General features: G+C 36.7%; 1 protein-coding gene across 1 annotated transcript; it reads left to right on the top strand.

The window, feature by feature from the left end:
• Window positions 1–46,276: 46,276 nt before the first annotated feature.
• LOC149147255 (uncharacterized) lies at window positions 46,277–49,708 on the top strand. Its single transcript, XM_089441762.1, has one exon. It carries the CDS (start codon window positions 46,277–46,279, stop codon window positions 49,706–49,708), a length of 3,432 nt encoding a protein of 1,143 aa, XP_089297888.1.
• Window positions 49,709–72,089: the final 22,381 nt, after the last annotated feature.

Raw genomic sequence — 72,089 nt, 5'->3', positions numbered from 1 at the left:
TCCATTGGCTGTTGGGTCCCTGTGGCCATTTCTTTTGCTGCATTCTCATCTCTTATCTCTTTGTTTGATTTCCTTCCTACTTTTCTTGGGGGGTCCGTGGCTGAGATGTTTTCCTTTGTTTTATTTCTGGTTAGAATTCTTTCCACTGTTGGAGGGGGGGAGGCCTGGAGGGGGGAAGAAGGGGAGGCCCTGGGGCCCTTGGGAGACGGGGGGGGGGATAAGGGTTCCTCTGAAGCCAAGGATTCGAAAGGATTGGAGGAGGAAGGGAAAGGAGGGCTAGATCCAGAGGGCTGAGAAGAGAGGATTGGGGTTTCAGAGGAGGGCTCTGATGAAACAGGGGGAGGGTTTGTCTTTTTTTTCTTGACGATTTCCCAAGCTTCTTCCGGGGCTTCCTCATTGCTATTATCTATTGGTTTTGATTTACTACATCTATTAGCAAAATGCCCGTATTCATGACATACCTTACACTTGAATGGCAGCTGCTCGTAGTCCACCTGTTGAATGTGCGTCCACCGGTCTACTTTGAGTTTGATTGCCTCCGGTAATCCTTTCCCCAAATCCACTTCTACACATATCCTGGCGCATGCGTGCATATTCTCCTTTGGCTCCGATCTGTCGATGTATTTCCCTACCGCGTTCCCGATGGCTCTCACCGATTCGTCTCCCCAACAATGGAGCGGCAGATGTGGCAGGTGGACCCAGACGGGGACTGCGTTGGGGACGTCCATTTCTGGGTCGAAGTCGGGAGTCCATCGGTTGAGATAAAGGCCTCTGGTGTCCATGAAGTAGGGACCATTTCTGAAAATGAGGTTACGATCTTCCACAGATTCAAAGAGGAAGGTGAAGAACCCCCTTCCACAAAACCTTATTGCGATCTTGCCTTGGACCATTGCATTCCAGTTTCGTTCAACCCAACGTTGGACCGTGCGAGGAGAAGGCCATAACCCCGTAAACTGGCCAACCAAGCCACGTTCCGCAAGAGCCACAGCAGCTCTCCTTGGAAGGGCGGGGGGGAGCGGAACTTCCGGGATTGCATCAAGTTTTTTGACAAACTTTGAGGCTGAAGGGCGGATCCTTTCCGAGTTGTTCTCTGGGACGAGAGAGTCAAAAGCTTTCTCCATTTCTGCCTACTCCTGAGAGGGAGGGTCCATAGCGCAGCTCAGGGGCGCTCCGCCAAAGAAAGGAAGGGAAAAGGGCAGGAGGCCTAGAAGAAGAGAGGGCAGGAGGCCCTGGGCAGTGGGGGTCAGCAGCAGGAGGCTGCAGCCCAGCAGCAAAGCTGCCAGGCGCGGGCGCGCTTAGGGTTCAGATCAGGGGCGCAGCAGGGCGCAGGAGCAGAGCGCTCGAAAATCCTTCCATATCAATTTAGTTATAATTACAAAATTAAACTAATTTAATTAAAACTAATTACATATAATTAAAATAAATTTTAATTTAAAAATTAAAATGGATTTAAAAATTAATTAAAAATATAATTATATTATATTAATATTATAATCATATTATATAAAAATTATAATTATAATTATAATTAAAATATAATATGTTATAATATTAATATAATATATATTATAAAAACATATGCCATATAAAAACCCCATGTGGCTACAAGTGAATTGAAATGGAGGAGGAGGGACTTATCATAATGGAAGAGGCTCTTTAATGAAATAGAGAAGGAGGATGACATATGGAGGGCCACTTGACGGAGGAGTGGGATTCATAAGGAGAGGGACATTATAATAAACGAAGACAATCACGACATGGTTCAATACTGAATATCGGAAGAAATGAAATATTGGAAGTTTTAAGATGTGTGCCAAACCAAAATCCCAATATCCGATATTTCGATATCAAATATATCAGAAATATCAGAATTTCAGAAATATCAGAAAAATTGTATCAAGAGTTTTTATATCGGGTCTTTTTATATCGAGAATTTTTTAAAGGAAGGGTGGTGAGGTGAAGTGGGGTCTATTTAGAGTGAAATTAAAAATCCTACAAAATAAACTACAACCACTTTGCAATTTTGATAATTCGGGTTTCATAATTTCTTTTAAAATTAGGAATTGGAGTAAATTACCGAGATCCCAAAAGCATATTATTTAATTGTTCTACAATTTGGCTTGGTAATTTTGTAGGGTCGTTAGTGAAAAATAAAGAAATTAGTGAAAATTGACTAGGGGTTAATATTTACAATCAATTACTAATTTATTTAAAAAAAACCAAAATAATATACATTTTGTACATTTTTTAACCCAAGCGGTAAAAATTATCGAACTTCGGATAAGAACCATTTGCAAACCGTGTAATTAAATGAGATGAAACACGTATCGATTGAAAACTAGCGAAAAGTCAAACTCAATGAAGCAATTAAAATAGAGATCCAACGAAAATGAGAAAAATGGCAAAATTGTAGGACACTTAACCAAAAGAAAATATTAAAATGTGATTTAGCCAAAAATTTATGGAAAGAGTCTCTATTATTTAAATTAAATAAGTAAAAAATGGGGGTGTTGGTTTTCCCTACAATACCTGGGTAGCCTTCAAATTTTTTTTATTTTTTGTTACTTTCTCTTCCATTTCCCTAAGCAAGTTTGGACCCACAGTGATCTTGTTAATTAGATTGTCCCAAGTCATAGGCGTGTTAATTTTTTTTATTTTTATTTTTTCTATATAAGGATTCAAATGGGCTCATATTCAAAGATTATTGGTGCCCATTATTATTAGCAAACACCACAAAGTGGAAGTATTCATCCCATTTTGATTATTTTTCCAAAATTTAAATTCCCAACATAGCTTCAATAACTTGATTGACTCTCTCTATTCTTCCATATGAATCTGGAGGGTATGTTGTGCTAAAATTTAAATTAGTTCCAAATGCCTTTAATAAACATGTCCAAAAGTTGGATGTAAACTTGGGATCCCTGTATGGAATAATTTACTTAAGCATGTAACCTAGAAATTTCCTATTGGCATTATGGTTGGCTGGAATGTTGGCATTGATGTCAACCTGGTGGTGGTTTTACTCATGATATTGAAAAATTATTGACACTACAGGTGTTCAAAGGTTATCTGCATGACGTTCTCGAAGTTGTATAGGTCCTCGAGAAGCATGAGAAAGTGGTGATGTAGTTATAAGAAGTGTTGGGAAAATCATTTTTTTTCCTTAGTTTACTACAGTGGCGCAGTCTTCTCATTTCCATAGAGTGACACTAACCTAGTGCTATTGTTTATGCCCTTTTTTCTTGTGGAGATTTCTATAGGGTGGAAATTCAGTGCCAAAAACACTTTCTTGTAGTTGTTTAAAGGAAACCATGAGCCTTAAACCACTGTGATTTCCCATGGGAATGCCCGGAACATTCAGTTGAATGGTTCATCAATGGTTATGTGATATTGGTAATCAAAATTAATGTGTAGGCATTGGTTTAGTTTCGTGGAGTTTATTGTGGTTATGGAATGCGGTTAATGATTGATCTCGTCTCCATGGTCATTGTTTAATCGACTTGATCTCATATAATAAAGTGTGAATACACTAATTGTATTGATAATGGTGATGCATTGAGGAGCTAGACATAATGGAGTTAATTTGATTAAAATATTGATCTAGTCAATATGTTTTTCCTCCCCTGAATTTATTATATATGTGAAGTATGGATCATTGGAAGGTTAGAGACTGGAGTGATATGCTATGTGTTAAATGTTAAATACCAATGAATGAACATCACATGCAGAGCGATGAAGAGACACTGTGATGGATGATTTGAGTTTGAATTATAGACCATTGTATGGATAAATAAAGTGCCACTGGTAATGCAATCAAGGATATGTATCCAGATATCTATAGCAAAGCCAAAGATTATAGTGTATTTGGTTTTAGTTGAATTCGATCATTGTTGAAGAGTGTGTATGGGGATTTTTTTATAGGTTCATGGCCTTTTGAACTCTGTGTGTTAAGAGTGTAGAGATAGAGCAAGAGGATTAAAGCATGCCACTTGTAGCCTAAAGTTCTTATAGGAAGAGTGTGGGGACTAAAGTGGGATTTCCATAAGGTTTGATTGTTTTTTATCTGTGTAATGGGATCGCTGGGCAGTGTGTATGATAGAGATCGATGGCTATATATCACAAATACATATGGAATTGGATCATTGTATTGTTAATTTGATAGCTGATTTGATCCTATAATTCAGATGTTTATATACATATGCATTGCAAAGTATCTTTCAGTAATGGCTGAGTGAGATTTTATCACATTATAGTGCTGAAATTTTTATTAGAGATCTTTATGAGAGGACTTATGGTCCAGCTATGTATTAATGCCCATATGCCCTATAATGTGTCATGCTTTTCATATGTTATGTAATGTTGGGTTATTGAGTTGTTCTATTAAATTTGTTGAGTAGAGTGTGTGTGTGAGGGAAAAAATAAATGTGTGAGCTGACATAGTTTAAGTTGAGCTTCGAGGGGTTGTAGTAGAGTTTTGTATATGAGTCAGATTATTGATAGTGTACTACCAAATCTTGATGAGATATGTTTTTTATGCTGATTTTGTGAGAGGTGATGTCAGGGATTCTACTTGAGTGTGTGTGTGAGGGAAAAACTAAATGTGTGAGCTGATATACGTTTAAGTTGAGCTTCGATGGATTGCAGTAGAGTTTTGTATATGAGTCGGATTATTGATAGTGTACTACCAAGGCTTGATGAGATATGTTTTTTATGTTGAGTTTGTGAGAGGTGATGTCAGGGATTCTACTTGAGTTGTGTAGCAAAGATTAATTGTGTCAACGAGAGATTGTTGCTGGGTTGTTTTGTTGGAGGTTGACATTTTGCTTGAATTGTTGATGTGCTGCAGAGTACCTTTTTTGTTTGTACTGGGGTATACTTGAAAATTAAAGAAATCATGGCCCACGTAGTTTGAGGAGGTTGGGGCCTCTGGCAAGTGGTGGCTTGCTAAGATAGGACCAGTGGCTCCTTGTTGGTAGTGGTCAACAAATGGTTGATAGGGAGTTGGAGCTTCCTAGATGGTGGTGGCCAACAAACCGTTGTAGGATTAGTGGCTCCTAACTGATATTGGCCAGCTAAATTATGTAAAGAATTTTATTATTGATAATTAAAGAGAGAGAATCAATGCACCAACATCAAGGTGGATTTTCTCCCCTCGAGGGTTTCCACTAGAATCACTTGTGTTCTATGTGTTTTATTTTCATAATTCTTATGTGTGTTTACATGTGTTTTTCAATTATTTGTTTAAATAAGTTGATAAAGAGTTAAAAATTGTACAAGTTCTATCACTACTGATGCACCACCCCCCTCTTAGTAGTGATTTAATTCGAACAATTGGTATTAGAGCCAAGTTCCCTCAAGTGTAACTTAACCACTCAAGGGTAGATCGTGGATCTATGGCAAAGAACAAGAAGAATATGTCTCCAAAAAGGAAGGGTTGCGAACACATCAAAAATACTTCAGATCTAGAAGAACCCCTCTTTTTTCTAATCAAGGATGCTGATGATGATCATGAAGGTAGACCAGGTAGTGCATTTTTCTCCAATTGTAAATGGTCATGGGTATTATACATCTAGATGCCCATTTCTTGGTACAAATAATGATGATGATATCCTTGATAATATGGAGCTAGAGGATGATAACCAGTCATTTGAAATTCATTCTCTAGGTATAATGACATTTGATCGTCAGATGGAGAAATCAAAATCATAAAATTATGAAGATGAAGAGAAAAGAAGAATAGTGGCACTTTGTTGAGGGAAAAAAATGTCTACCTCAACACTAGGGGATAACCACCCATTCCAGACCTTAAAGCAGCTCCTTTTCCGTTTGGAGTGGTGGCTCCTACTAGTTTAACTAGGTCCAGTTACTTTCTCCCTATTGCTATTGGTTTATGATGTATCTTTAACTACCAATAGACAGGGATATCAGATCACTTCTTCTTTCTGATCAGGCAAGAGAATGACCCTTAAGCTGATTTGGGTTCAGCGAATCCATTACTAAAGTTTTGCCTCTTTGAGAAGAGGACTTAAAAGAATGTAGAACTTGATCTAAATGGAAGCTTATTCTAAGATGTAAGCAAAAATAAACTAATCTTAATCCTATCTTAATTAGGCAGATATAGATCTAACCCAACTAAGGGCAAGATAATTAAATGGTAAGGATTTAAATATGTCTAACTTTTAGTTAATGTCAAGCTAATTAAGTAGTTCAATTAAATGACATTTATGAATACTGAAACACATCCTATTGAGACCTTTTAATTGAAATAATAAACCAACAGCGCTCAGGAAGTAATTCACAAAAATGATATTGATTATCATATCAGTAAATCCAATAATTAAACAATAATATGCAGAAATAGTTCACAACACATTACTATTTAATAAATCAGTTTCATAAGATAGATTTCTGATTAAATAGTTACTCATAAATTAGAATTTAATTCATAAGAGCAGAGATACATAATAACAATATTGAGACAAATTACCCATATTGACATATGCGCATAAACATGAATAAAATGACACATTCTTGTTATCATAAAAATGAAACTGATATTTGAAATAGTAGTATTAGAAATACCAATTTATTGCATCCATTTCTCTGACCTTGGTCTCCAACAGTCTTTTACATTGTTTGAACTTCTGCGTTTAAAGCTAGAGCCACAATAGTGCAAACTCTCTCCATCATACATAATTTAAGATACAAAAGAAAAATCCTCAATAATCCCCAGATCTGAGATTTTCTCTCCTCCCTCCTACAACTCTAAATTCCTATCGCAGAAATGCTTTTAGAAGTCCAAAATTGCAAAGAAGAACAACCTCTTTATTACATTCTGCAATTTACAATTTATAATATTTTCCAAAGTATTTTGAGAAGAAATTTTGTTTAAGGTAAATCTGCACAATCCAATTTTATTTGCTCAAAATTCTAATCTTTTAATTGTTGGAGCATTCTCATTGATTAAGATCTTTTTCTCCATATCCCTTTTACTGTTTTCCTGCAAAAAGAAATCAAAATAAATTAAGATGCAACAATAAAATCAAAATCTCATTTCTGGCATTAAAATAAATCCATTCAAATTCAATTTAAATAAGTAATTGAAAATAAAATATAAGCTCTCTATTGATGCTTGGGATGGTTTAATTGGCCAAGGATATCATTGACGAATGGATCTGCATTCAGAAGAGGCTTGGAAAAAAAAAATGCAGAAAATAAAACTTAGAAAATTGATTTTGTTTTAAAAATTCGTAGCTTGATCTTCTACCTGATTTTTGACCCAATAAATGATCAAATCTGTTAGTGAAACCTCCTCAGAAATGTTCTTCTTGATTTTATCTTTCCAATGAGTCGTCTTGGGCCTCATTTGGCCAAGTATAACTCAATCTATGAACCTCCAAAGTTGATGAGTCAAATCTAACATAAATTTAGAAATTATGTTGCTGAGCTAAAAAATCAAAATTTTAATTAAAAATTTAATCCTAAATTAAACTCTAATTATTTAATAATTAATTCTAATTTAATTGTTATTTATAAACTAAACTAATTATTTAATAAACTATTATTAATTAATATTAATCTAACTAATTAATATAATTAATTATTTATAAACTAATTAATATTAATCTAAATAATAATTAAATTTCAATTTAATTAAATTAAGTTAAAATATAATATTAAATATTATATACTATTTTACTATTATACCTACCACTCTATATAACTTATTCCACTCACGTATGAGTGAAACTTCTAAATGACACGTAAAAACAAAAGATATAAACTAATAATGTACTTTGGTTAGTATATCCTTTGACTTTTATGATTTTTGATGATCAACCATCAGCATTGGGAATGGGAGGCTATCAAGCATTAATAAAGATGTGTCCCGATTGAAACCTTCTATCCGATCAAAAGCTCCGATGTGATCGGAACAATTTTTTATTATATATATATATATATATATATATATATTTTTGTTATTATATATATATATATATATATTTTGAATTTTAATTTTCTTAAATTAATTATATTTATATATATGAAGTAATTTAAAATTCAATATTAAACATCAATTTTATCTTGGTTTTATTTTCATGAAATTTAGTTTCTAAACTATAGACATTTTGAAAATAAAAAAATAAAAAATAAACTACATCCGTTATGATGTTCTGGGTTTTGGAAATTAGTAATTAAGAATTGGAATAAATTACTAAAATCCTGATGCTTCATGATTTGGCTGTATAAGTAAAAATGAAAAATGTTAATAAGAACTAACTAGGGGTTAATATTAAAAATAAATGCATTATTGAACTAATTTGTTTACAAACATGGAATATTGTACATTTTATGCATTTTAACCCATGCTAGATAAATGATTAGACTTCAAAGGAGTGTCATTTACGAACCAGTTGACCAAATGAGGGGAAACAAATGTCGATGAGAAGCTTATAAAAAATCAATTTTAACAAAGCAATCAAAACAAAAATCCAAAGAAAATGAAAAATTAACAAAAACATAGGATAATCAACTAAATAAAAATCTTAAAAGGTGTTTAGCCAAAATTTCTATAGAAAGGGTCCCCATTATTTGAAGTGAACAAATCAAAATGGGGGGGGAGGGGTGTGCTTTTACCACAACAATGGCAACACACGGGAGAAGAACCAGTTATCTCTGTTTGATATGAATGAGATTTTCCTAAAATTAAAGTAAAAATAATTAAAGAAGAGAATTTTTTTTTTTTTTGAATGCTTGACTAGGTTCATTAATCTGAATAAAAGCAAGAATCATCTAACTATAATTTTCTTAAAATTCCTCATAAATTAAAATATTTCAAAACTCTATATCAGTGCTTAATTAGTTGTAGAGATAAAGCAGGGGTCACTTTACAACTTAGCTTTTAAAATATACTCATTTGTCACACGTAGAGCCACTGCTGCTAGCAAACATCTATAGTCTCGACAAGGTTACCTTTTAATCATCAATAATTCAGAATCCCATCTCTTTAAGACTTATTGACCTAGAGATAAATCCATTTATATATTTTTATTTTCTTTGTATTTGTTTTTTTTTTAGTTCTTAAAAGACATTGCCCTAGTTTAGTAGCTAGATAGTTGACAATGCTATTCATTGGTTATAATTGGACTGAGCAAGCTGGCTCGTGTTGAGACCCCTTGTCTTATAATTGTTTGCAATCATAAGCCATTGCCCTAGTTTGGTAGCTAGATAGTTGACAATGCCATTCACTGGTTATAATTTGACTGAACAAGTTGGTTCGTGATGAGACCCATTGTCTTATAATTGTTTGCAATCATAAGCCATTACCCTGTTTTGTTTGGCAGTGTTGGTAATGTCAGCCTATTTTTCTCCTATGATCATGGTAAGCAGGCTCATGATGAGACCTCTTATCTTCTAAGTTTAAATATATCTTTGGATTATACTCTAGAAAAATAAGACTCTTTGGGACAGGGAGAATTATTGACTCCTTAAGAGTTAAGAATGACAATTTCAGAGTTAAAAGTGCTTTGCTGTAAGTGTCTTTACTTGGTTAAAAACAACTTTTATTGACTGATAATAAAACTTTGAAAGATCTTAATAAAATATTGAAATCTCAAAATAATTGCAATTTTGATGGAAAAGAAATTTCTCATATTTTATGATACTTTGTCGACTTCCCTTGTTCTATAATCTCTTCCTTAAGTATGTCTACCTTTATAATAAGAAAATCAAACTTTATTAAGAGATTTTAAGAAAAAGTTAATAAGTGACTATTAACAATTTTTCCCTATGTATGCCGACCATTGTTAGGTAACAAGAAGACCTTCCATATAAATTATGGCAAAGTCACCAAAATCAAAACTGAAAACCAAAGGAAAAGAATTCTTAAGCCAAAGTGAGAAAAGAAATCAGCAAACAAAAATAAAAATTAAGAAATTTAAAAGTGGAAAGGAAAATCCAAGTTTTGAAAGATAAACCCTGTAGGTTTTAACCCCGTACAGAAATTACTTGCGTACGAATTCTAAAACACAAAAAATAAACACATATACACAGAGATTTTCCCCTGGATCCCAAAATCGGGACTACCAGCTTGATTTTTCATTTTTTCCTTTCAATGTTACAATACATATTTATACATGCCTAAGCATCCAATACCATGGACCGAAAAACGATCACATCCAAAACCATGGAACGAAAACCATAGGTAGGTTTGCCCAACCTAATATAAGGTCCACAAAAAAATTTCCCGGAGTGCTGCCTCGGACCCCGTAGAGGGGAACTACCCGCCCCCCTCAAACCCCCCAGACAAGGAGGGCTGCTGCCCCCCCTATGACCTCCCTGCTGCGCAATCAACACAATGAAGGGGGGGCTCCACCTCCCCTCTAACCCCCCGGTTCACTACGTAGGTTAGTCCTGGAAATAATATAACACAACCCAACAAACCCAAACAAGAATGTTTATATCAATGTCTCAACACAATGAAGTAAAGGAAAATAATAATGTAATCATTTTTTCTAATGTCGAGATTCAGATAAATTATACCTTGCAGGAATGTAAATGTTTTAGGCTTTAGATAACAGTGATGATAAAATTTAGCTACAATGAAAACTTTCTGTCTGATGTCAATTTTCTTGTTTCAAAGCATCATCTTAATCATTTTCTAATAAAAAAGGAATGCTTAAAGAAACAGATTAAAAGTTCAGAAACTTCCTAGTGTAGTTGTTTCAACGAAGATTATCGCTGCTTCTTGAAATAAAACCAGGAGAAGAGTATAGGACTTTCAAAATATGATCTGGCGGAGGATTGAAAGCTTTTATGAAGAGCTGCAAAACAAATTTATATGTCAGAAAAAACAAAACTGAAACTAAAGTAATGAAATGGAAATTAATGAAAGTGGGTACATGAATCTTACCATTGGATAATTGCATTTGATCTTACCTGAAAGGTATCAGTTTCTCCAATACTAGCTGACTTCTTATTTTAGTTAACATTAAAAACATGAAGAAGTCAAACTAACCAAATTCTTATAACCCAAAATCATTATTTATTTTATTTAAACTAAAGAAAGCAGTGAAATGTAAAAATGGAATGCTTTGTGTTCAAGGGAATCGAAATTAAAACAAATGCATCAGAAATGAGAATGAGAATTTGCAGTAATGAATGTTCTCAAAATATTATAAGTTTCATATAAACTCCAGAATTAAGACCAAATCCAAGATAATGAAATTTAAATGTGAAGATAGAGAGGTCTTGAATTTGATATTTAATTATGGGATTATATATTTAAAACTGAAATATATGAGAAATCGAAGTGATTTAAATATGCTGCAAATTTGTCATCAATCGCTTTCTTACCATAGTGGTTACCCAAGATTGATTTAAATTAACAAAATGCCTTATTGGATGATTTGCATTGCATGTAGAAGCATGTGTTGGAGTTTACCGCATTGGAGGTTGCAATAGCAAATTGCCAATATGAAATCATGCGATGAGATGGAGTGATCACACTATTGAAGAAATGATATATCAGGGATCAGGGATAGTCATGTCATGCTTTGTACTTCACACATTGCACATCATACATCACACATCGCAGATTCGGAATTGTGATGTGAGCATAAACAAAAATGTGATGAAGTGATTGTGATATCGGCATATCGGGATATTAGAAAGTAGTCATGTCGGAAATGCCAATATGATTCTTGTGACACCGATATGCGATGAATAATGGACCCGATGGATTTATTATGACCATTTAATATCATATCGGATCCGAGACATCGGTACTTTTAAAATTATTCCCCTACCATTATTGCAATTGAACGGACGCGATATTTCTTATGAACTTGTTTTAACTTTTATATCGGGTCCAGAATTATGTGTACATCACAATATTGATAAAGTCAATTATCGAAGATCGGTGATTTAAGATAATGGAAGTATATTCAACTTAAAAACTCCGAGATGCGAAACGTGATATGGCATTTTATGAGAAACTGAATGAGGTAACACATTGGAGGTCTTGTATCAGCAATTTTTTTATCAATAAACACTAAGAGTCGCTTCCGATGGAATAGTGCGAATATATATCCATTGTAGTATCAGCAATATGAAAATCAAGTTGAAACGTTTCAGAAATGAATCTTGCGATACTGTTTCAAATTTCAATTGGGTTTTCTAATGAATGAAAGCAAAGTTAAAGAATGTTCAAATTCTAATGAATCACAAATAAAATTTCCCTAAATCTGTTGCAAATTTGAATTGGGTTTGCTACTTACTTCAAGTTTTGAAAACAAATGAAAACCTGCAAATAAAACAGAACAAGAATAAAAAATAAACTAAGGAAAAGAAAAACTAATAATAGATGAAAATGAACTTGTAAATGCATACTTGTAAAGAAATTGTCTGTAGATTTTACCTCGTGAATCTTCCAATTCCTCCTTCGATTTATCAAAATTCTGACGTTGTTCAAACTCATCTCATTATTTATTCTAAATTAGAGTTGGCAATTAATCTGAATAAAATCTGTTTATTCATGTTCAGGAAATCTGAAATTCATAAAATTCACCAGAAATAATATGTAAATATGCTTCCCTTTGAATTGCAACAACAATTTATTACCTCTGCTAATTTCGAATTAGCTTGAGAAAAATCTGTATTGTTATAGTGATTGTTCAATAATGTCTTTAGTAAATAAATATGATGTGTATTGCAGCATCAGATAATAAACTAAAGATCAGAATGGGATAAAGCCACTAATTGTGGAAAAATATCAAAATAGATTTGAATGTGTGCACACAGCAAAATGGACACCCTTAAGGTCATTTTAGCAAATTTCAAAGAAGATAATATGAACTTCATGTGATTACAGCGAAAGGTTAGACTGACTAATAATGATTGAATTGGAATTAAGCTTATAATAGACAATCATACATTTCATGGGATAATGAGATCATGAAGCTTTATATCCTCAACACCTTTAACAAATAAATTTCAGAAGAAAATCTTATAAGGATATTTTGAAATGGAGAAAATTGGCTTTGAAGTAATTGGTGCCAAGTGCAACCTCAATTGAATTTAGTCAAAACATTATTCAAAATAGGCAGAGTAGAGGTATTGCTGCAAGAAATTTTGATTTAAAAATGGGAAGCAAGAATTAAAAAGTTTCCGATGAGAAGAAAATGTTTCACTGAACATGTATGAGAATGACTGATTGCTTTGCTTTATTTATATCTGCAAAACTGTTGAAAATAAATCAACTACATTAATTCTACTCCTATTCTAACCATATGTAGGAAAATGGCTAGGTATAGTCATATTTCCAATGTAACCATTCTCTCATTTTAATTCCTGCATGTATGTACAGTTCAAATGTTAGTAATAAAAATACAAATCTAATTAAACTAAGAAAATTAAATCTGTAAGTAGAATGTACAGTTATTGTTAGCAACTTAATTAAAATCTCATTCTCTTGAAATTTCCTTTCCAATTGAATACCAATTGGATCATAGAAATCTAGATGGATTTCTATTAATGATTGGGAAGTGTTCAAAAGAGGAGATGATAGGCCAGATTGTGGATATGAGCTTTTAAATTCAAAGGCCTGGAAAAAATTGTTAGTGTTATGTACAAATGTTAAGCTATTAACAATCTTCCTTGAAGGAAAATTTTCCAAATATTTTTCAAATGAGTTAATGAAAAATGGATGGAAGTCTGTTAGATATAATGGAAGATTATTGATTGAATTGGATTGTTGGCCATATTGTAAAAATACATTCTCTTGTTGACATTGCCTTTGAGAAGATAGAAGCTTTTGATAAAACATTAGCATTGATTGAAATTGAGATATTAATAGCTTTTGATGTTCATGATTATAATATGAAACTTCAATTTCCCAATAGGGAAATGCATCAATTGAGTGTTCACTATTAAAGTGCTCAATATGCCAGCGTAAAGTATCAAAAATCTGAAAAATAAAATCTGATTTTAAACAAAATAAGTGAGGAAACAAAAATAAAATGAAATCACTATTTGTACAACTAATGTTACAGCATAATTGGGATTGTTTTGAAATAATTTCTTTTCTACAAGGATTGGCAAGAATAATGGAATTTAAATAACTGTCAATTCCAACTTGTGAATTAGAAAGAGAATTATGATTATGAGTAGGAATGAGAGCTTGATCATGATATGAATCATAAATTTGAATGTTTTCTTGAATGGTGAAATTATGAAGATAATTTTCTGCTTTAGAATGAGGACTGGTTGAAATAATTTCTAAATTGAAATGTTTTTCATTCTCAGATGTTATTTGAATTTTATCATGAATATTCTCTTGAGAAAAATAGAAATCAACATCCTCAATGTCAGAGTAATTATCATAAATGACTTCACAGTATTCTCTGGGATTTCCTTCAATCTTGTCCAATATATCAAAACATGAAGGAATAAAAATTTCATGTTCATTAATGGCAAAAGAATGATCAATAATTGTTTCTTTATCTTGATAAAAACTTGTTGGTAATTCATTTAGATCATCCTCTTTATTTTCTGAAATATCATTAATTCCAAGAGGGGAAAAATTACCATCATTAAAAATATCAGGATAAAGGGAAAAATGTGAATTTGAAATAATGCAATTAAAAATGTCTCTCTTTGACAACTCTTGTACATTATGCTGATTGTAAATTTCAAATTCTAAATCATTCCTTTGTGTACTCATGCTTTCTTGAAGAATGTTGCTTTGTTGCTTTGATTTCAGCATTTGTTCATCATGGAAAAATTAAACAATTTGTACAGCAGTTTGCATTTATTATTTACTTTGAATGCTATTTGCACTTGCTGATTTGTGATCTGATTTTCTAAATTTAATACAGAGTAATTTTCAGATTCCAATGCAGCTCTTTCTCCAAAATTGTTGTTGTTATCTTCTTGCATTTGAATAAAAATATTTTCCAATCTTTGTGAAACCACTTCATCACAATTTATTTGGATATCCATATTGGAATTATCATTTATGTTGTAAGGGGATGAAACAAAACTTGAACTAATTTCATATGGATTGTGAATGGGAGGAAGAGAACAAATATATTCAAACCAATCTAGTGATTCTTTTTCTGTAGAGTTATCTTCGATTTTAAATCTTAAACAATTCAAATGAAATCGAATATTAAAATCAATAACAAACGCATTTTCAAATTTTCGCAAATATTCAATTTCATTACATACCTATTCATAATTATAGCCGTTAAATTTACAAATGAAAATTGTAACAAATTGATCCCAGCTGTGGATTAAAGCAACTGGAAGAGTTCGACACCAGTGTCTAGCTTTTGCTGTGAATGTGAGAGTAAAAATTCTGCATAAAATGCCTTCATCAATTGCTTGAAAATCATAATTTGAAACATTTTGAATAAATTGAAAGACATGATTAAAAGCAAAAGAATTTCTCTTACCATTGAACTTTGCCTGAGACAAGAGTCTTACCACTTCGGGTGGAGTATTGGAAGATGCACATCCATGGATACAACTCCAAATTGGATGTTTAAGAGGAGCCATCGTGATTTAAATAAAATGTTAAAATTGAAAAGACTCCAATAAACAACAAGTCCCATGCCCTCCTTCTAGCGCCAAAAGTGTTGAGGGCCAAAAATGTCTACCTCAACATTGGAGGATAACCACCCGATCTAGACCTTAAAGCAACTCCTTTTCCATTTGGAGTGGTGGCTCCGACTGGTTTAACTAAGTCCAGTTACCTTCTCCCTATCGCTATTGGTTTATGATGTATCTTTAACTACCAATAGACAGGGATATCAGATCACTTCTTCTTGTTGATCAGGCAAGAGAATGACCCTTAAGCAGATTTGGGTTCAGTGAATCCACTGTTAAATTTTTGCCTCTTTGAGAAGAGGACTTAAAAGAATGTAGAACTTAATCTAAATGCAAGCTTATTCTAAGATGCAAGCAAAAATAAACTAATCTTAATCCTGTTAGCGCTTGAAATTTCACCTCAGGCTGAGAAAGGTAAACCTCAAGGCAACATCAAACCATTTAGCCTCGTAGCTAGCCCTACGGGGCAGGAGAAGGCTCTCTCCGGTCTATCTCGGTAAAATCTTCAATAGATGAGATGACCAATAAGGTAACACTAATATTAGGCTAGTAAAGTGATCAAATAGTTTGATTTGGGGTTTTTTGGGTTTTTGGTGGCAAATTGAGGGGATGGCAATTTTGGGTGCGGGGATTGGACACAGTTTCTGCAGGGAGTTCTTTGGGGCGAGGTAGGAGACAGTGTTGATGCCTTTAACTGAGGTGAATGGTCAAGAATGAAAGATGAAGAGCTAAAGAGAGCAAACAATAACTTTGAATTCCCTTTAGACAGAAGAAAGCATTGAAATTAAACAAACTTAAAAGCAGAGCATGGCAAGCATGAATTCTTACTTTAACACTTCATTTGTTTAATGTGCAGAAGTAAAAGAAAGGAAATGAATCACATAACAAGCTTACAAGTACATTGAGAAACACACCATCAACACATGAGTCCACAAGAATCCCAAAGAGGACTGCAAAACCCTGGTCTTCCTTAGCCAAAAATTGCAGAGATACAGTGAAATAATACAATGATAGCTTCTCCCTCAAGAGTCCAACCTTCCAACCTCTGAAAATGACTAAGAAAATACATAATATAGGCAAGCTAACACCTTTCCTTGCCTCTAGGGGTCGAGCTCATCCTTCTAGGAGCTGTTTCAACCAATTCTAAACTGAGCACTAAAATCTAGGCAGTCAAAACAACTTGCCTCTATAAACTAGGAAACCAATTCATTCATTTAATTTTCACCCTTTTCATGAATGAATCTTCTAGAAGAGGTACATAAGAGTAAAAGTGTCATAAAAGTACAATAATTACATCAAAGAGCCTAATAATCCACCCCAAAAAGTCAAACAGGGTCAAACTGCGTTTTTCTGAGTTGTACAGTGAAATTCAGAGAAGTTTGCCTGACGGGTCGCGCGCCTCTGCCTGACGGGTCGCGCGCCTTTGGGACCACTTTTGGGGCACTTCTCGGTGTCAGAATTAGGTGCAGGATAGCTCGTTGGAAAGGTCTTTGAGTCTACTTTCCAACCCAGCTGGAATTTGTTAATTTGGAGTTCAGTTTCCCTGTAAAAAATCAAATCTCCCAAGACTGCTTTCTGCAACTCAAAAATGTGGCAGAAAGTCATTTTTTGCTAGTTTTTTGACTTTCTGGAGGCCCAAAACTTCACCAAATCTCAAGTCCATCCATGAGCATGTGTAAATTTGCATGAAAAATCTGGAAATGCTGAGTTTTTTCCAAATGGAGTTGCCATGATGAAGGGTCGCGCGGGGGGTGAGACCCGTTAATGGGAAAAACCTGCAAATGGCACAAAAAATTCACAAATGACAAAATTTTCTCCAAATTTCTTGAAATTTGGGCTGGGAGTCCCCAATCAAGTACCATGCTCAGCCAAAGAGGTTTTGACCAAAATTTGGAGTGGATCGGGCCTTTTCCGTCGTTTTAGTGCCTTGGCCAACCTCCTTAGATCCGGCGATTGTAATTTTGACATTTCTCTAAAACCATGACACCTGTGCAAAACGTGAAGGAGGTTTTTCTTCTTTGGCATGTTGTGGACAAAAACCGCTCTCATTTTTCCCAAATTCATCTTTTATTTCTCTGGAACATCATTTGAGTGCGACTTGTCCCGATGTGTGAAACAAAGAATTTTGCCGAAATGGAGCAAAATGAAGGGGATAGGGGGCTTCTAAATTCTTGGGGAAATTTTTGGGAGTGGGGAGGGATGTTAGGAAGCAGCGAAAAGTAGAATCTCAGAGATTGAGTGAGGGGAAGGGGTCCAAAAGGTCAAAACACAGGCCAAACCTAGAAAATTGCCAGGTTGTAGCTAGAAACTAGGGTTTGTGCAAAAATGAGGAATTTGGGGGATCTCTGTGATGGAAAGTGTTTGATAAGGTAGATGAAGGATAGGGGAAGGTGTATGAACATCTGGATACAAGTTTTGCTAATGATTTGACCATCCGAGAGAAATTGCCCTCAAAACCCTAGGAGAGGGAAATGAGCTTGCCTAGGTGTGACTGAAGCATGAACAAGATGTAACATGACCCAATGGAACCTAAATGATGATGACAACCCTCTGAATGATGATACACTCAGCTGAATGATGACATGAATTGACATTTAGACAACTTTAAGCCCAAAAGCACAATGGAGACTTTTACTTGCAAATGAAGACCTTTTAAAAATACAATCATGATCTTCTTGAACTGTAGCAAGCAATAATTTTACTGATGGAGGGCCTACCTTGCAAAATTTGGCAATTTGTGGCTCCTTGGTGAATTTTCAGGCGGTTTTACAAAGAGGGCGCTGACGGGTCGCGCGCCTCTGACGGGTCACGCCCGTTATAATTTTCCACTGGCGGAGGGTGCCTGACGGGTCGCGCGCCTCTGACGGGTCACGCCCATTATAATTTTGCACTGGCAGAGGGTGCCTGACGGGTCGCGCGCCTCTGACGGGTCACGCGCCTGGTTCAACGGGTCGCGCGCCTGGTTCAACGGGTCGCGCGCCTGTCAAGCTCACAAATTTCACTCAAACTCTCTTGCAATCAGTTGTTCTATCACTTGGATGCATAATGAGGCTTGATAGAGGGAGATTAGGGCTTTTATAGCCTTGTTTGAATTAATTTCATGTCACAACCCACATGGTTTCCTTTTATCCTGAAATTGGTTGATTTGATGCTTCTCTTTGATAATTTTTGCAGCGACAGCATCTTAGGGATCTTGACAAGGGAGCCAGGGTTATATGCTGTCCTTTTGAATCATCTTGAATTTTTACAATTTTTACAAAACTTTGAGAAATGACCTTGGCTTCAAAAACAGGGTTTTTAAATCCAAGGTGAAAATTAGCTGCACAAGATAGAATCTTTCGAAGAAACACTTTGAAAATCATCCCTCTGGCTTGCTGGGCACTTATTGACCTTCAGAGACGTGACCTTGTAAACAAACTTGACCAAAACCCTAGACCTAGGAATTTGACCTCAAGACAAGACAAGACAATCTTTGAAAGAGATTAAGGACTGAAATGACTTTGATCCAGCAATGCCAAGAGGGGGACAAAGACACCAGCTCCTCCATCAGGGTTATGGCATGCCTAATGGAATGCAAGACACTGATGAGACACCTATTTATGCAGATGCAAAGAGCTTTGATCGCTGATGGAGGGCTACTAGACCGACTCTAACATTGGCTCCAATGGGGATGGTAGCTCCTTGGAGGTGCCAAGAACCTTAGACCTCTGGGAGAGCAGACCAGTGCTTTCGTCCATTGGGCAATGGAGTTAAAAACACAAGTTGAAATGCATGACTGAAACTGATGACTTGACAACACAAATTGACTCTCACTCAACTAAAAACTGACTCGATACTTAAACACAACCGACAAACTGAAAATGATGCTCAAAGTGGAGCTTATTCATCAAAACCTACTCTAACAGTTTCATTCATCACCTGATCAAGTGAAATGAAACAACCAATGCAACCAAGTAAGTATCCCATCTGCTGTTTGAATTCTCCACAAGTGCTCACTTATGACCAACAAGAGAGAACTGTTGAAAGGCAACTCCCACGACAACTTAGAAACAGATCCGTTGAATGATATGAATTCTCTATCCACCTCCAAAAACACTGCATAAGGATCTTCAAATTCAAGCACACTGGAACTTAGCTCATCCAATGGATTACTTCTCTTCTCCTCATACCATGAATGCAAACTTTGATCTGAGCCTTGTGACGAGACCATTGCTGAAAATAAGAAAGAAACTGGCTGCCGGATCAAATTCATATCAGCACATGTTTCAAGCTCACATGTAGTCAATGGAGAAAGACTTTGATTGCAAACCTCATCCAAAACATCAGCTATTGGATCATAAAAAACTTGAAAAGACTGCTGCAATATATCCATTGAAAATGTATGACATCCTTCTAGCTGTTCATCTTTTTCTTGAGAGATTTTATGAAGATTCTGCCTTATACACTGAAATGCTTCAAAACGAAAGGGTATAGAATCTTCCTGTATCATCAAATCATGTATTTCGGCTGCCATACCTTCAAACAATGTAAACTTTGAAACGGGAACTATAAACTCAAAATGGGAACTCTGGCCAAAAAACCCCAAAAAAACATCAAAAACAGTGCTAAAAACGAAAAGTGTGTATACTGGAACGATGTTTTTTTTTTAGGTGTCAATTTTGAACGTGTTTTAAAAATGGCAGTGACTACGAAATTTACTACGAAATTTTCATGCAAAATATAGCTTCAAAACGAAAGTGTTGATACTGGAATAATGATTTTTTTTTTTAGGGTCAATTTTCAAACTTTTTAAAAAATGCTAATAAAACCAATTTTTTATGTCTCAAACAAAGTTAAATTTTAAGGAAAAAACACATTAATGTTTCTGGTAGAATATCATTTTTCTTTCCTAAGTATAAATTTAACATGTTTTCAACCACAACATGCTAGATACAAAAGAAATTGAAATTTTTTCAACTATAAAACTAAAAAAACATGACATTATGAAAAAATTATATCACTGAATGAATTCAAAAGTCTTTATTTGTATACTGAATAAAATAGATATAGGGATTAACCGTTCATCTTTATTACTAAAGAAATTCAACATTCACAAACTACTCATACTCCCATAATTGAGGGTATGTTTCCATTAAGATTTTTGCAAAACAAAACAAATACGGTGTTTATATGCATTATATTAAGTATTCACACTTCCTTTTTTGGGAAAGTCTAAGTGCTCCAAAGTGGATATGTTACTGAGAGATGTAGGAATTAACCCTTCCATTTGATTACTAGACAAATTCAACAATCACAAGCTACATGCATGCATCATATATGAAGAATACCCACTTCCTTTTGTATCATACTTTATTCCTGATGAAATAGCTTAATATTTGAACCATACCTAAACACATTGATTGTATATCCAAGAATTTTATCAAGATTAAAGGTTATGTTTCCATTGCAATTATTGTTGGAGAAATCTAACATATTCAACTCAGTGAGATTTGTAACAAATTGAGGATTAACGCCATGAAGAAAATTATAAGCAACACCTAAAACTCTTAAGTCATGAAAATGCAAGATATTAAAGAATCTCACAAATCAATATATTTTTTTAATCCAAAATTATAATGGACCAAAGATGTACAAGTCCAAGAGATGTTATTAGATTGGAAAAGTGATCATTCAAAGAAGTGCAACTACCAGAACATTTAGGAATTGGTCTCTTTATGTTTTTGTGTGATAGATCTAAAACTTGAAGTGAAAAAAATAAGTGCATCTACCAATACCCTTAGGAATCAATCCCTTTAGGTTATTTTGTGATAGATCCAAAAACTCAGGTGAAATAAAATCATTGATTCTATTAGGGATGCTCATAGTTAATTTTTTCATATAAAAAAATAATTCCTCCAACAAATGGTGATTTCCTATCAATGTTCCCAATTAAATTATCTGAAGACAAAGTTAATCTCTCTAATAAATGGAGTTTTACAGTCAATGCTACATTACTCCTAGTTAAAGTGTTTGAAGATAAAGATAATACTCCCAAAGAATGAAGTTTTCCAATGCCTTTCCAAATAGTTCCTTTAAACCCATCGAGATAGTAGAAAATGTTGGAGAGAATGCATATAGACTCAGTGTACTCCCATACATGCACATTTACTTAGTACTGAATGTAGAGAATATGAAACACGAGGGTTTTTGGCCCCTTTGTCAAGAAGGGGGAAGTGGCCTGGACTGAGGATATTTAGATAGCCCAAATCTTTTGGAATAATCACTCTTGACGGGTTTAAAGGGTTTGTTGGCATTTGGATGTCTTCCTCTTGTAAAGAAAGGAACCATGGAATCCTAAAGTTTCCTATTGTTATATGTACATGAATCCTAAGTTATGTTCTATGTTAAGTATGCTTAGACTACCAGTTAAATAATTAGTAAAATATGATACAAAGAAGAGACACATGTAAATGGTGCTAATAATAAAGGATGAATGATGTTCTCTTCATAAAATGTTGAATGTTCAAGATGCAAACTAAATACTATGGCTAAATTATAAATGCAATTATAATCTAGAATATGAATTATTCTTAATGAGATATATTAAAAACTACAATAATGAAAGCCTTCGATCTTTTAAACAAACACAGAATAATCTAGAGTTGTTTTTAGATTTCACATCAAGAATTACTATCTAGTTGTTATTTCTTGGTGAGGTAAATTAAAAAGACCGCAGTAATAATTTCTATAGTTGAATTATCTTTCCATTATTCATTTATGAAACAATTCAATAAACATATAACCAAATGAAATAATAAATTGAAAACTCCTACAACAATAACGAAATGAAATAATAAATTAAAAACTCCAACACAAGTATTAATTCAATTTGTGTAAAAATAACTTTCTCAATAATCTGAATCAGTGGAAACAATTTACATGAACCTAAATCAAACCAAATCAGAACACTTACACAAAATTATTTTAGATCAAATAATTCCACAATCATTGTATAATATAATTCAGCATTTGTTTCCCCTCTATTCAGCCTTTCGGTATGTGTGCTACCCTATTCTACAGATATTGATACCCCTTATTACATTTATGGCCCTTTTTATAATAATACAAAATTAATCCAACCAAACCCCAGTTCAACGGTTTTTCTTCAAAAAGAAAACTCAATCTTCTTCAAATATTTGTTGGTCCCCATTAAGCAATGTTAATTTGGTCCTCTTCCAATTTCTAAAGGTCAAAATAGTGCTCCAAATCTCCAGATCGATCTCATCAAACAGACTTACGATCTTCAACAACGAACACTGTCAGGAAGACAAATCGCAAGTTATAACAGATATAGCTGCAAAATAAATCACATAACTCATACACAATTTAAGATTTTGTAGTTGCTCTAAATTTACACTAAATCAAAAGCAAATATAGGTAAAGATTGAATTGTTATGGCAATAGCTTCAAAAATTCCTATCATATGAATTGGACTTTTCCAATCTAACTGAAATAGAACTCAGTGTGACTTCAGGTTTGATAAACGATTATTTTGCATGCCAGCTTTCCGCAGAGCGTGAATCTTTCAATTGCCAGGAAATAACAACTGAATCCGAAGATTAATCTTGTGATTACGACGAAATTGTAGTGATATTCAGAGTTATTATTTCGGTGATCTTGGTGTAACAATCACTAGTAACACAATTGTAGTTGAATGTTTAATCAAACCTGCGGGTCGATTACGGGAATCGACCCGTCGCCGGTCGGGCGGGGCGGCCCGGGGGTGGCGCTGCGCCGCCCCGCCCCGCCCGACCGGCGGCGGGTCGACTCCCGGAATCGACCCGCAGGTTTGATTAAACATTCAAGTCCAATACCTTGCACTCGGTCAATACTGATTGCTTCTGTGAAAAATGAGAATAATGTTTCTATCATATTTATAGGAGTTGGGTTCGTTCTTGTTGCTGACTAATTAATTTTTCATCGACAGAAACATCAGAATCGGTCCAGCCACACTCATCCATGCCCCGATTCCTGCAGCGTCAGCGTCACTATAGGAACAACGGGAATCGATTATTTGATTAGAATTTTCACCTACAAAAACTATACTTCCCTGTCTGCTTATCTGTTAATGCTCGAGATGGAAAGCATGGAGGTTATGAATGTTACTGCACATAACAATCAGAACAAACTCTTCTATGCGATCGTCGTTAACGTGAGCATCCCCTATCACCCTCATCCTTCTGTCTGCTTGCTTTTTTTTAGCATTTAGAAAACTACATTATACTAAATGAGCAATCTGAATTCGGTGAGATCTCACACCGTTGGGGATAATTCGAATACAATAATGGCATGCAATGCAATTTCAAAGATCTGCACGAAGACCGCTCGACTTTAATGTGAATAATGACGTGTGTGGGGAGAATAGGACTTCTGTCTGCTTGCTTTTTTTAGAAAACGGACTCCGATGAAGTATAAGATAATTGGTTGTTTTTCTTTCTATTTTTAGATAAGTGATTAAATTACGGTTTTTAACTGAATAATTTGAATCCATTTTCATTATTAGTTAATTTGTTTTACTTAAATTTGTTATCTGTTCGTACAGCAAACTACGTAGTATTCGCATTATAAATTATACATAATAACGTTAATTGATTTTGCATATCTAATGAGATATGCGTAATCAATTTTTATCATACATTTGGCACGTGAATAATAGAAAAAGAATTTATCTAACTCAAACATTTGTCTGCGGAAATTATTGTGGTTAATTCACTTTTGATTGATGAATTGTCATGCTTTCATGTAACAGTGAAATCTGCAAAAATATAATTCAAATATTTGGCTATCCGCCGCGCAACTACACATTTTACCTGACTGTTGCAGCCGCTAGTAGTTATATATAAGAGGAACTGATAGATAACTAGTTCTGTCACAGCCACAAATAAATTTGCAAATCCGTTGGTTGAAAATGGGTAGATGTCCAATTAAAGCAGGGCACGCAACAGTTCGTTGTGGAGTTTTATTTGGATTAAAATAGAATATGAAGAAACCTGTCAAATCAGGAAATTGACAACTAGCTACAGGATAACGGCTGCCTGACAACAAGAAGTGACTAGGCATGCCAACAACACAGTGTGGATCATGAGATGAAGCATGCAAGATCAACTTGTTCACTGGGACATGAACAAGATCACGAGAGAGAAAACTCAGTCTTGTCACCAATCCTATTCTCCCCACACACGTCATTATTCACATTAAAGTCGAGCGGTCTTCGTGAAGATCTTTGAAATTGCATTGCATGCCATTATTGTATTTGAATTATCCCCAACGGTGTGAGATATCACCGAATTCAGATTGCTCATTTAGTATAATGTAGTTTTCTAAATGCTAAAAAAAAGCAAGCAGACAGAAGGATGAGGGCGATAGGGGATGCTCATGTTAACGGCGATCGCATAGAAGAGTTTGTTCTGATTGTTATGTGCAGTAACATTCATAACCTCCATGCTTTCCATCTCGAGCATTAACAGATAAGCAGACAGGGGAGTATATTTTTTGTAGGTGAAAATTCTAATCAAATAATCGATTCCCGTTGTTCCTATAGTGACGCTGACGCTGCAGGAATCGGGGCGTGGATGAGTGTGGCTGGACCGATTCTGATGTTTCTGTCGATGAAAAATTAATTAGTCAGCAACAAGAATGAACCCAACTCCTATAAATATGATAGAAACATTATTTTCATTTTTCACAAAAGCAATCAGTATTGACCGAGTGCAAGTTATTGGACTTGAATGTTTAATCAAACTTGCGGGTCGATTCCCGGAATCGACCCGCCACCGGTCTGGCGGAGCGGGGCGGCCTGGGGGTGGCGCTGCGGCGCGCAGCGCCACCCCCGGGCCGCCCCAGCCCGCCCGACCGGCGGCGGGTCGATTCCCGAATCGACCCGCAGGTTTGATTAAACATTCAACTACAATTGTGTTACTAGTGATTGTTACACCAAAATCACCGAAATAATAACTCTGAATATCACTACAATTTCGTCGTAATCACAAGATTAATCTTCGGATTCAGTTGTTATTTCCTGGAAATTGAAAGATTCACGCTCTGCGGAAAGCTGGCATGCAAAATAATCGTTTATAAAACCTGAAGTCACACTGAGTTCTATTTCAGTTAGATTGGAAAAGTCCAATTCATATGATAGGAATTTTTGAAGCTATTGCCATAAGAATTGAATCTTTACCTATATTTGCTTTTGATTTAGTGTAAATTTAGAGCAACTACAAAATCTTAAATTGTGTATGAGTTATGTGATTTATTTTGCAGCTATATCTGTTATAACTTGTGATTTGTCTTCCTGACAGTGTTTGTTGTTGAAGATCGTAAGTCTGTTGGATGAGATCGATCTGGAGATTTGGAGCACTATTTTGACCTTTAGAAATTGGAAGAGGACCAAATGAACATTGCTTAATGGGGACCAACAAATATTTGAAGAAGATTGAGTTTTCTTTTTGAAGAAAAACCATTGAACTGGGGTTTGGTTGGATTAATTTTGTATTATTATAAAAAGGGCCATAAATGTAATAAGGGGTATCAATATCTGTAGAATAGGGTAGCACACATACTGAAAGGCTGAATAGAGGGGAAACAAATGCTGAATTATATTATACAATGATTGTGGAATTATTTGATCTAAAATAATTTTGTGTAAGTGTTCTGATTTGGTTTGATTTAGGTTCATGTAAATTGTTTCTACTGATTCAGATTATTGAGAAAGTTATTTTTACACAAATTTAATTAATACTTGTGTTGGAGTTTTTAATTTATTATTTCATTTCGTTATTGTTGTAGGAGGTTTTAATTTATTATTTCATTTGGTTATATGTTTATTGAATTGTTTCATAAATGAATAATGGAAAGATAATTCAACTATAGAAATTATTACTGCGGTCTTTTTAATTTACCTCACCAAGAAATAACAACTAGATAGTAATTCTTGATGTGAAATCTAAAAACAACTCTAGATTATTCTGTGTTTGTTTAAGAGATCGAAGGCTTTCATTATTGTAGTTTTTAATATATCTCATTAAGAATAATTCATATTCTAGATTATAATTGCATTTATAATTTAGCCATAGTATTTAGTTTGCATCTTGAACATTCAACATTTTATGAAGAGAACATCATTCATCCTTTATTATTAGCACCATTTACATGTGTCTCTTCTTTGTATCATATTTTACTAATTATTTAACTGGTAGTCTAAGCATACTTAACATAGAACATAACTTAGGATTCATGTACATATAACAATAGGAAACTTTAGGATTCCATGGTTCCTTTCTTTACAAGAGGAAGACATCCAAATGCCAACAAACCCTTTAAACCCGTCAAGGGTGACTATTCCAAAAGACTTGGGCTATCTAAATATCCTCAGTCCAGGCCACATCCCCCTTCTTGACAAAGGGGCCAAAAACCCTCGTGTTTCATATTCTCTACATTCAATACTAAGTAAATGTGCATGTATGGGAGTACACTGAGTCTATATGCATTCTCTCCAACATTTTCTACTATCTCAATGGGTTTAAAGGAACTATTTGGAAAGGCATTGGAAAACTTCATTCTTTGGGAGTATTATCTTTATCTTCAAACACTTTAACTAGGAGTAATGTAGCATTGACTGTAAAACTCCATTTATTAGAGAGATTAACTTTGTCTTCAGATAATTTAATTGGGAACATTGATAGGAAATCACCATTTGTTGGAGGCATTATTTTTTTATATGAACAAATTAACTATGAGCATCCCTAATAGAATCAATGATTTTATTTCACCTGAGTTTTTGGATCTATCACAAAATAACCTAAAGGGATTGATTCCTAAGGGTATTGGTAGATGCACTTATTTTTTTCACTTCAAGTTTTAGATCTATCACACAAAAACATAAAGAGACCAATTCCTAAATGTTTTGGTAGTTGCACTTCTTTGAATGATCACTTTTCCAATCTAATAACATCTCTTGGACTTGTACATCTTTGGTCCATTATAATTTTGGATTAAAAAAATATATTGATTTGTGAGATTCTTTAATATCTTGCATTTTCATGACTTAAGAGTTTTAGGTGTTGCTTATAATTTTCTTCATGGCGTTAATCCTCAATTTGTTACAAATCTCACTGAGTTGAATATGTTAGATTTGTCCAACAATAATTGCTATGGAAACATGACCTTTAATCTTGATAAAATTCTTGGATATACAATCAATGTGTTTATGTATGGTTCAAAAATTAAGCTATTTCATCAGGAATAAAGTATGATACAAAAGGAAGTGGGTATTCTTCATATATGATGCATGCATAACACCAATTTTGACTTGTCTAGAAAACATATTAATGGAGAGACACTATAAGTATATGATGTATAGGTAGCTTGTGATTGTTGAATTTGTCTAGTAATCAAATGGAAGAGTTAATTCCTACATCTCTCAGTAACATATCCACTTTGGAGCACTTATACTTTCCCAAAAAAGGAAGTGCGAATACTTAATATAATGCATATAAACACCGTATTTGTTTTGTTTTGCAAAAATCTTAATGGAAACGTACCCTCAATTATGGGAGTATGAGTAGTTTGTGAATGTTGAATTTCTTTAGTAATAAAGATGAACGGTTAATCCCTATATCTCCTAGTAACATATCCACTTTGGCATAATTGCAATAGTAATAATAATTATAATAATAAAATATAGTTTTAACTACATATATTTTAAAAAGTATGTCCAATTCACTAACTATAAAATAGAATTATGTGATTTTATTTAATTTCCTTAAACTAACACCAAAACAATTTTTATTTAAACATTATGTGAGGGGGGCGGGGGGGGGGGGGGGGGGGGTGTAGGGGGTAAGGGGGGGTGCGCGGGTAGGGGGTAAGGTGGGGAGGGGGGGTAGGGGGGTGGGCGGGGGTGAGGAGGGGGGATAGGGGGTGGACGGGGGTGAGGAGGGGGGTTAAGGGTAGGGGGTTGTGGGGAGGGGGCGGGGGGGGGGGGGGCGCGGTTAGGGGGTTGGGGGGGGTGGGGGGCGCGGTTAGGGTAGGGTGTAATGGGGGGGGGGGGATAAGGGTGGGGGGTTGGGGGGGGGGGAGGGGGTAGGGGTAGGGCACGGGGGTAGGGGTGGCTGGGGGCTGGGGAAGGGTACAGTTGGGCGGGGAGTGGGGGGGTGCGCGCAATGGCGAGGGGCGGCTGCGGGGAGGGGTTGGGGGGTGTAGGGGGTTTGGGGGGATGGGGGTGCGGGGGCGGGGGATGGGGGCGAGGGGGAATGGGGCGCGGGAGTGTGGGGGGACGGTAGGGGGTAGGGTGAGGGAAGGGGAGGGGGGCCGGGGAGGGGGGGAAGCTTAGGAAGCTTCGTTCAAACAGAAAATTCAGCTGAAAACAAACATCTAGCATGGCATGCAAAGGATGGACCACGAAGAAATACAGAGTTGGCGAGCAAAACAAAGAGAAAACACAGATTTGATGGATGCAGGGAGTACAATAACTTGGTAATCATATCGAGGGATTTGTCATCATCATCATTTTCGGAGATTGGATCAGGCGTGTTACTTTAATTATTAATGTGTAGTGAATCCAGACAAGAGATCTCTCGTGAGAGGAATAAGTTAATGGGGCCGGGGCTTCAATGTAGTCGTCAGGGGGTTGTGGGGGGCGCATGGGTAGGGTCTTGCCCATACTTGCCTAATTGTGCACTTAGCCTCATTATCCCTCACCTGACCTCCCGCTCGCCCATCGACCCGCCTGCCCGTTAGAGGTGGCTGGGCAATTCTGATTATACAAATAAAAAATTTATGGTATATTTTTGGTGTTACTTTAAGTTAATATGTTTTTTTGTTTACTAATTTATGTGTTTTTTTTTAGGAAAATGGCATCAAGGAAAATTTCTGTGAATCTTTCTGGACCAAAGAGTCTTAAAGGTGTATCTTCAAAAAACATTGGTGAATGAACTCCACTTGAGCTCATGCCTACAAATATTTCAAGTGCTTTAAGTGATAAGAAGCTAATCTTAGATTGGAAAAGTTCAAAAGAGGTGAAATTTCCATCAAGAGTCTGGTATGTGAAAGAAAGAGAGAGCACAACTGTGATTTTCGCATTGATTTTTAAGTTAATTATTATTTTTTGAAAAAAAAAGTTGTTATTATTATTTTTTTGACATGAAATTCATAAAAAAAACTATTATTTGACCATTTTTAGTTAATATTTTTGTATAAAAATTGTGATTTTGACATGTTAATTCTAGCAAAAAATTATCAAAACGTTTAGTTTTTTTGTTATATTTATGTTAAAAATGGTTATTTTTATGTCCATTGTTCAAAAATGTTGTTTTTTAGAAACAATTATTTCATGTGGATTGAAAAATTAATTAAGGATGTATAAATATGTAGATTATCTAAAATTCAAACTATCGACTTTCTAATTTAAAAACGCAAAACAATAAAAACCCCCCTAAAAAAAAAAAAAATTAAGATAGAGAACAAGAAAATATGAATAAAATGACGACTTCAAAAACTATCAAATTTAGAAAATAATTTTTTACATTTCACAGACTAGAAAATTAAAAGTCAAAAAATAGGTCTTTTAAAAAAAGGGTGTGATGCAGAATACTCACTTTTTAAAATCAGCATGAAAATCACTACCATTCTAAAACTTGATTTCATCCTTGAACATGAAAAAAAATTAAAGTTCCAAAAACCATGTTCTAAAAAAAACATGTGTATTCTGCATCACCACTTTTGAAAATCGGGTCATTTTTTTGCTATCTCTACGAAATGGGTAACAGTATCAGTTCCCGTTTCAAAGTTTACATTGTTTTCATCTGTAATCTTCCCTTCAAGTTCATTTGGTGGCTACAAATCTGATGCTACAGGCTGCTCAAGAATTTTGTTATCTGTCTCATCCTCAATATTAACACTGAGAGATTGCTGATTTGTTAGAGGTTGTTCATTTGAAGATTTACTATGCAATCTACCCTTCAAAAACTGAAATGATTCAAAACAGAATGGTACAGAGTCACCTTGAATCATTAAATCATGTGTGTGCACTTCCAAGTCTTCGGCTGCAACTTGACAATCAATGGCATTTGGGGGCTGCAGATCTGAATATGAGAAGTCTTGAACAAAATTTTCATTGCTCGCAAGATGATTCAAATCAAGACTTGTTGACATTTGATTTCTGATAGCATGGTAGTTATCTCTGATGAACTGAAACGAATCAAAACAAAAAGGCAAATATCCTTCACTTACTTCAAACTTTGTTGCACTTTCCCCGTCAATGTCATAGCTGATATGTGATGGCTGAACATTGTATTCAAGCTGCTGAAAAAGAACCTTTTCCTCCCACAAACTAACTGTTGGTTTGTCTGTAAGATTAGCTTTTGTTTGGAGAACATAATCATCATCATACTGATCATACTGAGGCAAATCATCGGTATAAAACATATCATCAAGCATGCAGGTCATATCAACAGATCTCTCTTCTTCACAATGATCTATAAAACAATCACTATGACAACTAGGATCAGAAACAAAATATTTTGAATCAGCAACTTGTTCTTCTTCAATCAGCGCGCCATGATCTTGAACATCATAAGCATTTCTTGTGTTGATCTTGTCCATCATTTTTTCCACTGCACTCACCAAAATGTCAAGCTTCACCTCTAGAGATGTTGATTCTTCCGGATCTATATTTTTCATCTCTTCTTCCTTCAACCTTGCCTTTCGGATCAGCAAATGTGCCTCTACATTTACTGCATTGTTTTGCATCTCGTGAAGTGTTGCAATATCCCTTTCTCTTAGCTGAAACTCCATTTCCGGATCAAAGGCACCCGGATAGTGCAAGAGAGCAGATCTAGGAGTAGGCCTTATATCAACTGGCATCGAATAATAAACTTGGTTAAATCTGGCTGAAAATTATTGTACTGTCTCCCCTGGTAGTCTTTTCAGCTGGTTATACTCTTCTACAATCAAGAAAAGGTTCTGCCCGATCATCCACCTGTCGAGAAAAACTTTGACGAACTGCTGGAAATCTGAGATGCTCGCATCAGGCAGGGATTTGAACCAACTCTTCACTTTGGCTTGCAAAGAAAGAGCAAAAAGCCTTATACTGACATCTTCTTCATCAACTTCAAAAAGATCTAGAAAATTCTCAACATTCTGCACATGTTTCTCAGCGTTGATATTCTTACATTCACCATCAAACCTCGGCAAGTATAGATCATAATTTTTGGGGAAAGCATGAAGAATAGGAGGTAAAACAAGAGGTTTATACCGATCTAGGATTTTACAAGGTGTAGGGGTATGTACAGCAGGTATAGAATCAGTCTTGGTTGCTTGGGGATCATCAATTTGCAGATGGTCATCACAAAATTCGGAAAAAGGATCTTGATCAAGCTCAAAGGCAGGCAAATCTTTGGTATTCACAATCTTCAAAGGGAAAGAATCAACTGCAGGCCTGGGATCTTTTCTCAAGCATAGTATACTTTGCAAAGCCTTCTTGACATTCTTGGGAAAAGAGAAGAAATAATTTATGACAAAGAACAAAATGTCTTGGATGAAATTCCAACTTGAATACCTGGTCTGTCCATGTTGTCCTTTCATGTTTCTGCTGGTCGGGATCATCCTCCAGTGGAGTCTTTGGATCTGATCTCAAAAATAATTTAGAGTCGCCAAGTGAATGATTTCAGCCTTTCAAGTGTCTGATCGTTGTCCACTATCAACAATCAGATCTGAACTTGATACATGTACTGGGGTAAAATGCAGATGAAGTGTTGTACTCACAAGCTCACGGAGATTCACTGAAGCAGCGTTTATCTACTTCCGCTTATGCAAAGCAAAAGCGTTTCGAAGGCTACCTGGCATAACTTCAGGCTCCGTCTAAGACTTATGAAACAAACACATCAACCCACAAACAAGTTTTTTCTCCCCAGTATGGTCGCCAATATGTTAGCGCTTGAAATTTCACCTCAGGCTGAGAAAGGTAAACCTCAAGGCAACATCAAATCATTTAGCCTCGTAGCTAGCCCTACGGGGCAGGAGAAGGCTCTCTCCAGTCTATCTCGGTAAAATCTTCAATAGATGAGATGACCAATAAGGTAACACTGATATTAGGCTAGTAAACTGATCAAAGAGTATGATTTGGGGTTTTTTGGGTTTTTGGTGGCAAATTGAGGGGATGGCAATTTTGGGTGCGGGGATTGGACACAGTTTCTGCAGGGAGTTCTTTGGGGCGAGGTAGGAGACAGCGTTGATGCCTTTAACTGAGGTGAATGGTCAGGAATGAAAGATGAAGAGCTAAAGAGAGCAAACAATAACTTTGAATTCCCTTTAGACAGAAGAAAACATTGAAATTAAACAAACTTAAAAGCAGAGCATGGCAAGCATGAATTCTTACTTTAACACTTCATTTATTTAATGTGCATAAGTAAAAGAAAGGAAATGAATCACATAACAAGCTTACAAGTACATTGAGAAACACACCATCAACACATGAGTCCACAAGAATCCCAAAGAGGACTGCAAAACCCTGGTCTTCCTTAGCCAAAAATTGCAGAGATACAGTGAAATAATACAATGATAGCTTCTCCCTCAAGAGTCCAACCTTCCAACCTCTGAAAATGACTAATAAAATACATAATATAGGCAGGCTAACACCTTTCCTTGCCTCTAGGGGTCGATCTCATCCTTCTAGGAGCTGTTTCAACCAATTCTAAACTGAGCACTAAAATCTAGGCAGTCAAAACAACTTGCCTCTATAAACTAGGAAACCAATTCATTCATTTAATTTTCACCCTTTTCATGAATGAATCTTCTAGAAGAGGTACATAAGAGTAAAAGTGTCATAAAAGTACAATAATTACATCAAAGAGCCTAATAATCCACCCCAAAAAGTCAAACAGGGTCAAACTGCGTTTTTCTGAGCTGTACAGTGAAATTTGGAGAAGTTTGCCTGACGGGTCGCGCGCCTTTGGGACCACTTTTGGGGCACTTCCCGGTGTCAGAATCAGGTGCAGGATAGCTCGTTGGAAAGGTCTTTGAGTCTAATTTCCAACCCAACTAGAATTTTTCAATTTGGAGTTCATTTTCCCTGTCAAAAATCAAATCTCCCAAGACTGCTTTCTGCAACTCAAAAATGTGGCAGAAAGTCATTTTTTGCTAGTTTTTTTACTTTCTGGAGGCCCAAAACTTCACCAAATCTCAAGTCCATCCATGAGCATGTGTAAATTTGCATGAAAAATCTGGAAATGCTGAGTTTTTTCCAAATGGAGTTGCCATGATGAAGGGTCGCGCGGGGGGTGAGACCCGTTAATGGGAAAAACCTGCAAATGGCACAAAAAATTCACAAATGACAAAATTTTCTCCAAATTTCTTGAAATTTGGGCTGGGAGTCCCCAATCAAGTACCATTCTCAGTAAAAGAGGTTTTGACCAAAATTTGGAGTGGATCGGGCCTTTTCCGTCGTTTTAGTGCCTTGGCCAACCTCCTTAGATCCAACGATTGTAATTTTGACATTTCTCTAAAACCATGACACCTGTGAAAAACGTGAAGGAGGTTTTTCTTATTTTGCATGTTGTGGAAAAAAACCTCTCTCGGTTTTCCCAAATTCATCTTTTATTGCTCTGGAACATCATTTGAGTGCGACTTGTCCCGATGTGTGAAACAAGGAATTTTGCCGAAATGGAGCGAAATGAAGGGGATAGGGGGCTTCTAAATTCTTGGGGAAATTTTTGGGAGTGGGGAGGGATGTTAGGAAGCAGGGGAAAGTGGAATCTCAGAGATTGAGTGAGGGGAAGGGGTCTAAAAGGGAAAAACACAGGCCAAACTTAGAAAATTGCCAGGTTGTAGCTAGAAACTAGGGTTTGTGCAAAAATGAGGAATTTGGGGGATCTCTGTGATGGAAAGTGTTTGATAAGGTACATGAAGGATAGGGTAAGGTGTATGAACATCTGGATACAAGTTTTGCTAATGATTTGACCATCCGAGAGAAATTTCCCTCAAAACCCTAGGAGAGGGAAATGAGCTTGCCTAGGTGTGACTGAAGCATGAACAAGATGTAACATGACCCAATGGAACCTAAATGATGATGACAACCCTCTAAATGATGATACACTCAGCTGAATGATGACATGAATTGGCATTTTGACAACTTTAAGCCCAAAAGCACAATGGAGACTTTTACTTGCAAATGAAGACCTTTTAAAAATACAATCATGATCTTCTTGAACTGTAGCAAGCAATAATTTTCATGATGGAGGGCCTACCTTGCAAAATTTGGCAATTTGTGGCTCCTTGGTGAATTTTCAGGCAGTTTTACAAAGAGGGCGCTGACGGGTCGCGCGCCTCACCCAACGGGTCGCGCGCCTCTGACGGGTCGCGCCCGTTATAATTTTGCACTGGCGGAGGGTGCCTGACGGGTCACGCGCCTGGTTCAACGAGTCGCACACCTGTCAAGCTCACAAATTTCACTCAAACTCTCTTGCAATCAGTTGCTCTATCACTTGGATGCATAATGAGGCTTGATAGAGGGAGATTAGGGCTTTTATAGCCTTGTTTGAATTAATTTCATGTCACAACCCACATGGTTTCATTTTATCCTGAAATTGGTTGATTTGATGCTTCTCTTTGATAATTTTTGCAGTGACAGCATCTGAGGGATCTTGACAAGGGAGCCAGGGTTATATGCTGGCCTTTTGAATCATCTTGAATTTTTACAATTTTTACAAAACTTTGAGAAATGACCTTGGCTTCAAAAACAGGGTTTTTAAATCCAAGGTGAAAATTAGCTGCACAAGATAGAATCTTTCGAAGAAACACTTTGAAAATCATCCCTCTGGCTTGCTGGGCACTTATTGACCTTCAGAGACATGACCTTGTAAACAAACTTGACCAAAGCCCTAGACCTAGGAATTTGACCTCAAGACAAGACAAGACAATCTTTGAAAGAGATTAAGGACTGAAATGACTTTGATCCAGCAATGCCAAGAGGGGGACAAAGACACCAGCTCCTCCATCAGGGTTATGGCATGCCTAATGGAATGAAAGACACTGATAAGACACCTATTTATGTAGATGCAAAGAGCTTTGATCGCTGATGGAGGGCTACTAGACCGACTCTAACATTGGCTCCAATGGGGATGGTAGCTCCTTGGAGGTGCCAAGAACCTTAGACCTCTGGGAGAGCAGACCAGTGCTTTCGTCCATTGGGCAATGGAGTCAAAAACTCAAGCTGAAATGCATGACTGAAACTGATGACTTGACAACACAAATTGACTCTCACTCAACTAAAAACTGACTCGATACTTAAACACAACCGACAAACTGAAAATGATGCTCAAAGTGGAGCTTATTCATCAAAACCTACTCTAACAGTTTCATTCATCACCTGATCAAGTGAAATGAAACAACCAATGCAACCAAGTAAGTATCCCATCTGCTGTTCGAATTCTCCACAAGTGCTCACTTATGACCAACAAGAGAGAACTGCTGAAAGGCAACTCCCACGACAACTTAGAAACAGATCCGTTGAATGATATGAATTCTCTATCCACCTCCAAAAACACTACATAAGGATCTTCAAATTCAAGCACACTGGAACTTAGCTCATCCAATGGATTACTTCTCTTCTCCTCATACCATGAATGCAAACTTTGATCTGAGCCTTGTGACGAGACCACTGCTGAAAATAAGAAAGAAACTGGTTGTCGGATCAAATTCATATTAGCACATGTTTCAAGCTCACATGTAGTCAATGGAGAAAGACTTTGATTGCAAACCTCATCCAAAACATCACCTATTGGATCATAAAAAACTTGAAAAGACTGTTGTAATATATCCATTGAAAATGTATGACATCCTTCTAGCTGTTCATCTTTTTCTTGAGAGATTTTATGAAGATTCTGCCTTATACACTGAAATGCTTCAAAACAAAAGGGTATAGAATCTTCCTGTATCATCAAATCATGTATTTCGGCTGCCATACCTTCATCTGTAATCTGCCCTTCAAGTTCATTTGGTGGCTGCAAATCTGATGCTACAGGCTGCTCAAGAATTTTGTTATCTGTCTCATCCTCAACATTAACACTGAGAGATTGTTGATTTGTTAGAGGCTATTCATTTGAAGATTTACTATGCAATCTACCCTTCAAAAACTGAAATGATTCAAAACAGAATGGTACGGAGTCACCTTGAATCATTAAATCATGTGTGTGCACTTCCAAGTCTTCGGCTGCAACTTGACAATCAATGGCATTTGGGGGCTGCAGATCTGAATATGAGAAGTCTTGAACAAAATTTTCATTGCTCGCAAGATGATTCAAATCAAGACTTGTTGACATTTGATTTCTGATAGCATGGTAGTTATCTCTGATGAACTGAAACGAATCAAAACAAAAAGGCAAATATCCTTCATTTACTTCAAACTTTGCTGCACTTTCCTCGTCAATGTCATAGCTGATATGTGATGGCTGAACATTGTATTCAAGCTGCTGAAAATGAACCTTTTCCTCCCACAAACTAACTGTTGGTTTGTCTGTAAGATTAGCTTTTGTTTGGAGAACATAATCATCATCATACTGATCATACTGAGGCAAATCATCGGTATAAAACATATCATCAAGCATGCAGGTCATATCAACAGATCTCTCTTCTTCACAATGATCTATAAAACAATCACTATGACAACTGGGATCAGAAACAAAATATTTTGAATCAGGAACTTGTTCTTCTTCAATCAGCGCGCCATGATCTTGAACATCATAAGCATTTCTTGTGTTGATCTTCTCCATCATTTTTTCCACTGCACTCACCAAAATGTCAAGCTTCACCTCTAGAGATGTTGATTCTTCCGGATCTATATTTTTCATCTCTTCTTCCTTCAACCTTGCCTTTCGGATCAGCAAATGTGCCTCTACATTTACTGCACTGTTTTGCATCTCGTGAAGTGTTGCAATATCCCTTTCTCTCAGTTGAAACTCCATCTCCGGATCAAAGGCACCCGGATAGTGCAAGAGAGCAGATCTAGGAGTAGGCCTTATATCAACTGGCATCGAATAATAAACTTGGTTAAATCTGGCTGAAAATTGTTGTACTGTCTCCCCTGGTAGTCTTTTCAGCTGGTTATACTCTTCTACAATCAAGAAAAGGTTCTGCCCGATCATCCACCTGTCGAGAAAAACTTTGACGAACTGCTGGAAATCTGAGATGCTCGCATCAGGCAGGGCTTTGAACCAACTCTTCACTTTGGCTTGCAAAGAAAGAGCAAAAAGCCTTATACTGACATCTTCTTCATCAACTTCAAAAATATCTAGAAAATTCTCAACATTCTGCACATGTTGCTCAGCGTTGATATTCTTACATTCACCATCAAACCTCGGCAAGTATAGATCATAATTTTTGGGGAAAGCATGAAGAACAGGAGGTAAAACAAGAGGTTTATACCGATCTGGGATTTTACAAGGTGTAGGGGTATGTACAGCAGGTATAGAATCAGTCTTGGTTGCTTGGGGATCATCAATTTGCAGATGGTCATCACAAAATTCGGAAAAAGGATCTTGATCAAGCTCAAAGGCAGGCAAATCTTTGGTATTCACAATCTTCAAAGGGAAAGAATCAACTGCAGGCCTGGGATCTTTTCTCAAGCATAGTATACTTTGCAAAGCCTTCTTGACATTCTTGGGAAAAGAGAAGAAATAATTTATGACAAAGAACAAAATGTCTTGGATGAAATTCCAACTTGAATACCTGGTCTGTCCATGTTGTCCTTTCATGTTTCTGCTGGTCGGGATCATCCTCCAGTGGAGTCTTTGGATCTGATCTCAAAAATGATTTAGAGTCGCCAAGTGAATGATTTCAGCCTTTCAAGTGTCTGATCGTTGTCCACTATCAACGATCAGATCTGAACTTAATACATGTACTGGGGTAAAATGCAGATGAAGTGTTGTACTCACAAGCTCACGGAGATTGACTGAAGCAGCGTTTATCTACTTCCGCTTATGCAAAACAAAAGCGTTTCGAAGGCTACCTAGCATAACTTCAGGCTCCGTCTAAGACTTATGAAACAAACACATCAACCCACAAAAAAGTTTGTTCTCCCCAGTATGGTCGCCAATATGTTAGCGCTTGAAATTTCACCTCATGCTGAGAAAGGTAAACCTCAAGGCAACATCAAACCATTTAGCCTCGTAGCTAGCCCTACGGGGCAGGAGAAGGCTCTCTCCGGTCTATCTCGGTAAAATCTTCAATAGATGAGAATCTCAAGGAAAATTTTAAGGATGGAAAATTTTCTTGAAGTTTAAAACATTGGCGAATCTCACTAATCCCTAATATGCAAATTATAAATGTTTATTGATATATTTGTAAAATTATTCAAATTTATAATTATTTTATATATAGTCTTTATATAATGTTGGCGATTTTTAAGGTAAAATACTTTTATATTCTAAAATTTGGGCGAATCGTCTTTTATAAAATTGGAAATTGGCGAATCTTTTTTGTGGAAAAATCATGGAAAATTAGCCCACTGGGCGAACATTAGCCCCTAAAATTTTCCATGGATGAGATGACCAATAAGGTAACACTGATATTAGGCTAGTAAACTGATCAAAGAGTTTGATTTGGGGTTTTTTGGGTTTTTGGTGGCAAATTGAGGGGATGGCAATTTTGGGTGCGGGGATTGGACACAGTTTCTGCAGGGAGTTCTTTGGGGCGAGATAGGAGACAGCGTTGATGCCTTTAACTGAGGTGAATGGTTAGGAATGAAAGATGAAGAGCTAAAGAGAGCAAACAATAACTTTTAATTCCCTTTAGACAGAAGAAAACATTGAAATTAAACAAACTTAAAAGCAGAGCATGGCAAGCATGAATTCTTACTTTAACACTTCATTTGTTTAATGTGCAGAAGTAAAAGAAAGGAAATGAATCACATAACAAGCTTACAAGTACATTGAGAAACACACCATCAACACATGAGTCCACAAGAATCCCAAAGAGGACTGCAAAACCCTGGTCTTCCTTAGCCAAAAATTGTAGAGATACAGTGAAATAATACAATGATAGCTTCTTCCTCAAGAGTCCAACCTTCCAACCTCTGAAAATGACTAAGAAAATAAATAATATAGGCAATCTAACACCTTTCCCTGCCTCTAGGGGTCGATCTCATCCTTCTAGGAGCTGTTTCAACCAATTCTAAACTGAGCACTAAAATCTAGGCAGTCAAAACAACTTGCCTCTATAAATTAGGAAACCAATTCATTCATTTAATTTTCACCCTTTTCATGAATGAATCTTCTAGAAGAGGTACATAAGAGTAAAAGTGTCATAAAAGTACAATAATTACATCAAAGAGCCTAATAATCCACCCCAAAAAGTCAAACAGGGTCAAACTGCGTTTTTCTGAGTTGTACAGTGAAATTTGGAGAAGTTTCCCTGACGGGTCGCGCGCCTCTCCCTGACGGGTCGTGCGCCTTTGGGACCACGTTTGGGGCACTTCCCGGTGTCAGAATTAGGTGCAGGATAGCTTGTTGGAAAGGTCCTTGAGTCTACTTTCCAACACAACTGGAATTTGGAAATTTTGAGTTCATTTTCCCTGCCAAATATCAAATCTCCCAAGACTGCTTTCTGCAACTCAAAAATGTGGCAGAAAGTCATTTTTTGCTAGTTTTTTGACTTTCTAGAGGCCCAAAACTTCACCAAATCTCAAGTCCATCCATGAGCATGTGTAGCTTTGCATGAAAAATCTGGAAATGCTGAGTTTTTGCCAAATGGAGTTGCCATGATGAAGGGTTGCGCAGGGGGTGAGACCCGTTAATGGGAAGAACCTGCAAATGGCACAAAAAATTCACAAATGACAAAATTTTCTCCAAATTTCTTGAAATTTGGGCTGGGAGTCCCCAATCAAGTACCATGCTCATTCAAAGAGGTTTTGACCAAAATTTGGAGTGGATCGGGCCTTTTCCGTCGTTTTAGTGCCTTGGCCAACCTCCTTAGATCCGACGATTGTAATTTTGACATTTCTCTAAAACCATGACACCTGTGGAAAAAGTGAAGTGGGTTTTTCTTCTTTGGCATGTTTTGGACAAAAACCTCTCTCCGTTTTCCCAAATTCATCTTTTATTGCTCTAGAACATCATTTGAGTGCGACTTGTCCCGATGTGTGAAACAAGGAATTTTGCCGAAATGGAGCGAAATGAAGGGGATAGGGGGCTTCTAAATTCTTGGGGAAATTTTTGGGAGTGGGGAGGGATGCTAGGAAGTAGGGGAAAGTGGAATCTCAGAGATTGAGTGAGGGGAAGGGGTCCAAAAGGGCAAAACACAGGCCAAACCTAGAAAATTGCCAAGTTGTAGCTAGAAACTAGGGTTTGTGCAAAAATGAGGAATTTGGGGGATCTCTGTGATGGAAAGTGTTTGATAAGGTACATGAAGGATAGGGTAAGGTGTATGAACATCTGGATACAAGTTTTGCTAATGATTTGACCATCCGAGAGAAATTGCCCTCAAAACCCTAGGAGAGGGAAATGAGCTTGCCTAGGTGTGACTGAAGCATGAACAAGATGTAACATGACCCAATGGAACCTAAATGATGATGAAAACCCTTTGAATGATGATACACTCAGCTGAATGATGACATGAATTGGCATTTTGACAACTTTAAGCCCAAAAGCACAATGGAGACTTTTACTTGCAAATGAAGACCTTTTAAAAATACAATCATGATCTTCTTAAACTGTAGCAAGCAATAATTTTCATGATGGAGGGCCTACCTTGCAAAATTTGGCAATTTGTGGCTCCTTGGTGAATTTTCAGGCGGTTTTACAAAGAGGGCGCTGACGGGTCGCGCGCCTCACCCAACGGGTCGCGCGCCTCTGACGGGTCGCGCGCCTAGTTCAACGGGTCGCGCGCCTGTCAAGCTCACAAATTTCACTCAAACTCTCTTGCAATCAGTTGCTCTATCACTTGGATGCATAATGAGGCTTGATAGAGGGAGATTAGGGCTTTTATAGCCTTGTTTGAATTAATTTCATGTCACAACCCACATGGTTTCCTTTTATCCTGAAATTGGTTGATTTGATGCTTCTCTTTGATAATTTTTGCAGCGACAGTATCTGAGGGATCTTGAAAAGGGAGCCAGGGTTATATGCTGTCCTTTTGAATCATCTTGAATTTTTACAATTTTTACAAAACTTTGAGAAATGACCTTGGCTTCAAAAACAAGGTTTTTAAATCCAAGGTGAAAATTAGCTGCACAAGATAGAATCTTTCGAAGAAACACTTTGAAAATCATCCCTCTGGCTTGATGGGCACTTATTGACCTTTAGAGACATGACCTTGTAAACAAACTTGACCAAAACCCTAGACCTAGGAATTTGACCTCAAGACAAGACAAGACAATATTTGAAAGAGATTAAGGACTGAAATGACTTTGATCCAGCAATGCCAAGAGGGGGACAAAGACACCAGCTCCTCCATCAGGGTTATGGCATGCCTAATGGAATGCAAGACACTGATGAGACACCTATTTATGTAGATGCAAATAGCTTTGATCGCTGATGGAGGGCTACTAGACCGACTCTAACAAATCCTACCTTAATTAGGTAGATATAGATCTAACTCAATTAAGAGCAAGATAATTAAATGATAAGGATTTAAATATGTCTGGCTTTTAGCCAATGTCAAGCTAATGAAGTAGTCCAATTAACTGACATTTGTGAATACCAAAACACATTCTATTGAGACCTTTTAACTGAAATAATAAACCAACAACGCTTAGGAAGTAATTCACAAAAATGATATTGATTATCATATCAGTAAATCAATAATTAAACAATAATATGCAGAAATAGTTTACAACACATTACTATTTAATAAATCAATTTTATAAGACAGATTTCTGAGTAAATAGTTACTCAGAAATCAGAATTTAATTCATAAGAGCATAGATACATAATAACAATATTGAGACAAATTACCCATATTGACATAAGTGCACAAACATGAATAAAATGACACATTCTTGTTATCATAAAAATGAAACTGATATTTGAAATATTAGTATTAGAAATATCAATTTATTGCATCCATTTCTCTGATCTTAGTCTCCAACAGTCCTTTACATTGCTTGAACTTCTACTTTCAAAGCTAGAGCCACAATAGTGCAAACTCTGTCCATCATACATAACTCAAAATACAAAAGAAAATTCCACAATAATCCCCAAATCTGAGTTTTTCTCTCCTCCCTCCTACGACTCTAAATTCCTATTGCAGAAATGCTTTTAGAAGTCCAAAATTGCAGAGGAGAGCAGCCTCTTTATTACATTCTGCAATCTACAATTTATAATATTTCCGAAAGTATTTTGAGAGGAAATTTTGTTGAAGGTAAATCTGCCCAATCCAATTTTATTGCTCAAAATTCCAATCTTATAATTGCTAGAGCATTCTCATTGATTAAGATCTTTTTCTCCATATCCCTTCTACTATTTTCTTGCAAAAAGAAATTAAAATAAATTAAGATGCAACAATAAAATCAAAATGTCATTTTTGGCATTAAAACAAATCCAATTAAATTAAATTTAAATAAATAATTGAAAATATTTTCTATTAATGCCTGGGATGGTTTAATTGGCCAAGGATATCATTGACGAATGGATCTGCATTTAAAAGAGGCTTGGACAAATGAAAATGCAGAAAATAAAACTTAGAAAAATGATTTTGTTTTAAAAATTCGTAGCTTGATCTTCTGCCTGATGTTTGACCTAATAAATGACCAAATCTGTTAGTGAAACATCCTCAGAAATGTTCTCCTTGATTTTATCTTTCCAATGATCCATCTTGGGCCTCATTTGGCCAAGTATAACTCAATCTATGAGTCTCCAAAGTTGATGAGTCAAATCTAGCATAAATCTGAAAATTCTATGGCTGAACTAAAAAATCAGAATTTTAATTAAAAATTTAATCCTAAATTAGGCTCTAATTATCTAATAATTAATTCTAATTTAATTGTTATTTATGAACTAAACTAATTATTTAATAAACTATTGAATACAATTACATTCCGAACATTGAGCTGGGGCCGGAGGATGCGCGCTGCTAGGGTTTGCAGACGGCGCAGCAGACGGGGCTGACAGAGGCTTATCGAGGTCGAGAGGGCGAGGGAGCCCGTAGAGAACGCAGAGGGGAATAGAATCCCGAAATACCCTCATCTCAGGCAACGAGATTTCAGCAGTAAAGTCAGAGGAAACAATTCGAGGCGAGCGCTGAGGGGGAAATGGAAAACCCAAAGGGGAGGGGAGAGATCCCCTCCTTCAAAAATGTGGTAGCAGGAGAGACCAGTGCAAGTGGAATGCAGCATAATCAGAAGGAAAGCTCTGCCCCAGTGATGGGTAATCTATGGCAGAAAAGAATGGGAGGAAAATGCTTACCTAGGGCACAAAAACAACCGAGATACGTCATCCCTTGCAACAAACTTGAGGAATACAACTGCTATATGAAGGACCATGCCCTGATATGTAAATTCATAGGGTACTGGCCATCAGAGAAAGAGCTGTACAGATGGATCGACCAAAGGTGGAGACCAATAGGCCATATAGATCTGAAACTGGGAGCAAAAGGGTTTTTCACAGCTATCTTCACGAATCTGGAAGACAAGAAGAGGATCTTCGAAGAAGGCCCATATTTCATGAACAATGCAGGCCTGTTCATGAAATACTGGGAAGAACGATACAGCCCAGAGAAAGAAAAAATGCTCGACGCCCCAATCTGGGTCAGATTATTTGGGCTGCCAGATGAATTCTGGGACCCTGAAATCCTAGAAGGAATCGAGAACTCAATCGGGAGTTTTGTCAAAATTGCGGAAAATACGAAACGAGGTAAATATACTTCATACGCAAGGATCTGTGTCTACATGAATTTGGCAGAACCCCTCCCAGAAAATATTGAGTTAGAATATCATGATGAAGTCTGGCAACAGCCAATAGACTATGAACATATACCGTTTAGATGTCGTAGGTGTCATGAATATGGCCATCTATACCGGCAGTGCCCGCTGAATAAGGAGGAGGAATCAAAGAGAAACCAAGAGGAATACCAAAAAAATTCAGAAAAAGTGGAGGAGACGGACAGGGGTTTTCAACAGGTCACAAGGAGACGGAAGCAGAGCAAGGAGGGTCCAAAATTCCACTCACAAGAAAAACCCAGCCAAACAACAAGTCAGAACAAGTTCCAAGTGCTGCAGAACGAGAACGAGGACTATGAAGTGAATCTGGAGGACGACGAGGACCCCGGAAACTCACCAATGGAAATTGTAAGTGAGGAAAAAGGAAAAGGTGCAAACCTAAGAAAAATCATTGAGACCCAGACCGACGGAAAGACAGAAAATACAGAAGTACAATCGCAGATGGATGTGGAAAACCAACTAGAAATTGAGGTGGAAGAGGAGAGAATCATGAAACAGCTAATCCAGGAATGGAAACATCTAGATAACAGATTTATTCCTGAAAAACAGAAACAGCTGTATAAGGAAGCATTTCAGAAGTACAAGGAAAAAAAAGGGGAGAACATGAATCAGCAGGTCATGATATGAAATTAGCAGGGGAATGGACAAGCGGGAATGGACGGCTCTGGCAAAAATAGTAGGAAAAGAGGTCGAAAAACAATGAGTGAAACCATCCAGACTGTGGGAGAGACGTTGATAAACTTAGGTAAAGTGATACCTCTGTCAGAGGTATTCTTCCCTTCCTACCAAAAGTTTTAAATGATTGTTATTAGTTGGAATATTAGGGGCCTGAATAGTAAAGGTAAACAGACATATCTGAAAGAAAAATTGAAAAAGGAGAAGCCTAGCATTATGATTTTACAGGAGACAAAAATTACTGTTCAGCAACTTGAAGGAATATTGGACAAAAATAAACTGCAATACGAAGTTATGGGGCAAGACGCTATCGGCTCTGCGGGAGGCATTGCAATTTTGTGGAATCCTAATGACATCATTTTAGAAAGTTGGACCAGCATGAGTAGAGTCCTTACTGGCCTGGGTAGGATAGTAGGTACGAAGGAACAGGTGGTCATCTCAGGGGTGTATGGACCCCCTTCCCCAGGGGAAAAGGAAAACTTTATAAATAGTCTGAAAACCATCAGAAGATTATATCCAGAAGTTGCTTGGATCATAGGAGGTGATTTCAATCTAATCAGATCCTTAGAAGAGAAAAAAGGTGGGATAAGGAGGGTGGACCACTTTATGGATAAGTTTAATGAAATGATAGAGGATTTAAGATTAGTAGATATCCAGACTATCAACGGGATACACACTTGGAACAACAGGAGGGGGGGCAAAAATCAAATTGCCTCAAGACTTGATCGCTTCCTAGTTTCAGAAGCTATCATGAATAAGGATGTTTTTGTTGAAGCAAAAATCATACCATCCCTGGGTTCTGATCATTGGCCGATTAGACTCGAGGTGGATATTAAAAGGAACCGTGGAAAAAGACCTTTCCGATTTGAAGCCTTCTGGTTAAGGGACCCAGAATTCATGAAGAAAGTTGAAGAATGGTGGATGCAAAGTACAGTGCAAGGCAAAGGAAAAATGCATACATTCCATTTGAAGCTGAAAGAGCTGAAAGGCAGAATTAAAAAATGGAATAAGGAAGAATTTGGCAACATTATGGAAGAAAAACAAAAGTTGGAGGAAGAAATGGAATCTCTTCAACAAAAAATGATAGTGGAAGGCAGAACTGAGGAAAGCATTAGAGAAGAAGGGGTAGTCCTTGGAAAGCTAGAAGAAAGACGAAAGCAGGAGGAAGTTCTCTGGTGGCAAAAATCAAGAATAAAGTGGTTAAGGGAGGGGGAGAGGAATACTAAATTCTTCCATCAGGCTATGATCAAACACAGACAGAGCAACAGGATTCTATCCATCAAAGATAGGAATGGGAATCGAGTGGTGGAACAAGCTGAGATAGAACAAGTCCTAATAGACCACCATAAAGGAATCCTAACTGAACCTCAAATGGATAGATCGAGAGCAATTCAGGAGATCTGCTCAGCTATTCCTCGTTTAGTCACAGAGGACCAAAATATGGCATTAATGAGAGCAGTGACCTTAGAGGAGGTAGAGGAAACGGTGAAAGCAATGAAGAAAGGCACTGCTCCAGGCCCGGATGGCTTCACAGTTGATTTCTACCAGGCGGGATGGCACTTCCTGGGAAAAGAGATCCTTGATTTGATAGAAGAGTCCAGGATGAACCAAAAGGTATGGCCTGCCATTAACTCTACTTTTTATGCTTTAATTCCAAAGGGGGATAATTTAGAAGATGCTAATGGTTTTAGACCCATAGCCTTGTGTAATGTTATTTACAAAATTATAACATCCCTGATCGCCAAGAGATTAAAACCCCTTCTGGGCAAGTTAATATCTGCTGAACAAACAGGTTTTGTTGAAGGTAGACAGATCCTGGATGGGCTGGTGGTAACTCAAGAAGTTATTCACTCTTTAAAAACAAAAAAGCAAAAGGGTATGATGATCAAGTTGGACTTGTCGAAGGCTTATGACCGGCTTAATTGGAATTATTTGGAAGAAGTGTTGGGAAGTTTTGGTTTTAACAGGAGATGGATTAGATGGATACATAGCCTGATTTCCTCTCCAAATTTTTCTATTTTGGTTAATGGTACTCCCTCAAAAACATTTAATGCTTCTAGAGGGATTAGACAAGGAGATCCATTATCTTCGTTTCTGTTCATCCTAGCAGCCGAAGGTCTGGGTCGATTTATTAAAAAAGAAAGAGAAGCAAACAGAATCAAAGGTCTACAGCTCTGGGGAAATAATCTGCCTCTAACTCATCAACAATTCGTTGATGATATAATTCTATTCGGGGAACCAACGGTTAAAGAAGTAAGACAGCTCAAAAAAATTCTGGACTTATTTTCTGAGGCTTCGGGTCTGGAAATTAACAGAGATAAATCCTGTATATTCATATTTAATACAGTGGAGCAGGTCAAAAATCATCTTATAAGATTATTGGGCTTCAAGAGGGGAGAACTGCCTATGAAATACCTGGGTAATTTATTGGACTTTACTTCCAAAAAGATGAGAAACTGGCAAGGAGTTCTGGATAAGCTGAGAAACAGAGTAGCAAATTGGGCCTTCAGAGTCTTAAATATAGCAGGAAGGATAGTTCTGGCAAAAGCGGTCCTTCAAGCTATCCCCATCTATCCCTTGTCGATAATGGCTGCCCCTTTAGGAGTATGTGCTAAGATCCGAGAGATCATCAGAACTTTTATATGGGGAGGGACCAACCAGAAGAAAAAGTGGGCCTTAGTTTCTTGGAACCAGGTAACTAAGAGAAAAGAGGGAGGAGGTTTAGGGTTGAGGGACCCTGAAACTCTTAACAGAGTATTGGGAGCTAAGCTCTGGTTGCGCTGGCTTAGGGGAGGCAATGATCTTTGGAAAGTCATATGGAAAACCAAATACAATATGCCTGGTTCCACAGTTGAGATTTTACAGCAGAGAGATACTCCTAAAGGGTCAGCAATATGGGACCTTGCGCGTCAAAACAGAGATCTGGTGGAAAAACATACCTTCTGGGAGATCCGAGGGGGAGAAGAAGCCAACTTCTGGGAAGATAGGTGGCAACAGAAAGAAAGAATGAATCGAATTCAGAGGCTTCATCAAATTCGGAATAGAATAGCAGGAGATAGAATATGTGTTAGAGACTACTGGAAAGCTAATGACCCAGATGGAAGCTGGAGAGTTTGGACTGACCCGACTGAGTGGGATAGAGAGCTCAGTCAAGACCATCAAGAAGCTTACAGGAAAGAGGTTGAATCTAGGAAAATTAGAGCCCGCACAGGTAAGGATATCCTTAGGTGGGGGAATTCTATGAAGGGCTCTTTTACCACCAAAGAAGCTTATTTCTTAACTGATACCCAAACCAGAGGTGAAGAGGATCTAGACTGGAAAATGATATGGGAAAGTAACTGGTGGCCTAAAGTCTCCATATTTATTTGGCTGGCAACTAAGAAAAAGATTTTAACCTGGGATCAACTTCAAAAAAAAGGCTTCAATGGTCCTTCGAGGTGCTGTCTATGTAACACTGATACGGAGACCAGAAATCATCTTCTGCTTAAGTGTCTGTTCGCAAAGAAGCTGTGGATGAACACCAAACGAACATTTGGTAAATCCGAGATAGTTCCTAGCGAATTCACTGAAACGATCTTTCAATGGAATAAGGAGGTTTTCCAGTGTAGAGTGGTCAAAAGAGCGTGGAGTCTCATCTTAGGGTTTGTAATGTGGATGATATGGAAGGAGAGGAATCGCAGGGTATTTCAAAATACAGAAAAAGAACCTGAAGTAATCTGGGAAAGAGCAGTCAAGTTAATGCGAGAATCAATCCTGGTTGAAAAGTGGGATGGAGAGGATTGGAAGGCCAAACCGGTTGAGGAGGGCATTCTGAACAAGTTAAACCTAAAGTATGAGATGGTCCACTTCAAGAAGAATTCTCAATTGGACATGCAGACTCAAAGCCTTGATAAATTTAGCTTCCCCAGTGGAAATTTTATCAAATTAAACTTCGATGGGGCCTCGAAGGGGAACCCGGGAGAAGCTGGTTTTGGGGGCATTTTTCGGGATAACAACAAGCAGGTAAGATGGATTTTCGCAGACTGGGGTGGAGAAATGACTAATAACGAGGCAGAATTCTGGGCTCTCCACCAGGGATTGCGAATTGCTGTAAGAAACGGTTACACCAATTTAGAAATTGTTGGAGACTCTCAGATTGCGGTCGAGACTCTGAAAAAGCTTAGCAATGGTTGGGATTGGGAGAAGGTCACAAATAGTTGGCGCACAACAGGAATTATCCAGGAAATTGCAGATCTTCTGAAAAGAATTAATTACAAAATTATAAACCACGTTAGAAGGAAAGGAAACCAGGCGGCCGATTTCATGGCAAACTGGGGCTGTAAAGGTCGGGGCAGCACGGTGGATAATCAATGGAGAGCAGTCTGCGGGCACAGGGAGTGGAAGGACCTGGCAGAAATAATTAAATCAGACTATGATCAAGCTACAAGTGGGAACACAAGGATCAATGAGCTGGAGCAATGAGAGGACGTGGAGGTCCCGAGTAATGATCCCAAATCAGATGGGACAGAGAAAAGATATGATCATAAGACACAGGCTAGTACAGTGGCGGCGGGCGTGGAGAACGGCCCAGGAAGACATCCGAGGTGAAATAATAAATGAGCGAGACATTAGAGGAGGTCGGAGCGGTCTGTCAGATCCTTTGACAGCGGGAATTAATCAGGGAATGATGGCCAGGGGAATCGTCATCCCGGAAAGCTACCGGCGGCAAACGAAAACTGAACCAAGGAGGTACGATAAGGATAGGAAATCGATATATACCCAAATGGGGATGGGAGATCACTTATTCAGCTGTTTCCCAATTTGGAGAAGTGCAGATATTGCTGCTGAGAAACAGCATCGAAAGGTAAAAGCTTCCGAGAACCCGAGATCTCTCTGCGCCAATCCCGTGGGCAGTATGGAAACAAGACAGAAAGCTAGGGAGACAGAGGAACAGTATAAGGCAGCTGATGAGAATAAGAGCAGGAAAGGAAAAGGAATTATGAATGATGACCAGCCAATCAAGGTCTGGGACATCGAGGATGAGTCGGAGGAAGAGCTTCCTCAGGGCGAGGGGAATGTGCGGTCTTTCTCTCAGGACAGGGCAGCAGACGACAAGCACCAACAGACGGAAGAGAATGACCCTGCTCTGCAGGAGGTTAAGTTTCGACGGTATGGTATGAGAAGACGAGAGAGAGGCCCCGGCAGAGGCGTGGACTTGAACAGGAAAAGGGGCCGGGGTCAGAATAGGAGGACACAGGAAGAAGGAGAGAACTCAAGGCAAGATAGGATTCCAGCTAAAAAGGCAAGGAGGACGGTGAATCACAGGGTCCGGCGGGCAGAAAGGGCCTACCAGCGTAACTCCAACCCAGCAGTGAGAAGAATTATGCAGTATCTAGAGGAGGAGTCTCTTCAAGATCAATCTGAAGAGGACATGGAGGAGTGGGAGTTCCTGCTTCATGATCCAGGGCATACAAGGGGGAGAATGTCACTGTTTAAACAATCTTTGCACATATATTGGGTTATGAAGGGGCTGCTGGCAAAGGCTCTAGAGCAAGTGGCTAAGGAGATGGTTGAGCTGGCCCAGGGAAACTCGAACATGCGTAGGGAATTAAGCTTTATCCGCATTGCGATGGAGAGGCAAGAGGAGAAGCTGGACGCAATTCATCAGCTGCTAAAGGGAGACCAGCAAGATGCAGAGAAAGGAGCAGGTCAGCAACCGACAACGGACACTGTTTGACATGAGATATGTTTAGAAGATCTAATAGTCTTTTTGGTTATAGGTTTTTGCATGACGTAAATAGAGATATGTATTTTCTGCAGACTAGTAGTATTAGGAAATCTCAAGACTGTCTGGTTTATTTGGCTAAGATTATCAGACTTTGGGCCTTTTATTTTTGGGCGGCTTTAAAGAACTATAGATGGATTAGTCACCCGGTTTCCCCATGTGGGCGGGTCTGCAAGATTTTTGATATGATGTAATGTTTTATTTTCTATCCAGTAATAGAAAGAGTACCACCTCAGCTTACAAAAAAAATAAAATATTTAATAAACTGTTATTAATTAATATTAATCTAACTAATTAATATAATTAACTATTTATAAACTAATTAATATTAATCTAAATAATAATTAAATTTCAATTTAATTAAATTAATTTAAAATATAATATTAAATATTATATACTATTTTAATATTATACCTACCACTCTCTATAACTTATTCCACTCACGTATGAGTGAAACTTCTAAATGACACGTAAAAACAAAAGATATAAACTAATAACGTACTTTGGTTAGTACATCCTTTGACTTTTATGATTTTTGATGATCGGCAATCGGCATCGGGGATGGGAGGCTATCGGGGGTTAATAAAGATGTGTCCCGATTGAAACCTCCGATCCGATCAAAAGCCCCCATGCGATTGGAACAATTATATATATATATATATATATATATATATATATATATATATATATATATATATATATATATATATATATTATGTATTGAATTTTAATTTTATTAAATTAATTATATTTATATATATTAATTAATTTAATTAATTTAAAATTCAATATTAAACATCAATTTTATCTTGGTTTTATTTTCATGAAATTTAGTTTCTAAACTACAGCCACTTTGAAAATAAATAAAAAATAAACTACAGCCACTTTGATGTTCTGGGTTTTGGAGATTAGTAATTAAGAATTGGAATAAATTACTAAAATCCCGATGCTTCATGATTTGGCTGTATAAGTAAAAATGAAAAATGTTAGTAAGAACTAACTAGGGGTTAATATTAAAAATAAATGCACTATTGAACTAATTTGTTTACAAACATGGAATATTGTACATTTTAACCTAGGCTAGATAAATGATTAGACTTCAAAAGTGTCGTTTACGAACCAGTTGACCGAATGAGGGGAAACAAGCGTTAATGGGAAGCTTATAAAAAATCAATTTTAACAAAGCAATCAAGACAAAATTCCAAAGAAAATGAAAAATTAACAAAAGCATAGGATAATCAACTAAATAAAAATCTTGAAAGGTGTTTAGCCAAAAATTTTATAGAAAGGGTCCCCATTATTTGAAGTGAACAAATCAAAATGGGGGGGTTGTGTTTTTACCACAACACACTTGAAGCTAAGATTGAAAGGCTCACAGATGAGAAAAAAAATCAGTAGAACCTACTACAAATTTTGGATGAGAATGAATGTTCCTTCAAAGAATAAATCATTAGATTGAAAGCTCAACTAGAAGACGTAAGGATAGTTGAAGAGGGAATGAGGAAGAAATATATAGAAAAGTACGATGAATGTGAGAGGTTAAAGTATGAAGTGATTTCATTGAGAAGTTATCTAGAGAAGAAAATCACTTAGTTGAATTTGGAAAAGAGTAGCTAAAAGTATACCTCTGTCAAATCAAGTCCCATCCTGCACAAAGAAGATCCCAGTTTAGTAGAAGCTACAAGCAAATAAGATAATAGCAGTAACGAGAGAAGCAAGAGAGGAAGCAAACCACAAAATTAACAATCAAATAACATGCCAGGAAATGTTTTTCTTCAATACGATCATTCACACCCTTGGGAGATGTCATATGCTTCAGCTGTTAAAAACTTGGACACATTGTAAGAGTTTGTAGAACTAAAAATGTTAGACATTCTCATCAAAATATGCAGCTACATAGGAAGGATCCTAAAGAAAACAATCAAGGAATATTTCTCTCATCAAGAAGATCATCAACAATTAGGTATAACAATTCTTTTTATGGTTACTGTTACTCATGCAATGATTTTGGCCATAAGGCTATTAATTGTAGGAATTATGAAAATACAAGAAAGAAAATCAATAGGAGATATGAGACCTTTCCCCCGTTCTTTGGTCACATAAGGTGTTATGTGTGTGGAAATTTTGGCCATATTTCCAAAGATTGCAAGCTACCCAAATTTCTTAGGAAATCTAATCAAAATATAAGGAGGATTCAAAGCCCACCAGATAAGAAGAAAAAATGTAATGGGCATGTTAGAGATCAACCACTCAAAATTTGGAAGAAGAAAGAGCAACAAGAGGTTGCAAGGAGAAATTGAGGCTTGAATGGTCTTAGGGGGAGCATATGGAAACATCTTGAGCCTGACGTAGAATCATTACTAATGCATCCATGAAAGAAGGAGTGTATGTGGACAGATCTACGTGTTAGGAAGGAGCTGCATGAGCTTAGGTGGAGTTGCACAAGGTTAAATGAAGGTTTTCTTTTTATTTATGGTTTATCTCTGTTCATGTTGATAATTGTTCGATTAGCTATATGTGATTATAGATATAGAAATGGAGAAATTATTTGTTGAAACCCTAATGATGCTTTTGTAGACATAGAAGTCAAGAATATAACCCCATTTTCATGTTCAAAGATTTGATTTGGTGCGAGATGGTGTTTCTACTTCATGCTTTGACTGATGTAGTTATTTCCATATATGATGACAAATTGTGTGTTAGGTTATCCTAGGTATATGTTATTGATTGATATATGTAGTTAGGGTATGTGACTAGATTGTGGAAGAATGTTGAATTGTCAAAGTTTATGTCATTTTGGTTTTTCGATGACTATCCCTTTGATATTGGTCAAATGCTACAAAATTTTTCATGATTATTACTACTAATGTTGTATTTGTTGATATTATGGTGATTAGGTTTATGATAGAAGATTTGTGAATGAGGATTTGTAGATCATGTTCTTGAAACATGAAGAGATGACTCATGCACAAGGGGAGCATTACATAAGCTCATAGTGAACTTACATATTGTTGGTATTATGATCTTCTTAGAGAAGCTTTCCAGCTTCTTCATTGTTTTAATGTAGGGGTTATCAAAGCTCGATGATGATGAGTATGTCGAAGTTCAGTGGTCCAAAGAAAGGGATCATGCACTTTTGTTTTTACACAACTAGGGTTTGCATGGCTTATATGTTGTCTCATAGTATTGTATGATCTCATATGCAGTTGCCCTATATTGTTGAGTGAGGATTTGTTATTTCTTCCTCATGTATATTCTGGTTCACATATTGCTGCTAGGTTATTTTAGTGTGCTTGCATGGAAAAGTTTGTGTGTTGTTATTGATCACATTGTATTGGCTAAAAATTAATGTATTTGATTGAATTTGAGAGCTCACATTATGCCATATATAGCTTCCATTTATGTATGTTAAAGATATAGTGATTTTTGTATGTTGTTAGCTAGGGTGAGATTTTCATGCTTGTGATGTTACTATTGAAAACAAAATGATGGTGGTGCATGGTGTTTACTTTGTATGAATGTAGTTATTTGTATTTTTTCAATGATAAAGACTTGTGAATAGTATGCATAGGGATTAAGAGTTGATCATGATGGATATATGCTATGTTGATGTTGTACATATCATATTTCATTATTTGTTTCTTATTTGATGAATTTCTTGGCCACTCGTCAATGCTATTGATTACTGAGATCCAGTTAAGGTTTCAATGTAGATGTTGCTATTGGAGACAATTTTGTGACAAAATCACTTCTTATGAATGAGTTATGAAAATTTGTTGGAGAAGAATGTTGTTGTATTTCTTCATTTGCAAATTATCAGAGTATATGTGATATGATGCTTGTTGATTTGCTTTCCAGAGATAAATTTCTTGTAGAAGTATTTCTCTATGTTGTTGAGATTCACTAATTATATAGTGTTGTATTGATGAGGAGGATAGTTGAAGCAATATGTATATGCTACTACCACTATGCCATTCTATTAATGTTGTTGCTACTAGATCATATTATTTTTCATAGGTCTATGTGGAGTATGGTGGTTGTTTGCAAAAGTGTTGACTCAGTATATTGTTTGTAGAAGTGATGATCCAATATATTGTTAGAGGATTGATCACTAATGTTGATTGGATTAATATGTTGTTGATATGAGTTTTGTATCAATATTGTTTGTTGGTATATTTTAGTGGCTTGTGAGGGTTTTCATATTGTAGAGAGGATTCAATGATATCATGTTTGTATGTTGTTATAAATCTCCAAGTATGGTAATGTATTTGTTGCTAAAGCCATGTAAACTATTGGCGCTGAGACCTTAGACAATGTTAGATCTAAGACTTTTGTGATCCATAATGTAGAGAACAGTGTTTCTGATTAATAGAATCTTGAATAATTATTTTAGGACATAGCATTATATAAATTAATAATTACTTACATAACAACTAATTATTATTATTTAAATTAATTATTTTTAATAATATTATTAGTCAACCATAACTAATAATATCATATATATAAATTATTCTTATATTATATTATTATTTGAATTGATAAATGAATTATTTTTAATATACTTTTTGACTAATTTATTACATAGCAACTTATTTTCAACCAAATACTATTATATATATTAATTTTTAATAATATTATTAACTAATTTATTATAACGGCTAGTTTTCCACCTTATTCACATTGAATAAGTCTACCCTAACTTTTAATATTAGATTAATAAATTATGCATAGATATTATTATTATTTTTGGTTATATTAATTATTTTAATATTATTATTAAATAATTTATTATATCATAATAATGACTAGTTTTCTACCTAATTCACATTGAATAGGTTAACCCTAACTAATAATGTTATATAAATAAGTTATTCTTAGATTATTTTATTATTTAAATTGATTAATAATTTACAATTTCGATATTAAATAATTAATTATTACATAACAACTATTTTCTAACTAAATACTAGTTAATGTAATAAGCATCTCTTCATCACATATTCCTAAATAATTTTATTTCACCAACGACTAATTTTGAACAACTTACCTTGAACAATGATGCATGCCTGCTATTTTTTCTCTTAGACCGAATGGTTTCTCACTTTGTCCTAAGGATGAACCACATTAGTTGGTTTAAAATGTCTCCCCAATCCTTACAATGTGATTAACCCGAAAGAGTGTTCTCTACCTTGGACAATGGTCGAGGTGTTGAGAGTATCCCATTTGTAACCATATGCTTTCCACTATCATTATATTGTTTTTACTGTGAAGAGCACACATAATTTCTTATTGATGCCCTATATTGCTACAAAACCTTGTCAAGGTAACTGTTGATCAGAGCATGTGAGAGTAGACAAGTTATTGGGATGGATTCCTTACTGAGTTTCAGAAAGAGATAGCCAAGTATGCTATTGAAATGTTGGTTGATAATCAATGGTCCATGTAGGCAAGTGTAGGTATGGTTAGTTCGAACCACATGATATTACCCTTTTCCATTGATGTCAAAGGGGGAGAGAGAAAGATTAGATGGCTTAGTGTTTGTAGGGGGTTGCCATCAATGCTAGAGGGGGAGATTGCTGGAATTATGAATGGTTGGCATGCTGACATTGATTTCAACTTGGGGTGGTGGCCCTTGTGATCCTGAAAATTTATTGATTCTATAGGTGTTCTGAGGTTATTTGGTTGGTGTTTTAGAGGTTGTATAGGTCTTGGAGGAGCCTCAAAAAGTGTTGATGAAGTTAGAATCAATGTTGGGAAACAATTTTTTTTTCCTTAGTTTACTATAGTGGCGTGGCCTTCTCATGGCCACAAAGTGACACTAACCCATTGTTGTAGATTATGCCCTCTGTCCCTATGCAAATTACTGTAGGGTGGAAATTTAGTGTCGGTAGTACTTTCCTGTAGCTTTATAAACAGAACTATGTTCCTTAAACCATTACAATTTCCCATGGTAATTCCTGGAAAATTAGATTGACCTGGTCATTAAAATTAACATGTACACATTGATTTAGTCATTGTGGAGTTGATCATGGTTATGGAATGAGTTTAAGGATTGATTTGGTCTCCATGGTCATTGTTTAATCAATTTGATCTGGTCTAATAAGGTGTGAATACACTAATTTTTTTTATAATGGTGATGTGTTGAGGAGTTGGACGTAATTGAGTTAACTTAAAGAGATTGTTGATCTAGTCAATGGGTTGTTCCTATCCCAAATTGCTTAAATATGTAAAGTATGGATCATTTCAAGGTTAGAGACTCGAGAAATATGTTATGTGTTGAATGTTAAGGACTAATGAATGAACATCACATGAAGAGAGATGAAGAGATAGTGATATGGATGACTTGAATTTGAAATGCATACCCTTTTTGTGCACTCTTTAGAATGTAATTGAAAAAAGCAAGAAAAAAAAACAAAAGATCATTGGCACTAAAGAGGATCTGCAACGGGACAACCACTACTAAAAATAGGAGGCTGGGTGATAACCACTGGGTTCCCCTGATGGACCACTACAGCCGGTGGCACCCTCTTTCAATCAGCAAGGTTCCCTTTCACCCTAACCAAATGATGGACACCCCATCCCTATCTATATGGGCTAGGAGACTGTGCTTGGTAGCCCGTGATGGCCCACTCGCTGATATATGGGTGGTAACCTTAATAGCTCCAGCAAGGCTGCCTTGCTCCCTAACATCATCCGTGAATCTGTTGGTATCCTACGCCTAACCTGTGATGGTATCCTAGCGAGGATGGTTCATCTTGGTTCCAACAAGGCATGGTGTTCCTGGGTTTGTCACTATCTCAAGAATGAAATTGGTTATACTCGTATGCGGCTCACTCAATGCAGGTAATACTGAGCCGTCAGCCATTGGGTGCAAAGAATAGTACGTCACACCTTTAAAAAGGGCCTCAACACCCCTATGCCTTGCCCTGGAATCACTAAGGCACTGAGTCATGGTGGGCTATCATTAATGATGGTCTCTCCACCAGCTGCATTGTTAAGTGACAATGGGTTGGGTGCCAGGGTTAGCCAAACAGGGCTATGCCTTAGTTGGTGTTCCTTCTAAGCTTAGGTCTGGAGGTATCATGTCACCCAACATTGGTTTGTCTGGCGAGACAGTCCGGAAGGGATAGTCATTGGTTGTAACCTTCAGGATTGGGTTGATAGCGAGGCCCATGGACCCACATGTATTCTCCTAATTAGCATGTGGTATCACTATAACTTGGCAAGCCTCCTCCAGTCCTAACCATGATGGACACCCTCAACAATGGGGCTAAGAGTCATGTCTGTCCCCTCCAGGCCCACACAGTCATAACACCGTGTGGTAATACTTGTGGACTTGGATCATTATATTGTCAATTTGATGGTCGATCTGAGGCTATATTGCAAATATTTGTACACCTATGTGTTGCAGAGTATCCTTCAGTGATGGCTGAGTGAGATTGTATCGAAGTATAATGTTGCAATTTTTGTTAGAGATCTATATGAGGTCTCATGGTCCAGCTATGTATTAATGATCATATGCCCTATAATGTGTTATATTTTTCATATGTTACGTAATATTGGGTTATTGAGTTGTTGTATTAAAGTTGTTGAGAAGAGTGTGTCTATTGGTAGAATTATATGTATTCTAATTCCAACATTTAATTATAGAATCCAAAATCGTAATACTTAGATATGCAAGCACATGAAATGTAGGATTAGAGCCTATTCTAGGTTATGCTAACAACTAAAATTAGAAATAACTAATTAGTAAGGATTATAACTTACCACTCGACTGTCGGACTCTAAGTTCATGTGGATTTATTTATGTAGCTTATTAGATATTGAGACTTCACTGGTTATAATCGTATAATGTTGCATACAAAAACTCATTAAACATGTTGTAAAAAAACAAAATGCAGAAAAGTAAATGCTGACAACTACAAGCAAAATCATGCCAAGTAAGTAAAGCAATAAAAGAGATAACTACTGAAAATGAAAACAAACTCTAAGGAATCATGCATTGGGACATAAGAAGAACTCAGTATTATGAAGTTTTAAACATATTCTATGATTATTCATGAGTAATTAACTCGAGTTTCTTGTCCTTCAATGGATTCTAATGGTCTTAAAAACTTCTATAAATTAAAGTAATCAGGAAACCCAAAATGAATGGAAAATATAATGTCACTAAAAATTGAAATCAATCAAAACAACTTGCAACAAATGTAGATTTCTAAATCCTAAAATCAATATCTCTCCACAATCAAGTACATAGACACCAATACGAAGAATGAAATCTATGAGAGAATATACTAAATTGCATAAATCTACATGTGAGAATGAAATGCTTATATAATGAGCAAGAAGAGAATTAATAAATATAATTATGTAATAAAGGGATGAATGTAAAATGACTATTAAATTATTCACCCAAATACAAAATTAAGGAAAAAAAGAGGAAGGGAGTAGCAAATAGAAGAAAGACAAATGTTCTTTGTAATAGGAAATTCAATTAAGAACACAATCTTCTCAAAGAGGAAATACAAAGAAGATAAAAATCATACTTTTTTTTATGTAGGCTTGAAAATATTGTTTATATGTGATGTTGTTTTAAAGTTTCTTTCATTTCTTAGGCATAAAACAAAGAATGGAAGAGTGTCAATTCTTTATGCAATCAAATATTGAAACTAAGATCTTAGTCATGCACAGATAAGAATCAATGAAATGGAATTCACTTCCTAAACCTACAGAGAAGTACTACAAACTAAATTGAAAGCATGAAAGTGAATATATCTGAGTTTTATCTAACATAGATTCATTGCAAAATAAAATTAAATTGCTAGATGTAAGACTAATCTACAAAAAACACGAGGCATAGAAAAACTTACCCACACTGAGGGGCCCTTCCCAGGAAGTTAGTGTTGCTGAGAAAAAATCATATCAAGCTAAGAAGATGTACCAAAATTCAGCAACCATCAATTTTTTATTCACATCAAAAACTTTATTACAAATCAACTCTTTAAATTTGTCAAAAACTAATCATTGATATCCTCTATTAAAATAATGAAAAGCCTACCTTATCTCCATAAAATCCTTTGAGGAAGGATAAGATCCAATCCCCTAAACTCAGAAAACGAATTTACAACTTTAGAGGAAAATCTCATAAATCTGATTTTTGTGTAATTTTATAAAATTGGTGTTAAAAAACCAACCATATCTTCTCGACCATGATGTATTTTTGGGAGTTGTTTCTATGGAGCCTATATTTCCATATTATAAAAAAATATCTCTTGTAATTTCCCGATTCAATTCCATGGCCTCAGAAATCGTGCATGAAGTTGACTATGTAGATACTTTTGCCAATCTAGGTTTGGCAAAAATTTTGTACAAAACTACTTCAAAGAACTAGCTATTACTTTCAAACCATACTTAACTTTTGGAAATGGTTTGATATATATGTAAATTTATATGTTTTTCAAAAGCCTATTTTCCTTATGCTTGAGATTTGCCAGCATATGCACAAAAATTGAGGTAGAACATGGCAGTTTCAAAACTATAACCTATTTTTGGTTGTAGCTTAAATAATGTGCTAGGATCCCACACGTGTGAGATGGGTATATTCCAAGGCATGTACCAGCATATTAACACAATGTGGTGCCTAATTTATCATGCTTTTAGAAAGAAACATATTTTATAATTTTGACATTTTTTCCTCTATTCATGCAAGTACAAAATTAAGTACCGAACTGCTGAACTGATACAAAGATAGAAATTTTCATAATGGAACATGCTCCTTGGCCACATAACCACATTAGTAAACTATCATTGATAGAACCATATTAAAAACTCATTTAATCATTAAAAATAGAAGAAACCATTAATATTTAACCACAAGGTAAAATGAATGCATTTAGTGAAATGTTGTAATATAATAGTTACAGAATATGTTGTAAGGTTATGAATATGGCTTATAAATGGAAGGTTTTGATAGAAAATTCTATAACATGTCTAGGGCCCAACAATGTCTGTGAGAGCATAAATAAATGTGTGAACTGATATATGTTTAACTTGTGTTGCCAGGTCTTGTAGTAGAGTTTTGTATAAGGATCAAAGTATTGATAGTGTGATGTCAGGGTTTGATTAGATATGTTGTTTATGTTGAGTTTGTGTGAGGTTATGTTGATAGTGCTGGACACGCCAACATGTTAGGGGATCTCCCCAGTAAGAAGTTCCAACTAGACCTCAGACTGTTTGGTGTAGGAGTCCCAACAGTGATTCGTACAATATCGCCTTAACCATAGATGTGCACAGAGGTAAGTAAGATGTCCTTGTTGGTAGCAAGGGTGTGACATCGCAGCAAGTCAAGGAAGGTGCATGAACGATTATAACACATGGAAAGTGGGCTGAGTGCACCCCTTGGAAACCTTTGGAAACATGTGGTTTGGAAGGGAACACACTAGAAAAGATGCATCACAAACTGGAAGATAGGTGAACCAACAATCCAAAGTGATGGTTAAACCAACAACACATCTCAATAAGATTCATACATACATATACAAAAAGAGTCTATACATACATGCGTAAGAAAACAACTACATATATCATTAGAGTAACCAAGATAACTGAAATAAAATAACAATGTATGCATGAAATGTGCTAGCTCTGCTATTTTAAGAAGTGAAAACTCCAATCATACAATACAACCATGACCAACCACTAATCCTGATAATGGAATGTTACAGTCTCTGTCGCCTGCTCCTCCAAAGAGATGTACTAATCTTCGCACTATGGAGAAGTCAAGGCTCATTACAATACACTCCAAGCTTTCTCTAATATACTCATATTGGAAGCTTGGTTGCCCAAAAGCCTGTACAATGAGTTATGAGGTTCTATAAATAGCAAAGGGTAGGGTGACCCTTGAAATTCCCCTTTGTGACTCTTCACCTACTACATGATTGTTACATTCAACTATCGACACCTGGAATTTCTCTTTAAAATATGTTACATACAATCTGCACATGTTCCCATGTCAGACAGAATAAGGTTGAACAAGCCATGCAAGATATCACTAAGACTCGTACAGTTGCGGGAAGACCAACTCTTTAACATCCTCGTGATGATCAATAGTGGCGAACTGATGCCAAGCTTGGTCATCTATGATGGTGTCTGCGCGCTCAATGGTGACATCCTATGGAAAGCGAACTCTTGCCTCTGTTGCATCCTGGTACACTGATATGGCTCCTTTTTCCAACGCGTCTAATAACATGCGCATCATCGTCTTGAGTGCAATAGGACCAACAACATACTGATGCATAGTGTCTGTGCTGATCTCCAAGTGTGTGTTGGTGACTATGCACATCAACTTGTTAAGATACATGTTCCACTCTAGTCAGACTTGGTTGTTGTATTCGCCTTGGTGAGTATCCCAATGGCTTGCATCGCATGGGTGTGCACAATGACATCCATGATGCTGAACACCCTTACATGCGATCAACAACATTTCTCACCCTGTCTGCTCTATGCCAGCTACTAGATGGGTCTATAACCTGTATGTGTGCATTTTCATCTGTCTGTGCATGTTGCACCTCCTTCTCTCGTCTTTGCATCTCCTGCTCTTCCTTGAGTTGCCGCTTCAGCACTTGTAAGTCCTTCTCTATTTCTCTCTTAGCCTTCGCACGATCATCTTGTTGCGCTGTCCCCTCATAGCCTCAATCTCCAAATATTCTTTCATCGCGAGTGGATTTTCTTTGAACTTGTAGCTATGCTTCACCTCTACGTTTTCAACAACCTTCTTGTTGCATTTGTTGCACGAAGGTCTACTACCTTATACTGTTGCTGATGGTGTCACTCGCTGTGATGTTGCAACCATTTCATCTTTATATATTTGTCTATAAACAACTTGTTGTCTTCATAGATATGAAAGCTCATATACACTTGCTCAACTGCATCCCCAATTGCGCTCTCAACATTGTCCTTTGACTTTACTCTCCTGGAGGCCATTGTAACTATGCTATTGAGCTATAGATGAACACCTGTGATGCCTAGAGACATAGTAACACTCATGGAAAAAATTATATCAGTTGAAAACCAAAATAAACTTGAGGACTGACTTGCAACATACCTGTGTGACTGATTATGAAGATTGTGCAATTTTCATTGGGAGACTAGGGGACTGACTGCCAAAACTACACAAGGCATAGTCTAGGCTGTTGGGAGGCTGACTGACTACTAGAATTGTGCAGTGCACAATCCAGCTTGGCCTGCTGAGGATTGAAACTACACAATGCGCAATTTCAGTTAGCAGTGACATGCAAACTAACAAACTACATTGCACAATTTCTAAGGCTAGCCTGAAGGTCAGTGCTAGGCCAGCCTTGCCCAATTTCTGGAGGGAAGTCAGAGCCTTCACTTCTAAAAATGAAAAATGTTAGGTTGGAAAAGCAAGGTCTAGGCCAAGGCAGCCCATAACTGCCTATGGGTGACTGAAAACATGAGAAATTTGAATGCATGGTGAAACTGAGTGTAAACAAAAGTGAATGATCATGCATGCAAATAGTAAGTGAAAGATTCAGAAAATGAAAAACATGCATGTGTGTGAAGTGGGTCTCTGCAACGATGACCATCGGTGCAAAATCAATGTCATGCATATGACAATAGTGAGATGCAAATGAAAATTGTGAATGTGCTTCTACAAGCTAACATACATTAAAACGACAAGATTTGCTCATTAAAATCAAGTAGACAACAATTACACAAAGCGAAACATAAAAAGCGACAGAAACACAATGCAAGACATGAGAAGCAGAATCACCCTAAAATAGTTAAGTTGAAAGTGCTGAAGACTCTTGGATGCAATGTGGGATGTCAGAGCTACAAGATCGATGTGATGAATGTGCTCCGTAACATCTGGTTCATAAGTTTTGAAAAGATCGAGGTTATGATGTGCATTCCACAAATCTAGGAAAAAGCGAAACTTGGCAAGAGGTTTCTAAAATGATCTTTGCATGTAACCTCTAGCTGCTAAAAATAGATCCCTAAAATCTAGGGATTCCTTTTGCATGCTTCCTTTTTCTATTTAGGGAAATGCAACCAATGCATGCAAATTAATTTTGCTTGGTCCCAGAGGGAACTAGTCAACTTGAAGGCACATGCATTGGTCTGCGAGCCTCGGATGAAAATTTGTGCAGCTTCTAAGCTGAGAAGAGTTGGCTGTCTGTCAGGGATTACGCAATTTATGGGCTAAGGCCTAGTGGCGGGTCAGATTACACAGTTTTCTAAGGAAGGACTGCCTAATTGTTCTGTGTAATTCTGGAGCCTAGTAGGCTAGCTAGTTAATTTGCACAATTTATGGAGGGAAGGATGGTTCCCCTCCATAATTGCGCAATTTTCTGGGGGAGTCTCTCAGCCAACAAATAGTCTAAGTCTAGAATGTCATTCTGTGGGATGGAAACAAACAAGCTGACATGCATAGGCCAACATGCCACTGAAACTCAGCTGAAGCCTATGTACTTGATAGTGCAAGACATGCTGCTAAGGATGGTTGGTAGGGAGGCTCCAAAACAAAGCTAAGGAAAAATTTTGGAGGGTGGTTGTATCTGCTACAACACTTGGCGACACACTGGTAGATCTCCAACTCTCTGCATGGACCTTGTTCATGAAAAGCAAGTCTAACACCTCCAGAAGTATTGTTCGTTCTCTGATCATCTCGACTTCCACACTTGCTTGATTGTAAGATGTAGCATCCGCCATGCTCTTGATTGGTTGGCCGACATTCCAAGATAATCCAACACAGTTGTTTTGATTGGGATGAGGGGTATATTAGTGCATAAGCCATATGATAGTCAAAGTTTAAGTTTTTATCTTGGTGTTTCTTTGTTGCCAGCAGGCCTGGACAGTACCCCGATGGAGTCACACGGGAACACAAGCATCGCTCTGCTGCCAACGAGCATAGTTAGTACCCTGGCAGAGTTACTTATATCACCTCTCTGCACAGGAAGCCTTTCTTTTCTTTCACCTTATTCATTTTCATTATTTTGAATTTTTTTCACATTTTCATTTTATCATTTTCATTTTAATAACTATGCATAACACTTATTCATTTCATAGGTGGAAGAGGGATCCCAAATTATTGAGAGCAGAAGAGGTTGTTCCTTTAGAGAAGTAATTTGTATATACCTCTGACGTGCTTGTTAAGGTTTCTCTCCTCACCTTACTCTACTTGACTGAGTTGACAACGGTTAACCCAAAACAACTGACTAGAGTAGGTGACACTAGTTAGCGCACAAGCGTTGTTTTTTCACCAAGGCACACTTCAAACATAACGTATTTTCCATTGATGTATCATGGACTGAAGACAAAAAGTTCTTCATACAGAGGCAAGACGACAGATAACCAAGTATTGATAACTACACAAGTCCTCTTTTACTTTACTCAACTTTTTGCAAGAGTTGCACACGGTTTCATGTGAAACTAACCTACAAACATAAAAAAGAAAACAAACAATAAAACAAAACAAAATAAGATGTAAACGTGTAAGCAAAGTGAGTAAGCAAACAAGCAGGAAAACAAACAAACATGCAAAGTAAGAAGAAAACATGCATGAAAGAAAACAAGCCAAAAGCAAACACTAACCCTACTCCTAAGCTAACAGTGCATGGGTCTACTCACGTAAAGTGATACTTCTAATGCAGCCACTAGCGCATTGGTTGACCCATGTTGGTGAAGGCATGGTTCGCAAAAAGTACAATTGTGTGAACTAGCAAATATGAAAGATATAACAATGAAGACAAACACACTCTGAGTTTAAATGTGTCCACAAAACATAAGTGAGTGTAAACACATGACATGCAATCCATGGACTTACCATGGTGTTGTGCTACACTGCGTGTAGATGTTAAGCGTACAAATTCTCTTGACTGTGGCATGCAACCAAATGTGATAAAGGTAGACCATTTATGTTGCACAAGTGTGCTTTCTGTGTAATATTCCTCCAATGCAATAGCGATGGGATCATGTAATTCGAGTGGAGGAAGTGAAATATGGGTGTTTGGTTGATCTTCAATGCAAAGCAGATAGTGATGAGGAGCCTTGCGTGTTTGAACAATTTCCTGATTGGAAGTGAAACCAACCTTAGGATAGCAAGGGCCTGACATAACCATCAGCTTAGGCTGAAGTGCCTCAACATCCTGCGGGGTTTCAACTATGTCAATAGGTAGATCATCGGAGAAGCCCGTGAAATCGAGAAAAATCTTAATGACTTTAATAGGGAGGATGGTTACAGGCTTAGTCAATCCTGGAAGCTCGTCATCCACCATCTCATCCAATGACCCTTGTGACACACCCCCGCTTTGTTGTTTCCTCCTTCCAAGTGCCTCTTTATTCTTTCCTCTCTTATCTCTTGTTTCAATTATTGTCTTAATAGTTTCCCCCTGGTTTCAAAAATTGTCTTCTTAGAATTCCTTTTCATTTCTTTTCAAAAGTAATTTAGTTATCATTCTAGACGTTAAGGTTTTTTATTCGTCGTTATACTTTATTATTAAAATATTTTTTATATGATATAGAATATATGGTTGTTATGAATTATTTTCAATTATTTATTTTCTCATATAATTCTTAATATAATTAGTTTATTTCTAATCTATTCTTTTTTCAATTATTTAATCCCTTTTATCAATAGGATTTTATTTTATTATATTTAAAATTTGAAATAACAACTTTCTCACCTAATTCTTAAACTCATTTATGATTCAAATTTCGTTTAAGAAATCCACTATTATATTCATTTTTTTATATCCCATTCTAATGATTTCTAGTTGGTCAACAAAATATATTTGGTCAAATATATTTGTTATTCAATTTACAAGTGACCATTATTTAATTCTCAATTGACCGTTAGACCAATTAACTTACAATTCAATATTTGTTCCTATAAAAGGCTTCCCAACACTCGTTTACTGACAAGACTCTCATTGGTCCCTGATGATGGATGGAGTCACCATCCGAAACATTGGACAGATCAACCATATTACACAGTGAAATTCTGGAAATATCTGACAATAATATCCTATTTTTCAAGCGAGGTTTACGAGTTTTACCGAAGGTCCACTTGAAGGAGCCAGTGGACTAATAGAATTAACCAATTTCAGGTGGTATTTATACACCCCTTGGGTAGGCCTAATGAGATGAAGAGATAGGATATCAACATTATAACCATTTTTCTCCCCAAATCAAGTATTATTATCCCATGCCTCTTACACTCCCAGTCTCTAGGAAACCCTAGTTTCCTTTACATAGATGATCATCATCCTTATATAGCATCTTTTTGCACTTATTAGAGAGGTAGTCTTTGTGGCTTGGTTTGGACGGATCTAGAGGAAGGCTTTGTCAGTGCCATGGACTGGAGCAAGTTGTACTTTTCTTGTTCCTATTGTTGATAATCAATAAATAAGTTCATGTCTCATTCTTTATATGTTATTTTCTCATGATTCATGACTTATATTCTTATATGTGATGATCTGAGATGCCGTTTATGTATGCACATTGAATTATCTGTTATATGTATGCTTTTGTGAATTGACTTGCAGGTTTGTTTGTTTTGGAGGAAGCAGAGGTTTTGGACCCTATGGTATCGCCATAAAACAACTCTGGGTATCTTTCTAAGCCCAAATTTTATAATTCACATGGTTCACATGCTTTTCTAACTACTTCTTGTTGGTTATCTTGTTCTTCTCTGTTGAGGATTTCAAACTTTACCTTAGGGAACTTTTCCCACCAACACAATGATCAAGAATCAGTGCGTGTACACTCCTCTGCCTACTCCCTAATAGACCTAGGAATCCATCTCCATGGACTATCTATCAGGCCTCACCTCTACCAAGCATGGTAATGACTGTGTATTTATGGTCATGGACATATTTTATAATATGTTTATATTAGTGGCTTGAGGGAAGTGTATCACAACAAAGGACACTGTCAAACACTTCTTTGAATGAGTATGGGTACATTTTGGGATCCCACAGACCATTATATTAGATCGGCATAGAAGGTTCTTGAGCACATTCTGGTCAAGCATTTAGACATTATTAGACACTAAGCTCACCAAGTCAATTGCATTCCATCCCCGGATTGAGGGCCAGACAGAGGTCGTCAACAGGATGATAGTGCATGTATTATGCATGTACAAATCCAGGCATCCACGAAACTAGGATGAGAGTCTTCCTTATGTGAAACATAGTTATAACATAGCTATCCATAGCTCGACTGGCCACAATCCTTTTCAAGTAGGTCTAGGATTTCAACCATTTTGTCTGATTGATGCTGCCATGTCTCATGCGACTAAATAGACAAAATCCACACATGTATAGTCCAAGGCTGACAAAGCATCTTGAGTTATTGAACACATCCAACACATTCACCAGAAGGTGTAGGACATATTGGATAAGTCCACTTCCAAGTACAAGCATTAGCATGATCAACATCAGGTTCCACACATGTTTCAAGTGGGGGACAAAGTTTGGTTGCATTTGTAGAAAGAATGCCTTGCCAGAGCCCATCGGAAGCTCAAACCACTCTAATATGGGCTATACATCATCACCAAAGTTATGGGAGAAAATGCTTTTGAGATTAGAATTCCCCCAATCCTTGGTTTTCACCCAGTGTTCAACGTGGAATTCCTTTGGTCATACTTCCCACCATTGTTGGACACATTAAACATTACAGAACAATTAACACCAATAGAGTTAAACCCATACTGCATGGAACAAGCCACAACTGATTAGATCATGGACACATAGAACAAGAACACTAACTAGTAGAAGATCGAACTATATGAAGTTTTTAAAGTTGGACAACTCTTGTTGATCCGTAAACTTCCATGGATATTCCACTAGACAGTTTGTCACAACAGATCTAATAATATTATATTAAAACTTTGAAAATTCTACACTATTACATTTTATTAAACTTTAAGATCTGTGGACTAAACTACAATCAGTGCATACATGCATATGGAAATTATGCAGAAAAATAGAGAACGAAAAAATAAACACACACTCACACACACAAGACACAAGATATGCTCTTTGGGAAACCCTTTCGGGAGAAAACTGAGCTGGAAGGTGAGGCCGCTTCGCTCTCTTTCTTTGTCTGAAAATATGTCGGCAGGTACAAAGAAGTAATTCTTGTAGCCCATGGGCTTCTACAATGCACAAATCCTCTCTATGTGCTCTACCTCCTATCTCTCATGGCTATCTTTTATCAACTATGGAGCAAAATGATCTCAAATTAATGGAATGCATTTTCCTCCTAGTGGCTCGGGTATAACACAACCTGATAGCCTACTAGTGGTTAATTTTGAATACATCAACTCTTAACTAGAGTTACAATATAGACTCTTCTAGAGTCTTTTACATCACAAACACGTGGCTAACTCCTTCTCCATGAACAATGGGGGTTGACACATGTTGGGACGGGGTCCCCTGGGGTCAAATTTTGTAAAGTTTTGTTAAATATTGTAAAGTCTCCGCATTTTGAGGACTGGAGCGCAAGTAGTGCAAGTCAGTAGGAGTCAAAGGGGATTTTAGAAGGTCAAATCCCCTTTGTTTGTTAAAGATTCAAGATGTTTTGTGACCCGCCCATGGTTCGTGGACCATGGTATTGTAATGAAGAATCATATAAAAAGGAGTGATAGAGAAGTCATAGGAAGGTAAGCAAGAGCATAGAAGTGCAGTATTTGGGTTTGTTTTATATATTCTATACTTGGGTGAAGGGAGGCTCCTACATCTGTGTGAGCAGAGACCTTGGTAAGTCCACAGTTGAGTGTGTGGGCCTCTATAGCTATGTGCTCAAGGTTAGAAAGGACTGTAAGTGAAGATCTAAAGCATAATAAAGGCTTGTTTTGAAGAATTATTTGTGTATCTATGTATTATTGCTTATCTATAAATTTACTGTACTTTTAATCTGTTGAATGAAATTAATCATGAAAAGTACTTAATATATTCGCGAAGACATAGATATATCACTGTATTTATATGAAGTTATGAATTTTTAGATTAATTGGCAAAGGGCACAAATATGCTACTATCAATTTATGCAATTTCTGGGTTTTAAGGATTAGGGTTCACGAAGGTCGAGAAAATCTCTAAGTTTGACAGAAACGCATCACATAATCCTTTGGATGAAAAAAAAGGTTATATCATCCCCCAATATGATCTTGGGTGAGACTACAGCATGCGCTATGCGGGTTGTTTCCGAAAGGGCCAGTAGTGTAGGGTTTTGTTGGTTAGCACAACTAACTCTGACCCTGGGTCCAAGTCCCTTCAAGCCAAAAAATGGTTCCATTGCTAGGACTGAGATCTATCTAAGGAATGTGTGATGTGGCATAAGTGGATACCAACTAAGAAGGAGATTGAAAAGTGTATAAAGTGGAAGCTGCATGAGTTTGCAGCTCAAGGAAATAGGAATTTGTGTCTGTCAAAAGAAGAGTGTTTGCAGAGATACTTTTATATAGAGGAACATGAAGTTTTATTCTTCTCTTTTCTGTGTGAATTATATGAATGGCTGGCTAAATTGGCGGATGGTCAACCTACTTGGAAGTTGGATAATCCTATTTGTGGACTCTAGATTTAGTGAAGCGACTGGAAGGATCAAAGAACATGATCGCGAAGGATGTCGATTATTGGATTGATAGTATTTTGGGAGGATTTATTATTGAGTTTGCCATTGATATGTCTTCTAGTTATAACGAATCTGAACGTTGATTTTTCAAAGGACCAAGAGGTAAGTATCTGAAGTCTTTGAAAACTTGGATTAAAATGTTATTGTGTGAGAAACAGGTTATGCTAGTAAATTGATGTTTAGACAAGACTTGACGGGAGCTACGTGAAGTGGGAGACCATTAAGAAGATATTTAGATTCAAGTGTTGAGTATAGTCCTTTGTTGTGAGCGTTTGATAGCGACAAAGAAATTAATAGTATGAATATATCCCAAGGTACGTCGTAGACGATAGATCAGGGTATTGTGGGAATACCACATCCATCCACTCCACCTCCACCATCACCTCACATACCTACAATCCCACCTCCACCTCCACCTCTGCTATTCAGTATGCTTAATGCTATGAAGATGCCTATATTCAAGGGTCTGGGGACATAAGACCCTGATCAATTCTAGTTTGTAGTAGATGTTGTGTGGAAGTCACAAAATATAATGGATGATGATCTGAAGAAAGTGTAGATGGTCACAACATTGCAAGATAGGGTGCTGAGTTTGTATATTAAGTATAGTACGACTCATCCAGCTGAGTTGTTGAAAGACACAAAAGATGCGCTGAAGAATGAATTCAGGAAACCTAAGTCTCAAGCCTAGTTTGTGATTGAGGTAAAGGAAATCAAGAAGAAGGTGAATGAATCTGCACGGGGTTTTGATCAAAGGCCGAAATGTCTGCTACAACAGGATAATATGCAGATCTAGGATGATCAACATAAGGATTGTTATATTGCGTCGGTGTTACCTGATTTGATATTTCCATTGTCACAACATAAGGTTGGATCACAGGATGAAGCATTGGAAATTTCTATGAAGTTGGAGGCTTCACCTATTCAGGATACAAATTTGGGAGTGCAGCAGATTCAGTTGCAATTGGCTAGCCTGGATATGGAGTTGTAGGATCTCAAAAAGGGAAAAGAGGTCCAAAATAAAACCCACGTAGAAGTATGGTGCTTAAAGTGAAAAGGGAATGGTCACGACAAGGATCATTGCCCGGTATATCAGAACTACCTGATTGGGGGAGGTCCTATCCCCCTGAAGCCAAAAAATACCACTAGATCGAGTACTGGTGTAGTGCCATGGTGCACTATCTTCTAGATAATAGGAAAACACTCAACAGGAAATTGCCATCTGTTGCATAAATTTTTACAGACTCTCCAACAACTGTTCTGCAATTTTTGTAAGTATGTAGGCCATGATGAGCATAATTTTCGAAGCTATGAGTTAATGATGGACATAACTCCGACATATAGAGTATAGGATGAGACATGTCCTTAGCAAGATCAAGGCGCAACTGCTATTATAGCACCATTTACAACCCTTGGTAG

This window comes from Pinus tabuliformis, chromosome 9 (assembly GCF_031772625.1).
Source record: "Pinus tabuliformis cultivar Carrire ecotype Pingquan chromosome 9, CPIR1, whole genome shotgun sequence".
Taxonomy (NCBI): Eukaryota; Viridiplantae; Streptophyta; class Pinopsida; order Pinales; family Pinaceae; genus Pinus; species Pinus tabuliformis.
This window is presented reverse-complemented; position numbering and strand designations above follow the sequence as displayed.

Bases quoted from the DNA above. Each gene is read 5' to 3' on its own strand.
- LOC149147255 (XM_089441762.1), top strand. From the start codon at position 46,277: ATGGAAGAAAAACAAAAGTTGGAGGAAGAAATGGAATCTCTTCAACAA.